This window comes from Cavia porcellus, unplaced genomic scaffold, assembly GCF_034190915.1.
Source record: "Cavia porcellus strain 051 isolate PalLab524CR breed Dunkin Hartley unplaced genomic scaffold, mCavPor4.1 scaffold_14, whole genome shotgun sequence".
NCBI classification, from domain to species: domain Eukaryota; kingdom Metazoa; phylum Chordata; class Mammalia; order Rodentia; family Caviidae; genus Cavia; species Cavia porcellus.
In genome coordinates, this window is record NW_026947497.1 from 5,076,272 (window position 1) to 5,148,360 (window position 72,089).

A 72,089-nucleotide genomic window follows, 5' to 3' on the forward strand; every position below is an offset into this window, starting at 1 on the left:
GAAAGAGGCCTTGACTTGATGTCTCTTCTGTGACAGCTCTGACCTCAGGACACGGGCAGCGCTCTCATGACCTCAGTCATCCCTTGAAAGTTCTGTCTCCAAAGCCACCTCTGGCTGGGCGTTAGAGCTTCAGCCCATGAGCAGAGGGACACATAAATTCAGTCTGTGTCCACCAAATGGCAGCAGGGAGACCAGCAAGGAGGTTCCCGTGCCACCCAAGAGGAATGACACTAACGGACATCGTCGCGGAGATGGGGACCGTGGTCTACAGATGCAAACGACACAGGATGCCGGCAAGTACTGTGTCAAAACCCTTGGAGAGTCCTGCCTCCCAGGCCACCTTGGACACTTTGGGGCAGTGCTCGCCCGCTGTGTGTACAGGGGAAGGTGGGCAGAGGCTGGCCTTGCTTCTCAGTCTCCCGTCAGCTGTACAGGTGTCAGCACGTGGGGCTGGAGTGGTGGGTTTTGTGGGCTGAAGCCAAGCCTCTCAGTGGAGATTCAAGGACCCACCTCAACCCACCCAAAAGGGTTGCTCAGGTACACAGGTTTCACCCCAACACAGTGATGCAGGGAGGAGGGACAGAGCAGGACTCTGAGCCAAGGCGCAGCTGCTCCCGGCAGTGTGTCTGTCCTGGTGTCCCCACATTCTCTTCCTCCACACCTGCCCTCACCTCAGTGTCTCCTCTTCACCCACCTTCGTACCATTTACTCTGCACCCCTGTGGCTACCTCTTCCTGCTCGGCTCCTGGCTTCGCCTATTTACAATCACTGTTTCCTTTCCAAGAAATCCCCCACTGGGACTTTTAAAAAAACCTTTCCTTCTCCTCAGAGCAATCACTTGTTCAACTGAGTGTTTAACCAAAAGGTGGGTAACGAGAAGGAGAAAAGCCACAAGCCCCATCTCCACCGAGTCTTTCAGTGGTATCCCAAAAGTTGGCAACTTCAACCACTGTGCTACTCATGCACAAAATCCTACCATGGCTCTGTGACAGCGTGACAATGAAAAACACACAGTTCACTGTGTCACTATGAGAAATAGCTATTGGTGTGCACACCGCAGGCATGGTAGGTGGAGGGAAGTCCCTGAGGTCTGCTGTCTCCCCTGACAGCGTGGCCTCATTAATCCTGGGAAGGCCTGTTAAAAGGGCAGCACATGCTCTGTGCTGTGTCTTCTCACCCATTAACCACAGTGCCCTGCTTACAAGTGGCCCTTTCCACACGGCCTACGTGACTCCCAAATGCAGCACATGTTGTAGAGCAAGAAATCACCAGGATGGGCCAGCCAGGGCTCAGCTGCCTGCAGCCAAAGGGACTCTCGCTTCCATCCCTAGGAAGTTAGGATCTGCTGCAGGCAGAAAAGTTGGGATGTATGTGAAGAAACCACTGAGGAATTCCAGGCAATGGAAAAACAATCATTTCCCGCTGACGTGGTCTATGATAAGAATGGCCACAGAGAGGCTGCTGGTTCAGCATCTTCTGCCTCTCAAGCGTAAGGCTGTCAGGGCTGACTAGCCCCTTAGGACAGCCTCTACTCTGACACTGCTGTAGAGCACCCCAGACAGCTGTGGCCTGAACCCCACCACTCACTGTGCTGCTCCCCCAAACAGCACCTTGACTGGTCAGGACAAGGAGGCAGCCAGCCAGAGAGCAAAGCTTTAAAAGCAGATATGACCAGTGCCACCAATCTGTTTTTACGACTGAACACTAATATAATCCCCAAAAGATAGATGCCACAGATGGAGAGAGGTAAATAGAAGTGTAGTACGGATGCTTAGATATATTAGATACAGATAGTTCACAAATGCTTCTCTTCCCAAGCAATTTGGTTCACAAAGGAAGTATTAAGCAAAATTTTGCTTTCATTTGCAAACTCTGCATTGCATGATGAACACAACCATGGCATCTTCCCCAGAATTGTGGAACAAATTAAGTTCATGCACTGAAGTCCCACTGTACAGTAACAAACAAATGCAAAGTTCTAAAGTTCTAATTGTGAAGAAAAGGGGTACACATGCTGCTTATTTGAGAGGAAAAGGTCATTAAATAAATATATAATTAATTTTTATTACCATTATGAATTATTATGATGTGTGCCTTGAAGAAGAGATGCAGGTGTTTGGGAAAGCTTTTGCCTAGCGTTGTGGATCTGCACCTGCTGTCACGATGTAGACGTGGTAATAATCAGCTGATTCATATCAGTTACTCGGAAGCTCTGGTTTTTCTGCGATGCAATACCCCAGCCACAGAACAGCTCTACTCGTTGCTTGTGGGGCTTTCATACTCTGACTTCTGCAAGATTACCAGAGATAAGTTTTGGGAGCCCAGGTCACCAGAACCAACATCTTTGGGGCTCATATCATCAGTCTATCTGGCTCAGCAGGCCCAGCCCCGGCCTTCCAAGTTGTCCCTCATGGCAAGGACACCTGTCCTTACACAGCTCTGCATAGCACTTAAACTTGACCCAGTTTCCTGCCCTCCCCATGACCCTGCATCCATGGCTGCGGCTTCTAGTTACTAGCCAGTCCCTGTGCCTTCAGCCTTTTCTCTGAATGTCTGCATCGTCTCTGTTCTCCCGGAAGCTTGGCCTTTCCCGGGTATGGCTGCTCCCAAGACTTCAAGTGGTGGATCCTTTGTCTTCTGTACTGCATTTACTGGGTCTTGCCCTTCACTGCTTATTTGTGTGCTTCTTTACAACATACGCACTTTTACACACGCACACACACACACTCACACACAGAGCCCCACCCATCTGATGGTATCACAAACTAATAAAAACTGGGTTTATAAAATGCTTGTTCTGGGCCAGGCACAGGTGGGGTTTAATTCTCATGTCAGCACTGAGCTATATTCCTAGTCTCGCTTCGCTGATGCACTGAAGGCCCCAGGATGTTAACAATCCACCATCGTCAGCTAAGGGGTGGAGTCCAGTTGTGCAGCCCTTTCTCTCAATCACTGCAGGTCCCCATTCCCTTCCACCATTTGCTGCCGCTCCTTTACTGAGAGCTCACTTTTTTGGATGGCTGTGTTTCCCTCCACTCTCACTCAGTTCCCGCATCATGGTGACTCAACAGACAAGAAGGTCCTTCTACACCAGGTTCCCCCAGGCCGTGGACAGCATCTGTCCCTACCCTCCGCACCATGTCACCATAATCAGTATCGGCACCTTCTTCCAGTTTCACTTGAAATACCTCCGAACATGATCGCAGCCTCTCATCATTCTACCTAACGCTCTAACAGTTCCTCCACTCCTGTAACTGTTCCTCCACACCACGCCCCGCTTGCAGCTAAGTGGTTTGCATCCTAGCCACTGGCATGGTCATTCCTTTGTGTTTCCTTGACCCTTTCTTCCTCCATCTTTTTCATTTAACACAATTCTAATTCCAGCTAAATCCAGTTTTCATCTATATTCACAACCCTGTGTGAATGCTTATAAAGAATAAAATGTAAGCATTCCCACTTGAATTTTATTAAAGCAAACACTAGTACCACCTAGTCATTCAAAATTTTAGTTAGTTTTCTGTCTTCAAGAAAACTACTTTACTCCTCTCCACAAACCTGAAGCACCACCTATTTAATTCTTTCTTAGCAACAATTACTTTTAGGTATATATAATGATCATACTCACCACGTTGTACTTGTACATGATATAACTTGATTCTTTTTTCCCCATTTCCCTACCAACCCTTCAGCCCTTCTTTGTCTCCTTATTTACAAAAGCTTTGTTTACAGTTTTCCTTCTTTGGTCATTTTTTCCAAGGATGGTAAGTTTACTCTTTGTTTAATGAGGAAACAGAAGCCATAAAAACAGGACATCTCCATCCACCATTCCTCCAACCTACCTGCGTCCATGAACCAAACTCTGCCTTCCCTCCTTTCAGAAAGGATGGTGATGTAAGCCCATTGCTAAAAACACTGTTTTTTAATCCTCAATATAACTAACCCTTGGTGTCACCTAGAAATCAAACTACGGAGCATGAAAATTCAAACAAAAAAGAACGAAATGAAACTCCAGGTGATGTTTCCAGTGTTTCCTCCCAGCTCCAGTGCTGTCTTCCTCTCGGGATTCATCCCAGTCGTTTTTATTTTGCTTTTCCCTAAAGGAATTGTGTGCCTATCATCACGATTGATTGTGGAAATAAGTAATGGATGTAGCCTCTTCACTTTCTTATTGGATTCCCATAATGAGCTCAGCATTTCTCAGCATACTGAGCTTTTGAATTATTAATCATGTACACAGTCCAAAAACACATTCATAACACACAACATATAATATAGAGAGCAAACTATACCCCCGCGTCCAATGTTTCTAATAATAATACCAACTGTAAGCTCAAGCTGTTTGCACACATCTCCCAAGACAACAAGAGAAAACAACATTTAAATATGTAAATGTACCGGGACCTGAAGCAAGCTTTTATTCACTTACCTTTGGGATAGTTTGATAGGATCAATAAAAATAATTTCTTTTAATATCTTACCCCATCCTTACAAACAGCATTAATTGAGTTCTACTGGAATGATAATTTATGGTGATTTAAATTAACCTTAACATCAGTTTTACTGCGTAGTGTTAAATCAGAGCACTTTCAAAAAGTGAAACTTCCTGGGGCAGCGAGCAGCAGCAGAGAAGTCGAGCTGTGCTGTCCTTAGGAAGCTGACCTGAAACTTGAAGGACGTCTGCTCAGGGACAAGGACACAGACTTAAAATCTCAGATGGAGATTTGATTCAGCTTACCCTAAGCGAGAAATGAATATATTCCAAATGAAGAAATCCATCACAAATTTCCTGTGCTCAACAAATACTTTTCTTTTGTTCTTAAAATGTCATCCACGCACTCTTTACTTTGTGATTAATCTTTCAATGATCCACATCCTGACATCGCCCCTCCCACAGGGATGCCTGCGGGGCCTCCCTAGCGGGCTCCTTTACCCTCACCTGCTGCGGTTCACTGAGGTGCACTGCCACTCTGCCTTACCCAAGCTGTGTGTCTGCTACTCACTCTACGATCTCCATCTCCCTGCTTCAAAGCTTGTGCAATATGAACTACTGTGCTTGACTTTAAGATATGTCAGAATCTGGTCATGCCTTGATTTCTATCTTGATTTCCCTTGAAGTCCTAATTCTCTTATCTAATGGGTTGGTAACCCCAGGGCCATATGAAAATCTGTCACTTCTGAATTTCCAGGACTGTTTTCTCCCTTGCCTGTAAAGCATTTGTCACCTCTCCTAGCCCTTAAGTTTTAGCCTATGCTTCCAGGCTTGGACCCCTCTCTCTGTATTAACTTCTCCACCTCGACTCTTCCATCCCCTTCCCTGTACCTGTGGCACCCAGAAAATGCATCACCTAGATCAGAACGTGATCACCAGACTTCCAAATCTCATCTGTTCAGTTCAGCTCATTGACTCCCAGGAGGCAGGACAGTACAGATAGCAGAGCAGCTGCACAGTAATGAATATTCATTAGCTTCCCAGGAGTTTATGAACCCTATTTACTGATTTATATGTTCCAAAATATATTTAAATAAGTTAGCAAAACACCTATTTTTGAATAGAACTTCTATATAATATTTCTTATGTGTTTAGTATTACAGGTTGGTAATCTCAAAGAGCCTTTTTGAAACTTTCAAAAGCAACTATTAAGCACTTAAACTTACAGTCTTAAAGTTCTCCCCCTTTTTCCCCACATTGAGACTCATGGAATTATCTTTGATTCAACTAAGTGAAAAAGCCAAGAAATGTGTTCTGACGTAGCTGGATAACAGAGAAATGTACACATTGAAAATGAATGATTTACTTTAAACTTTAGACATAGCTGGACAGGTAAAATTTTATCATCGAGCCTAGTGAAGGCCTGGTATATAAGTGCTCCATAAATTCTTGATAAGTGGCTGAAGTTTTAATAATTACTTGATAGAAGATTTTATTTCTGAAACCTACAAACCACTTCTTCATGAATTACGGCTCAGTGCTACTTCCCAAAGCAACCCCTTATTCTAACTCTGAGAAGCTAGGTGACTAGTAATTGGTAGTAGATGCTCCAATTTTCCATCTTTAGGTTTTACTACCGTCTTGAGGAGTAGGAGGCCAAGAATCTGCCCCAGTACTTCTACTAATGTCCTCTATGTGGCAAAAAAAAAAAAAAAAAAAAATAGAATTAGAATTCTACCCCATTCTATCTTCAGACAGGGATAGAGATGAAAACAAATAATCAATCAGGCCATATAGGGAAACCAAGTCAGGAATCAAACTTGTTTAATAAGTGACTACCTTTTATACATTTAAATAATGAAGTCTTGCAAAATACCATCAAATCCTGAGACAGAATAGCATTCCACAGATGGTTCATTATTCTTTGCTTTAGCACTTCCAGTAATTGGCAAACAGTCCTTACTACAACAGAATTCCTCTAAGAATTAGACATGTTCTTAATGGATTATTTCTCCAAGTGTTACAATGGATCACAATTTGCCTTCCCTCAGTCCTATAGCATCTGCCCTAGTTTTGTATTCTCAGATAGTAACACGTGTGCCCTCCCTCTCCCATGTGACAGATGTTCTTCAGCAACTCATACACGGCCCTTAAGTTTTTGTCTTCCTGAGTTCCTTCAAACTTCTGCCTATGGCAGGATTTCCCTCTGTTTTGACAATACGCTTACCACAATTTTGCCCTTGGATCTATTAAAATGCTTTCAGTTAGAGGTGAAAGAAATCAACTTCACGTTGGCTTCAAGTTGCACTGAAAACTCCTGCAGCAGAACAATTTAGACACCATTCAATCAGGGCTCTGACCCACTCCCTGTGGCTTGGTCTTCCCTGCCCTTTATCTCTGTGCTAACTTTCTCCAGACTGACTTCCCTCCTGGCTGTGGGATGCGTGCCAGCAGCAATTAGTGCTGCATGGTGCCTCATTCAGCAGGAGAGGCAGGTTGCTTCTCATTAACTGCTGGGAAAGAGAAACACTGAGATTTACATCAATTGGCCACCCCTGAACCAATCCCTAAAACCAAGGGAATGCCACGCACTGATAAGCTTAGGCCTGGATTAATTAAACCAATTAGAGTTCAGAGGAAGATGGCATTTTCCTGGCTGGCTGAGCTGAGCAAGGTTTGCTGCTGAAGTTGGGGTCAAGTCCATTCAAGCCTTCTGCTATTGACAGGGCAGGTGGAAGTGGTGTTGAAGGGAGCTGTCTTCTGTCAACCAGACATTTAATTTTGCATGTCACACTGCTCTGGTGGGTCCTATTAGTGTTCAAGTTCCGTGAAACACTAGGAATCTGTCTTAGTGCCATTTCCCCCACTCTGGAAATGTTCTCTATTAACAGAGTCTTACATGGAAATTGCCCCCCTCCCTTTTTTACAGCAGATGTAAATTTTAAAGTTTGTAGTTAACAAAAGTACCTGAAGTGGTTTTCAATTTTTCTTCATATTGCTTTATTGAGATGAACTGTTTAGAAGCGCCAGTGCATTCTTATGAAATTGTTTGCAAACAGTCAAAACTGTACCTCCGCGTTGGTTGCTGAATCTGAGTGTCCTGGCTTTATGTACTGTTGTACTGAGAACATTTAAATTCCATTCCTACCAGCCAGGGCCTTTGCTTACTCTTTGCAGATGGGTGTCTCTTGACCTAGATTGCGTTTTTAAATGTAGCTAAGAGAAGGCGAAGGTCAAAGCCACATGACACGCTGCAAGGATCATCCCTGCAAACTGCTATCGGACAGGTAACTTCCAGCAGCTGCTCAGTCAGTGGCACATGAAGCTGCTTCCCCACCAGCCAGTCATATTTCTAGCCTGGTCCGCAAAGACATATAAGTGATTTCATCAAGATCCCTACCTAGACGTAAATATTGCCTCTCAACCTCGGAAATCATCCAGGCTACCCAACCTACAGAAAATTAAATAAGGCTAATTTGGTAGGAATGCTTTTAGTGCATTCAGACTGGATCCTGGACACGGTCTCATTATTCTCCAAGTACTCTCAATTCCTTGTTAGACTAATCCATCCTCGAATGCTATTAAGATCAACATTGCTGATGTAATAACTTCCAGAATCTACTTTTTTACCCTTTGGGAGAATGGGGATGATTTGCACTCAGATCACATCTGGTAGCCTTCCTCTTCTCCATGATTTCTGTAGATTACTGCCAATCATCCCATGATTACATCTGTAAATCCTTTCAGCACCTTGGAATGCAATTTGCCTATGGCTGCAAACTTGAATTGATTTAAAATGTCTGGGTGGCTCCTTATAATCTTCTTTTCTGGGACTTCAATTTACTCTCAACGGCGTGTTTCCATCCCCGCTATTCGGATGAAACTTCTCTGTAGTGGCAAGGACAGATGCTAGAGAGGGTGGAGTGCCCCCGCCTCCTGCTGGATTTATAGCCTCTCCTCGTCTCTTCTAACCTCTGGGCTGATCTACCCCATAGATGCTCACAATTATGATTCTTACTCTGTGTGTAAGTCTTACTCTCGGTTTTCCTGTCCGCAACCTTTTTGTAATTTAACTTTTATTCATCCATCACCTTTTAGAGACAGTCTCCCTGAGAAGCCTTTGTTAGTCCTCCAAATCTAAGTTGGGTCCCCTGCCTACACTCTATGACACTTTATTCTTCAGGGAACTTGGCGCACACAACGTGAATACGGCCAGCGTGAGCATTCCCCACTTGGCTGTATGCAGCTGAAGGGTAAAAATGTTGTCTTATTCTTCTTTGTAGAGATATTCATAGTGGCTGGTGTCATATAGGTGCTCAAATCACAAATAATAACTGTTAAATGATTTAAATCTGCAAAGGTTCATTTAACTTTAGCATTTTTTCCAATTCTTATATTTGACTCCCAAGATTTCTTTTACTGCCATCATAGGGCAAGTTTCCTTAGCAATCAAACTTAAATCTCAAATTATAATTTATCATAACATTTTCCAATAAAAAGCCTTCTTGCTGTGATGTTCATTTTCAGGAAAGATTAAGATAACATTGCTAATGAAAAAAGAAAGAAAATCTTCCTGTATGCATATACTGTATACTCACTTGGAAAACCACCCTTACTATAAATTTCTTTTTGAGGCATAGGGACTAATTATTACAAATGGAAACATGGTCATAAAATGAGACAACCTTTTTAACAGACAAAGTCAAACAAATGCTGAATGTAGTGGTTCACGTATGTAATCCCAGCATCTAGGAGGCTGAGACGGGAAGATCACTGCAAGTTTGAGGGTTGCATTATGAACACAAGGCAAGTATGAAGTACACAGACTTTGTTTATAGAAAAAGAAAAAAAGAATCAGCAAATTTTCTAGTTTAGAATTTTTTAAAATGTGTCATTCACTACAACAGCTTTAATTTGAGAATTTGAATGAACATTTTATTGAATGCAAATTTTATATAGTACATTTTATATAATCTCTAATTTTCATGTTTTACTAAGTGCATTTATTACTGATATTCTTTTCTTCAACAATGATGTTTGTCACCTGTTCAACAGTTCATAAAATTTTAAGAGTTTTAAAATTAAACAAACTCAAATTTCATATTTGTAACTACATCCTGAAATGAATAAATAATAAAGATATATTCAATTGCCACTAAAATTGTAGGCATTTAAGAATTCTTCTACCTACAAAGAAGTGGAAGGGTCCTAATCTCCTCTGATTTTAGAATTTCAGTAATTTTGACCCAGGTTGATTTTTGGACAGTTTATGACCAGAAAACACCCTGAGTTGCTGCTACTGTTTTTCTGTTCTGTATGGTAATATAGTAGTTGTCTTGACTGTCATAGATTGGATGCATAGCTGCTCCAGGATTTCTTGAAAACTACCATGGGTTATGTCAATATTTGTGATGACTAACTTGCCTGACCAGTTTCCAATTGAACAAATCAGTCAAAAACCATTTATAAGCAGCTATAATTGACTGAGATCCAGAAATACCAGCTACTCTGATTAAGGTTTACAGAGAAAGATTGTTGCTGATTGGTACAATTAAAAGTTATGGAACAAATAATTCCTTAGGCTTCAATGACAGCTACTAAAACAGAAGACTTGAAACTAAGTCATCTTTAATGTTGTAATGTATGTTATTAACATATTTATAATTCATTTTTTATTCAGTCACTAAGAGAGAAAAGCATCTACAATATAATAGAACATTACACTAACACCAGTATGACACTTGTATTGGCTAGGGGTTGTATACAGAGAACAATTAGAATCAGGACATGGAGTTTATAATATTATTTTTATAAGGGTCACCAAGAGTCAACACAAGAAAATGCAGGAAATCTATCCACAACACCAAAGACATAGAATATTTAGTTAAGGGCTTAAATCCCACAGCAATGTCCCACATGAGTCCAGATAAAAACCCAGAGCTCATGACAATGCCTCCCACGAGTCCAAAAGGAGATCCAGAGCCCACAAGAAGGACTCATGTCAGTCTCTTTTATGGATCCGTGCCAGCAAGGCCCAAAGGTCAGCGGTGGAAGCCAGAAAGTCTATGCCAGCAGGGTGAAGGAGCTGTGCTGGTGGGATGAGGGTTCTATGCTGGAGCCGAGAAGTCACACTCACAACAAAGACCAGGGCTGTCCTGAAATGCACCACAGCCATCCTCAGCGACACAGAGGCCCCGAGCTCCTCCTACGATAAGCACAGTCAGGTACCCGCCAGGAAGCCAGTGTGAGGAGTTCATCCTGGAGACCAAGCGGCACGTATCTTCCCCTCCAGAGCTAGGAAGCAATGCTCGATGTGAGGACCAGAGCTTCTCCAAGAGAACCAACAGCTCAAAGAGCAACGCGTAGGAGAACCCACAATGCTTCAGTGCAACAATGTTTTAACGCCTCAATGCCTTAACAACCTGCTTCTCCTCCTTCTCCACCTATTTATGCTAGCAACTTTCCTCAGGTGGAGCATCTTCACTCAGTGCCATGCTGATGTAATCCAGCTGGCATTAAGTTGACCACCAGTTCTTAATCCATAACAATACTAACACCACCTAATATTTTATATTTTATGTCATCACAATAAGTATGATCTGTCGGGGCTGGGGATTTAGCTCAGCGGCATAAGTGCCTGCCTTAAAAGCAGGCAGTTGTGAGTTCAATCCCTGGTACCGATAAAAATGAAAAAGACAACAACAACAAAAAAAGTATGATCTGTCATGTTTACAATGATAAAAATTTAAGTGTTCATATCATGAATGTTAGTTGTCACATTTGCTAATTTTAGTATAATTTAGAAGATGTGCCTCCTATGTTCTCAGAGAACAATGAATTTTCTGTGTAATCTAAAATAAATTCTCTAGCCCTTCATATTAAAAAGTACACTCCCTTGGGCTGGGGATTTAGCTCAACCTGGAAAGTGCAAGGATGTGAGTTTGATCCCCAGAATAACAACAGCAGAAAAATCAATAACCTTCCTATACACCCCCCAAAAGTTGTGATCTACCACATTTTATTAGTGGGTCTTTGAGTTATTTTTAATATGCCAGGAAGTTCCTGTGAACATTGTACTTCACCACAATAAAAACTCCCATGCTCACGCTCGTTTCTCAGACATGAAAACTATTCAATAATTAATGAATTAGGGAATAGGAGAGTAACTAAAAAGTGAATGAGTAAAAGAGAAAATGAATAAAAATTTACTATTAATGATCTACACTAACATATATCTTATGATCTATTAATTATTTCATACTGATCTGACAGTATTATATGTCTTTAACTGTTTAAAATGAATTAAATTACTTGTAAAATGCAATTTGAGGAGTGAAATATTTGAACATACCCAGTAAGTGATGGGCACTTGTATTAACAATAAAAATGGTCCTTGCTAAAGACAATGTTCACCATCACTGGGAAAGAGAAGCCTTTTCAGGGACCTTCCCATTGACCCTCATCCTCCTGGACTATGATCCTGATGTCAACTCTCCCTTCGCCTAAAATCACAACTTACATTGGAATAAATCAACAAGCACCTCATTTACATACTGGTTGCCACTTCCTTCCATGTAAATTCAGTTTTACTTCAAGGGCTGGGGATTTAGCTCAGCGGCATAAGCGCCTGCCTTGCAAGCAGGCAGTCGTGAGTTCGATCCCTGGTACCGATAAAAACGAAAAAGACCAAAAAAAAAAAAAAAAAAAAGTAAAAAAAAAAAAGCAGTATCTGCCTCAACAATGACAGATTCCAAGAATAACCTCCAGAATACAAGGGGCTGATCAGAGAGAAAAAACTAGAAAGCTCCCTCTTACAGTTAGGGGAAATCACTAGTGCTGCTCTTAATTTAAAGGAATGAATAAAACCGTTTCTAAAACGTCCTGAAGTTGTGTAAGAGAACTCAGCACTACGGCTTGCCTCTAGCCCCTGCGTGTGTTCCAGAACCCTGACGACGAGGCTTGCTCTCTTGTTTTTTTTTATAGCTGGTAGACAGTGGGACCCAGAGCTGCTGCTCTAATCTACTGCTGCTTGTGGTGTAAGGTCTTCTCTGAAAAGTCATGGATAAAATTCCTGGAAATTCCACAGCTACCTGTTTACAAAGCTGGAGTGTCAACATACGTTCATATATAATCTCCTGCTAAATCTCCCCTGTGACACCCATGATCAGTGCATTGCTGTTTAGTTGATATAATTTATAAAATTTAAATGGATGAGTCTGCCTTGTGCTACTACTGAACTAACAGAATCACCAGTCTGCAGCATGTTTAATGGGCAGGCCAACCCCATGACCTCTCCAACAAGTACATGGATAAAGAAACAGCATGTCAACTAACGCTGGCCCTGTCATTCAGGACAATATACAGGTGCTCAGGTTGAAAATGACAACAAAAATTGGAGGAACTGACATATTTCCAAAAAAATTAAAAACTGTAAATAAAATATTTTTAAACCTTATAACTATATCCTTGTTCTTTCCAAATAGAACTTTTCAAGGTCAGAAACTAAATTAAAAATGTTTCCTAGACAGTTAAGAAAGAACTGATTCCATTTTGACTTTAGTATCTACATTTATTTCTGTTGAATATTAGTTTTTCTTTCTTTCTTGGTATTTGTTTTTTAATGTCCTGCTTCCCAGAACAGAAAGTGCAGAAGACAAAGCCTAGGGCTCATTAACAGTGATAGATTTTATCATATATAAAATAGGATAATCCTGCGGAAGGCTGGTGCCTTGCCAAGGCATACTCTGAAATGTATCATGCACCAGAAGTGAACAGACTCCATAGCACAACACAGCAAAAAAGTTTTTTGCTATGATTTTTGTGCTAAGTTCAGAAAATAAATGTCTCTTGAGTGAAGTATTTATCATTAAAGAGCACTCCCCACACTGATGGGCAGCCTGAATACACACTGAGTTGGTGGCCCAAAGAAACTAAATCCAATAATCTGTTTAAAGTGGTCCTACATTAGTGATGCCTGCAGGGGTCTGAGATGAGTCCAGGCAAATTCTTTTTGATGAAACACTCCTTCCTTCCAGGCTTTAAAGGATTTCAGCTGATAAAGTTCCTAGGAACATGAATTCACAGTCAAAATTTATAAAACAATACCCTCAAGAAATCACTAGGTAGAGTCCAATACTTATAACCTATCTCAGAAAGACTTTAGATGTAGAATATAAAATTATACATTTAATATCCCTAAAAAAGTAAATAAGTTAAAATATGAAAAGCAAATAAAACTAATCAAGTGCAAATCAGACTGCAAAAGAACCAAGTAGAACTATTTTTTTTGGTACTGAACATCAAACTCACAACCTCACGCTTGCCTGGCAGGCACTATGCTGCTGAGCTAAATCCCTGGCCCCCAGGTAGAACTTTTGAAACACAAGCTATACATGGCTAAAATTGCACAAGATCAATAGATGGGAAAATAAACTAGATAGTCAATGCTAAATTTACTAATTGGATTACAGAGCTAAAGAAACTACATGTAGTACATTATGAAAATACCATGTGGTGGAATGAGAACTGATAGTCAATTTATATACCAGCTGAACTGAATCAGGGTGGTGCTGAGTGTAAGATTGTTGCCAACATAAAAAGCAAACCTGGAGAGGAAGAGTAGTTTTGTTGTTTGGAGTTGTTGGTTCTTTGGGTGCTGCTGGTTCTCCTGAAGGAGCTCGTGATGCTGACTTTCCTGATAAGAACTCGGTTGTTATCAGAGGAGCTTGGGACCTTATCACTGAGAGTGGCTGCAGTTCGGGAGAGCTTTGGTCCCTCTTTTGAGCATCGCTTCCTGGCTCTGGAGTGGAAGGTGTGCGCTGTTTAATCTTCAGGAGGAGCTTGTCACGCTGGCTTCTTAATATAATTCAGCTGTTCTCATCATTGGAGGAGCTCGGGACCTCGTTGCCAATGAGGATGGCCGTGGTACTTTTGAATGCTGCTTTCTGCCTGCAGTGCAGAACCCTCCACCTACTGGAACAGATCATTCGGCCTCTTACATAGACTTTCTGGCTTCCACCACTGACCTTTGGCCCTTCCAGTGCAGATCCATGATATACACCTGCAGGAGTCATTTGTCATGGATGCTAGGCCTTCAATTGGACTTGTGGGGGGCATTGTCATGGGCTCTAGGTTTTCAGCTAAACTCATGCAGCTGAATTTTCTAGGTCTCTAGTGTGTGGACAAACATCCTGCACTTTCTTTGTATTTGACTCCTTGGGTGACCATTATAAATAATACTATAAATTATGAGTCCTGTATTGTCTTGTTCTCTGAATACATCATGCAGTGTTGGAAAATATAAAAGTAATATTGAAAGACAAAGACAATAATATGAAATCAAAATAACATTAAATTAGAGCATGAAAAATTATAGTATAAAAAAGAAATTATGTATACACACCAACTCTTCACAAGAAATGCAAATATTATGTGCTACAAACCATCCTAATTAAATAACTGAGAATTGAAAATTAATTTTTAAATGTAAGAAAGAATGAGCAAGAAAAAATGTTAAAGATAGTGCCTTTGTTCAGTTTCCCAGAAGCAGCCTGAGGTAAGGTTTTGTAGCAGGTGATGCAGTTGGGCTGTGCTCGCTGTAGAGACCAGGAAGGAGTAAGGACAGCAGGAGAGGCAGAAAAAGGAGCTTGTCAGTCTGCATTCACCTTTCCATCTCATTTCTCATGCTTATAAATAAGTGCATGATTCCTCTTTCTTCTTCCTCTCTTATTCCTGTCACTGCTACAACTTCTAGGTGTGTATTTTCTACATTGTTAGCTTTAAAGATCCTCTAGGGAAACACTGGAGCAAACTACATTCTGAGTTCCCTAAGGCAAGGAAACCAAGCTCGAGCCAACTCTTGAGTTTGTGAGTCATTGGTTGAGAACAAGCAGAAATAAAGGAATGACCAGGGGCCTTTGGAGTTCTGCGTGTGTGCACAGAAGAGCTTCATAGGAAAGAACAGTTCCCAAAGAAGCAGCATGGTTCGCATTTGCCAGATTTGAATATATTTGTTCATTTCTCTTGGTTCTAATTTTCCTTCAGTTTTGGTCTGGTCGTATCAGCCCTTCCATATGTATAAAAATAGCATCAAGGAACTAATATTTTAGTTTATTGAAAAGAAGATTTGTGCTATTATCTGCTCACTTGTTTTGTGTAAGAATCTTTTTGGTTTATGTCTTGCACTGAGTAACTGTTTTCAAGATAATAATATATAATGTAATGGCTGTTGTTATTCTCTTATTATTTGGTTATGAAAATTCTTTTATATTTTCATACAATAAAAAGAAAAAATGATGTCAATTTTTAACTGTTTTCAAGCACCTTTTGTGAGAGACTTGGATCTAGTAACCAAAACTAACATTATATATAACTGAAAGTCCCATTATCATTCACAATTTTCATTATTTTTTATTTAAATTTCTTTTTTACATTTTGATGAATAATGTTTCTTCCAATGATCTGGAAAGTCTCTGTCTTTAGTCAATATGTTGAATACATTTAGATTTATTGTATTTATCAGCATGCATTGATTTCTTCATATTTCATTGACTTTCCATTGCATATTCTCTGTATTATAATTGATTTTATACCTTCCGTTTAACAAACTATTTCTTCTTCTTGAATAAAAATTAATTATTAGGGCAATTTTTGTTAATAAATAAATGTCAATATATATCTACATTAATCTTACCCTCAAATTCATTTCTTATGCTTGTCAATATTTATATTGTCCCTATTTCTCTCTCATCCCTCATCTCTTCACCTTTATGATTACTATGAGTATATTTTCTATATTTTTAGCTGTGAATTTTAGGTATCTTTTACAGATATTTTACGTTTTTTGACAACTACAAAATTTACCAAGCTATTTCTTCATTTCTATATCTCTTCCAAAGTTTACTTGACAACTTACTTGTACTGTTCAAGAGGCTACTTACAAAAGTTGTTTGCTGAATGAATCTTCATGTTCTCCTTTGTCTGAAAATATTTAAGTGCACATTTCCCTAACTTTAAATTATTAGCTAAATATAATACCCTAGATTTAAAGTTCCTTTACTGCAACTCTCAAATACATCATTCCCCTATATTTTGCACCTAACATTAACTGAGAAGTATGTTATTCTTTTTGGTAAATAACCTGCTCTTTCTCCTGGAGTTTTTCCTGTTTGTTTTTAAGGTGTTTCACTCTAATATCTTTTTTCTTTTCTGGTGGGGGGTACTTTCTATAAGGTTTGGCACTATGAAACTTTTCAGTTTTTTCTTTAATTCTTAGAAATTCTGTGTGTGTGTGTGTGTGTGTGTGTGTGTGTGTGTACTAGGAAATGAATCTTGTGTATTGGGAGCTCTACTAATCTACTACTAAGGTACACTCCCAGTTCCTCTACCTCATCTTTTGGACGATATTGATGACCCCTGCTCTTATTTAAGCTTGTTTACATTTATGTTATTTCTGGCCCATAATTCTCCCTCTTCTGATTCAAAATGACAGAGTGCAGCTTCCTAGAGCTTCACATTCTGGGCTGAACCACAGTTTGTGTACACTTTCCTGCAGCGCTGCCCTTTGGGGGCCCTTGTCGTTTCCTCCAGTGTTGGTAGAGATAACGAGGAGGAGACAGGGGTCAGCCAAAGTGTCTTAGGGATTTGTGTTATCTGCCCTTGAACCCACTATTCTGGAGGATTTTCTACTGTTTTCACTTTATTTATCACCAGTGCTGGGCTGGAGTCTCATGTTTTCCACTTTACTCTGGCCAATAGTCTACACAAGACATGTGGGAAAAGCGAGAATTAGAACCCAAGAGCTCTTCCCCAATCTTGCCTTTTCTTACACAAGCTCTTCTCATGGATGAAGGCCAGCCAGCTTTATCTTCCTAGAAGCTCGCAGTCAGTATTTCAATTTTTCTTTCACGGAATTAAGCACACTAGAACTTGTGACACATCTTCAGAATTATGTGTTTTGTGATTAAGTCTACACAATTCAGAGGAGTAAATTATCAATCCCCATTAATTTGTTAAAAATGGAGAGGTTTCAAATTATCTTCATTTGCCTCCATAACTGATACAGTTTTGCAGCTGCTTGTCCTTCCTGATACCTCAGCCCAGCTCTGCAGGACTTTATCCACCTTCCACAACACACTGGGCGAAAGTGTGCGCTGTACTACCTGACTTCTAAGAGAACGTCCTGTTTTGTTGAGGATGTCAATTTATTTGCAAAAATCTCTAAGGAAAACAAAGTTGATAATATTACAAATAAAATAGTCTTAAACTTAATAATTAGACTTTCCATATTACTCACAGGAGCAGAAAGTAGATTTTAAAAAACGGTTTATCCCAAGCATCCTGTGATGAAATAGGGAAATATGGGCAAGGAAGGTAAACGTGAGCCCCAGAATCTTACCCCGTGTGCACAGTGATATGGTTCCCAGTTCTTCAGGATTTTTGAGAGTGAAGGGCAATCGTAACTGTCACCTTGAACTGTTCTCTAGTTATCCAGAATACATTTATGAAGTGGACTTAAGTAATTATGAAATTAATTATCTCAGGTACATTTTTTGATTACAAATGAAGTATTTCTGCAGAAAGTTAGTTCCCTTAGGTCAGGTTTATTGTTACATGTTTACTAATACCAGGTTTGAGATCATCTGTGCAATCTTTACCTTGATAGTCCCAAAATGACAGCAGAATCATGTCTGTTGACACTGACAGTCATTAACATGAAGAACTATTGTGAAATGCCTCTCCTTTTCAGATGTCTGCATGTCTAAAATTCCCCCACTCTCCTCTTTTACACGCAACAGAATTTCTGTCAGCACTTCAATGCCTCAAAGCCATCTATTTGGCCACTGAGAAAGAAATTCTTCAAGGATTAATTGAACAAACAGCTTTGAGAAGACTTCTGGGGCACAACATAAAAGATGGATCTAGTAGGTGACTACAACAATCAGAAAGGAGTTTGGCAGATTTGAGAGGCAGAATCTCTGATGGGCTTTGTAAGTAGAAGCCCCCTTTTCTGAATTAAGGTCTTGGCTCTAGGTACATAGAGTTCAGCTTAGGTGGTCCCAGGCACAATAGATCACGCTGAAAGGAAATTTTGAAGTAAGTGAAATTTTTCTCAGTGCACACGGTGGTATCTTTCTCCTGATGCTCCTTCCCTGAATTTTACCTCAGGCCTTCAGTGCCTGAAGCTTTCTCCTTCTCTGCCAATACAAGTTCACTTAATTGGGGTATCCAGTCAATGGATGATTTGTAGAATGGAAGTGCCAGATGCTCAAGTCATCGAGATGTATAAGGTAGAAGGCATACCCTTAATAACTCATCCTCCAATTGGAAGAGAGGCGCAAAATAAATGGAAACCAATGTGATAAATACAGTAATTAGATCCAGAAATTCTATAAATATGATCAAATAAGAGAGTTAGCAACTATACTTAGATAGGATGGGGAAAGTCTTTGAATTTCAAACAGGTCTTGAACCATTAGGTGTGAAAGAGAAATGTAAGGGGGAGGGATTTCCATGGAAATTAACTAAATGCAAAAAAGTTCCCCAAAGTGAGCAAACTGATTCACACTGAGTGCTAGGCTCAAAGGCAAAATTTTAGATACAAGCAATAAATCCCTAAAATACAAATGTTTAGAAACTGATAAATTAGAGAAACTATTTGACAATGATTATTTCCTTTGTTCTTAATTATACAGTTTAGATCTATTTCCACACTAAGGTGAACAGCCTGACACTATCAATCTGAGTGTCTATCTTACTACACACACACACACACACACACACACACACACACACGCACACACACACACGCACACACACACACACACACACACACACACACACACACACAGGAAACATCACCTAAAACGGTCTATATATCATTCTATGATACATAAAAGAGTATTTGCCCTGAACATTTCTCTGCTTCACACTGATAGCAAACTGTCCTATCACAGAGTGTTTTTTTCTACTTTGATCTTTAGCCAGATGTTGGAAAGTTGGATTAAAGCCAGGAATTAGGATAAAAATATTTTGAACAGCCAGAAGATAGCAGGCCTGACTGAAGACTCCAAGTAAAACCCCAAAGGTGCTGAGAATGGTGGAGGTAGGTTTAGGCTGTACCAGAAAACCACACACTCAACCTCGGTTATTCATAAATGGTCCCTCAGACAGGTCCATGCTGCTTTCAGATGTTGAAAGTCATCAGATGTATCCTGTAATATTTTTTCTCTGTTGCAGACACAGGGCTTACATATAATTTCACAAGTCTTTTTCTTTCTTTTCTGGTTTTCACCATCCCCATGAAGACTACAACCTTTATGAAGTTCCTGTTGAAGTGCCATTATTGCTGGATTCATTGTAGACTTTACAAAAATACACAGAAACTCTAATTACAGAGGTTTTGGTATCAAAGGAAGTACATAACTTCCTCATTCACATACAACACTCAATCAGGTTGTATTGAGTCTCACTTATTTGTACAAAAATTTTGCCCACCTGTGAGCTAGGCAGAAAAGCCAAAAACAATGGATCTACACATGGAAACTAAAGCAACTATGCATCTAAATCAAAAGATTAAATTCAGTATACATCACTGGATAAAGCAACAAGAAATAAGAAAAATTCTATCAAGATCAAAATTGCAGTATAAATTTTCAAATTATCAAATAAATAAGATTCATTTCAGTAAATTACTAAACTTCAAAATAAAGCAATAATGACCCTGACTTTGGAAATCTAGACCTCAGGTAGATGAACTAATACTCCTTCTATGTTAAATCATCTCACAATTTTGAATCCCTTTATTTGATGTCTTGATTGCCTTGTTTAAAAGCCTTTACAGTAGAAGACATTTAAAGTCAATTTTAAATAAGTAAGCACTAGTCACTGATAAAGAATTAGACTGGACTCATAAGGGCCGAGAGGATGTACAAAAATCCCTTCTTGCTCTTTTGCAGAAACTTACTTGCTTTTTAAACTCAAAAGTTCCAAGTTAGTATTCAACACCAGGGACAGCCACTGACAGCCCTTCGTTGACAGCCTCCACCTGTCAGGGGCCCTGAAAAAGACCGTTCTTAGGACCAAGGCAGTGCAGAGAGGATGTGGCAGCTGGTCCTGCTCCTGCTTCTCCACATTCTCCACCCCTGGATCCCTACGACACAGCAAGCCATCTTGGCTTCTAGGCCCTGCTGGAGAGGACACACCTTGGAGAAGTGGAGGAGGAATATACTATCTATGAACAATTGTTTCTCACTATCAACAACAAATGTTTCAGACGGCCACATTTCCAAGTGTGACTTACTTACCACTCCTATGTTTTATCTATGATATATAAAAATGAATTTTCAATTAATGTAATGATTTCTTTTAATTAAATATTTTTTAATGAATAAGGGAGAGATTGAGATAAAAGAGGACATAACAACATAACAATACAGGTCAAAGCATGACAGTTTCAGCAATCTAGTGCTTCACCACCAAATAACCCGACTTAGTAGTTACCATAGTGTCTTTTTCCTTGAAATATTTGAATATACCTTCGTATACTATAGCATCAAACATATCAAGACAGTGCAAAACCATTCAAGTGAATGAAAGCATTGTAGGGTATTTAGAACCAGCTAACAGAAAATGAACAATGGTTTCTATATTATCTCTTTGTCTACAACAATTTTTGTTTATACTATCACATATAATAAAATCCAGCAAGATACAACATGATAAAACCAATGGAGACAGAAGAGCCATAGTTTGGTGGGGCTTCAAAACAAGATGGTATTAAATCAGAACTAGCTATTATGATGTCTTGTTTTCTTCAAAACAACTGTTCATTTCATCACAGGCAATAATATCAAGCAGCACAAAATAAAGCCATTCCAATTAACAAATGAAAACTTTACAAGGCTACATAATGCGGACTCATGATTACCACATACTTTTATATATTTGAATCATTTCCAACACTAGGGAAACTATTCAGTATTCACACATGCGAGTTTGATTTATTTCACGTATGAGTATGGTTTCAAGCTGCGCCCATTTATTGATAAATATCTCAATGTGAACCTTCTTTATAGCTGAGTAGTACTCCATTGCATAGAAATACCACAGCTTTTTTATCCATTCCTCAGTTGATGGACACTTGGGTTGTTTCCAAGATCCAGCGATTACAAATTGTGCTGCTATAAACATAGGTGCACATATATCACTGTGGTATGATGCTTTCAGTTCTTCTGGGAATATGCCTAGAAGTGGAACAGCTGGAACAAATGGGACTTCCAATCCCAGCTGTTTGAGAAATCTCCAGACTGACCTCCACAATGGTTGTACCAGTCTACACTCCCACAACAGTGTAGGAGAGTTCCTTTTTCCCACAGCCTCTCCAGCATTTGTTGTTGTTGGTTTTCTTGATTCCGGCCATTCTTTCAGGAGATGGAATCTCAGTGTGGTTTTAATTTGCATTTCCCTAATGACCAATGATGATGAACATTTTTTCATGTATTCAATTGCCACTTTTATTTCTTCATCTGAGAAGTGTGTATTCATCTCAGATGTCCATTTTTGGATTGGATCTTTGAATTTTGGGGGTCTGAGTTCTTTTAATTCTTTATATGTTTAGACAAAAGTCCCTTGTCTGAGGGGCAGTTCACTAAGATCTTTTCCCAGTTTGTGGGTTTTCTTTTCACTAGGCTGGAGATTTTTTTTTTGACATGCAGAAACTTTAATAAGAGGTGGACCCAGTTATTGATTCTGGGAAGTATTTTCCTGTGTAGTTTGAGTCTTGTTCATGAATTCTCTACCTACCCCTATGTCTTCAAGGTTTCTACCTAATTTGTCTTCCAATAGATTTAGTGTTTCTGTTTTAATATTCAGATCTTTGATCCATTTAGATTTTAATTTAGTACATGGTGATAGGCATGGGTCTAGTTTTAGTTTTCATTTATTGGGATCCCATTGAATCTGTATAACAATTTTGGGAGAATGGCCATTTTCACAATGTTTGTTCTTCCTATCCATGAGCATGGGATGTCTTTCCATTTTCTGAGATCACCTTCAATTTCTTTTTTCAGGGTATTATAATTTTCCCTGTATAGGTCTTTCACTACTTTCGTAAGAGTAATTCCTAAATATTTCATTTTTTTGCTTGCTAGTGTGAAGAGTGTGGCTTCTCTTATTTCTCTCTCTGTGTTTTTGTTGTTAGTGTATAGGAATGCTATTGATTTCTGAGTATTGATTTCGTATCCAGCTACATTACTGAAGTTATTATATCTAAGAGTCTTTCAATGGAGTTTAGGGGGTGTTCTATGTAGAGTATCATGTCATCTGCAAACAATGATAATTTAACGTCTTCTTTTCCTATCTTTACCCCTTTTATTTCTCTCTCTTGTCTAACTGATCTGGCTAGTACTTCCAGTACTATATTAAATAGGAGTGGTGATAAAGGACATGCTTGTGTCTGATTTTAAAGTAAAGGCTTTCAATTTTTGGCCATTTAGTATGATACTGGCTGTTGGTTTGTCATAGATGGCCTTTATTATATTGAGGTAAAGACCATCTATTCCAATTTTTTGTAAAGTTCTTATCATAAATGAATGTTGGACCTTATCGAAGGCTTTTTCTGCATCTATAGAAATGATCATGTGATTCATACTTTTGGCTTTATTGATATGGTGGATTATATTTATTGATTTACGCATGTTGAACCATCCCTGCGTGCCTGGGATGAATCCCACTTGGTCATGGTGTAAAATCTTCTTGATGATTTGCCGCATCCTATTTGCCAATATTTTATTGAGGATTTTTGCATTTGTGTTCATTAGGGAGATTGGTCTATAGTTCTCTTTTTTAGTTGGGTCTTTCTCAGGTTTTGCTACCAGAGTAATATTTGCTTCTAGGAAAGACTTAGGAAGGATTACTTCCCTTTCAATTTCATTGAAGAGTTTGAGGAATGTCGGTCTTAGGTCTTCTTTGTATTTCTTATAGAATTCTGCAGTGAATCCATCTGGGCCTGGGCTCTTCTTTGTAGGTAAGGACTCAATTACATTTTCAACTTCATCGATAAAGATTGGGTTGTTCAGCAGTTTTACATCCTCTTGATCTAGCTTTGGTACTTCATATGTTTCTAAGAATCTGTCTATTTCTTCTGTGTTATCAAATCTTTGAGAGTAGAGGTTTTCAAAATAGGTGTTGATGATCTTCTGTATTTCTATAGCGTCTCTAGTGATTTCACCTTTTTCATTTCTTATTGCATGAATTTGAGCTTTTTATTCCCTTTTTAAAAATAAGTTTGGCTAGGGGCTTATCGATTTTATTTATTCTGTCAAAGAACCAACTTTTTGATTCGTTGATTCTTTGTATTGTTTTCTTAGTCTCTATTGCATTGATTTCAGCTCTGATATTTATAATTTCTTCTCTTCTTTTGGCTTTGGGCTTGACTTGGTCTTCGTTTTCTAGCTGTTTGAGGTGTAGCATCAGGTTATTTATTTGTATTCATTCTGTTTTCCTGATGTGGGAACTCAGTGCAATAAATTTTCCTCTAAGGACGGCTTTCATTGCATCCCACAGATTCCAGTAAGTTCTGTCTGTATTTTCATTTTCTTGTATGTATTGTTTAATTTCTTCTTGAATTTCCTGTGTGACCCGCTGATTACTCAAGAGTGTGTTATTCAGTTTCCATGTGTTTGTGGGAATTTTGCAGTATCTTTTATCATTAATTTCTAATTTCATAGTGCTATGGTCTGATAGCATGCAAGGGATAATTTCAACTCTTTTGCATTTGTTTAAATATGTTCTGTGAGCTAATATATGGTCTACTTTCGAGAATCTCCTGTGTACTGCTGAGAAGAATGTGAATTCTGTTGTTATTGGGTGGAATACTCTGTATATGTATATTAAGTCCATTTGTTCACAGGTGCGATCCAGTTCTTTCATTTTTTTGCTGATTTTCTGTCTGGTTGATCTGTACATTGGTGTCAATGGTGTGTTAAGATCTCCTGTTAGAACTGTATTACTGGTAATTTTGATTTTCACTTCTGTTAGTACTTGTTTTATATAACTGGGTGCTCTGGAGTTTAGTGCATATATATTTAAGATAGTTATCTCTTCCTATTGGAGTTTTCCTCTAAGCAGCATGTAGTGACCTTCTGATCATTATTGGCTTGAAGTTCACATTGTCTGCAAACAGAATAGCTACCCCCGCTTCTTTTTGGGTTCCTGTTGCATGAAGTATTGTTTTCCATCCTTTGACTTTCATTCTATGAGTATCCTTTTGGGTTTGATGGTTTTTTTTTGTAGACAGCATATGGTTAACTTTTGTTTCTTGATCCATTCTGACAGTCTGTTTCTTTTAATTAGTGTATTGAGACCATTTACATTAATGATTAGAACTGTTATGTATTGGTTTATTGTTTACATGTTATCTTTCTGCTGTTGCATCTTTATCTTTCTGCTCTGTTTGTTTGCTTTGCTTAGTGGTTTTTTCCTAAATGTATCTAGGCTTCTTTCAGTATTCTTTGCAGGGTTGGCTTGGTGATCATGAACTTTTTCAGCTGATCTTTGTCATGGAAGTATCTTATTTCTCCATCGAATTTGAAGGACAGTTTTGCAAGGTACATCAGCCTAGGTTGGAATTCATTTTCCTTTAGGATCTGAAATACATCACTCCATGCTCTTCTTGACTTTATTGTTTGTGCTGAGAAATCTGCTGTGATTCTGTCTTTTCTTTCTGACAGTTTTTAATATTCTATTCTTTTGTTCGATTTCTGGGATGTTCATTAATATATGTCTGGGTGTAGCTTTACTTTGGTTATGGCTATTTGGAGTTCTATATGCTTCATTGATCTTGATATCAGTTTCCAATCTTGTGTTTGGGAAATTCTCAGCTGTTACTTCTCTAAATATCCTCTTGACATCCTTTATGTTGTCCCTTTCTTTTTCATCTATCCCTATCAACCTTACATTGTTTCTCTTTGCGTCATCCTGTAGGTGTTGAATTGTTATTTCCTGATATCTTGTTATTTTTAAAAGATCTTTTCTTTCCGGTTCACTGGCTGCAATCTTGTCTTCGAGGTCTGAAATTCTATCTTCACATTCATTGAGGCAGGTTTTACAACTTTCAATGGAGTTTTTGATTTCCTGTATATCTCTTTGCATCTGTTTTATGTATTGTTTGTTTCTTATATTGTTTATCCAGAAATTCTATCTTTTTGTGTAGTTCCTCCAATTTTTCAACTGCATCTTCTTTAGCTATGTTCAGCATCTCCTTCATTTCTTTTATCATTTCTTCTTTTACTTGAGAGATTATTTCTAGTTTGAATTCCTTTAAGGCTTCCCATACTTGCTTCTTTATTTCAGGTATTTCAGTTATGTGGCATGTGTTCACTATTATTTCTGGTATTTCAGTTATGTGGCATGTGTTTTCTTCTATGCACATGGCTCCTAGGCTTTCTTGGGATGGGCTGGATGTTTGAGGTTGCATTTTGGTCTTTTGTTTTGTCATTTTCCTATACATTTGAGCTTCAAGTGTTATTCCAAGTGTGGGAGAGAGTTTTGCCAGCCTGGGATGGGGTTCTTTGCCATGGCCCCACTCACTGGTCCCAGCAGGGAATCGCAGCCTGGTCCCCAGGCCAGGAAGAGAGTTCCCCCAGGCTGTGGTGGGATTCTGAGCTGCTGCTCCACTCACTGGGCCTGGCAGGGAACCACGGCCTGGTCCCAGGCCAGGAAGAGAGTTCCCTAGTGTAATTATTTTTAAGATTCCCAAATTGAGTATTTTTCCTTAGCTTTAGATACTTTTATGTATTTACTTATTTATTTATTTATTTTACATCATTGACAGGAAGATGAAGTTTTTCATTTGAATTGTGACCCTTGAGGCTTGCTGGTGTTATAAGAACCAGGTATCTGGGATATGAAGGTAAATAATCCACCCCTTTTTTGAATGTCCCTAATACTTTGTCTATAAAGTGCTTCTCACAGACAGTGACTGCATCCTCACCACATTTCCAATATCCTTAGAATCAATTTTTTTTTTTTGTACTGGGATTGAACTCCACCTTGAGCTTATCAGGCAGGTGCTTATGCCACTGAGTAAATTCCGAGCCCCTAGAGTAAATATTTAATAAATTTATTGAATAAACAAATGAATAGATTTGCAGCTCTTTAAAATATTACTTTATTCATATTGTTGTCATTTCTGAGTTTAAACCACAGGTAAATAATTACTTATAATACCATTACCAGAGAAAAATATTATAAGCATTTGATGTATAATTTTTCACCATCTTTTTGAATCATACTTATATAAAAATTATTTATATTCATTAACTTGAAAACATATGCATGTTTCCCACATTACCATGTATCAGCCTGCAAAATCATTTAATAGTTAATTAGAATTTTATCATATGCTTGTATATAGTTATATATATTACATGAATAGAATGGGTATCTAAGTATTGTTGCTTATAATCTCACCCAAACAGTTTTCTTTTTTTTTTTTTTTTTTTTTGTGGGAGGTATTGGAAATTGAACTCGGTACCTCATACCTGTCAGGTGGGCGCTGTGCTGCTAAGCAATACCCCTGGCAAGATAAACAATGCTTTTCATTTACTAAGTGTTCAATTACTATAGGACAATTATAAAAATGATTCTAATAGTTATTTTTGGCTCATAAGCCAAAAGGGCTCACAGCAATCTCCATTCCATGGGGAAGCCTTGGTACATTGATATGAGACTGTAGAGACCCCCCAGCATCCCACACCACCAGAACACCTAAGGGAAGGTCCTTTTGGGCCTACTTGGGCCCTGCCCAGTGACTCTCAACTGGCCAACAGCCACCTGCACTCTGCCTCATGACCCAAAAGGATGCACAGTGATTTCCATCCCATGGAGAAACTTTGGTGTATTGCTCCAAGATGGGTAGGGTTCCGTCCAGTAACCCCAAGTGGCTGAGAGTCACCTGGTAATGTCTGTATTTAAGGACCTCTACTCAACTGGGGAAACTCCCTGAAATATGGTTAGATATTCTCACCCAAAAAACAACTGACATCTTACTTTCAACTCTCCTAAAGGAATATAGGAAAATGACAAAGCAAAAGGGAAAAATACAATCTCAAACCTCCATCCCATCCCAAGTAAGCCTAGGAGACATAGACATAGAAGAAAATGTAAGCCATGCACTTGAAATTCCTGAAATGACAGCAACTGAAATAAAGAAACAACTCCAGGAAGCTATAAAAGAACTCAGATCAGAAATAATCTCCCAGGTAAAAGCAGAAATGATAAATGTAATGAAAGAAATCCTGAACACATCTAAAGAAGACATAATTTAAAAATTAGAGTAACACTGCAAAAAGGTAGAAACCTTGAATGAGCAATATAAGAAACACACAATGCATGAAACAGATTCAAAGATATATACAGGAAATCAAAAATTCCATCAAAAGTTGGCAAAACTGCCTCAATGAAAGGGAAGATAGACTTTCAGACCCCAAAGACAAGATTGCAGCTAGTGAAAAGGAAAGGAAATACCTTTTAAAAATAACAATGAATCAGGAATAATTCAACAGCTGCAAGATGATGCAAAGGAAAACAATATAAGATTGATAGGTATAAACCAAAAAGGTGACAACACAAATGATATCAAAATGCTATTTTCAGAAGAAATACCTGAAAATTTCCCAAACATGAGAATGGAAACTGAAATACAGATAAATGAAGCATATGGAACTCCAAATAGCCAGAACCAAAATAAAATTACAACATCCCAGCAATCCAACATAAGAACAGAATATTAAAAGCTGTTAGAAGAAATAAACCACCTATAAAGAAAAGTCTATCAGAATCACAGCAGATTTGCCAACACAAGCAATAAAGTCAAGAATAGTGTGGAGTGAAGTATTTCAGATCCTAAAGGCAAACGACTTCCAACCCAGATTGATGTACCCTGAAAAAATGTCCTTCAAAACTGATGGAAAAATAAGATACTTCCCCAACAAAGAACAGCTGAAGAACTTCATGATCATCAAACCAACCTTGCAAAGAATTCTGCAAGACATTTGAGATAGACATGGGGAAAAACCACTAAGCAAGGCAAAAAACAAAAACAAAAACAAAAAAACCAGAGGGGCAAGGTAGAGAATCAACAGCAGAATGATAGCATGTCAAAATAAACCAATATATATCAGTTATAACCACTAATGCAAATGTCCTCAATTCACCAATTAAAAGAAACAGACTGGCAGAATAGATCAAGAAACAACATCCAACGATGTGCCATCTATAAGAAACCCATCTTACCCAAAAGGAAACTCATAAACTGAAAGTAAAAGGATGGAAAACAATACTTCATACAATAGAAACCCTCCAAAAAGCAGAGGTAGATGTTCTGTTTGCAGACAATGTGAACTTCAAACAAAGAATGATCTGAAGAAATAAAGAAAGTCACTACATAATAGTTAGGGGAAAACTTCAAGAGGAAGAGATAACAATCTTAAATATATGTGCACCAAATTTGATAGCACTCAGCTATGCAAAATAAATATCAACGGAAATGGAAAATCAAATAAGCAATAACACAATTATAATGAGAGATCTTAACACCCAATTGACACAAAGACAGATTAACTAGACAGAAAATCAGCAAAGAAATAACAAAACTGAATCACACCTGTGAACAAATGGACTTAAGGAACATATACAAGGTGTTCCACCCAACGACTCCAGAATATATATTCTTCACAGAAGCACATGGGAAATTCTCTAAAATATACCATATACTAGCTCACAGTACATGCTAAAGTAAATGAAAAAGAATTTAAATTGTCCTATATATGTTACCAGATCATAGCACCAGTAAACAAGAAATTAATGACAAAAAGACTGCAAAACCCCCACAAACACATAGAAACTGAGGAATACACTCTGAGAAATCAGTGAGTCACAGTGGAAATTAAAGACAAAATTAAACAATATCTACTAGCAAATTAAAATACAAATAAAACTTACTGGAACCTGTGAGATGCAAAGAAAGCAGGCCTCAGAGGAAAATTTATTATGGTGAATTTCCACATCAGGAAAACAAAACAAACACAAATAAAGAGCCTGATGCTGTATCTCAAAAATCTAGAAAAAGAAAAGCAAGTCAAGCTCAAAGCCAAAGAAGGGAGGAAATAAAAATCAGAGCAGAAATCAATGCAATAGAGACTAAGAAAATAATACAAAGAATTAATGAATCAAAGAGTTGGTCTTTGAAAGAATAAGTAAAATTGGACTTCTGGGAGAACATGGCAGATAGATAACAGCAGCTATAGAAGCTCTCTGAGATACCCAGCTTAGAATCCAGGAATGGTGCAGTGTGAGGAGTCCGAAACAAGGGGAGGTACACCCTGCCAACCCAGGAATGAACTAAGCTGAGAGAAACCAACTGGAAATGCAACCCTGGTGCTATAACTGGAACAGATAAAATCTCAGCACAGAAGCTGGAACCTGCACCTCTAGAAGCCATGATTTGAATTTCCTGCTGCTGCTGCATCTGAATCCAAACAGCAGGCACAGCAGGGAGAGAAACCCGTGAAAGCTCTGAAAGCAATAATCAGTGAGCTGAATGGAGTTGAGAGAGGGATTGGCGGGGAGCCTGCATCAACCTGCAGTGAGAGGAATGGGGACACTTCCATAGACTAGGAGGCTCCAAAAGAGGACATTCTGGGACCAGGCAGACAAGCTGGAATAGGACGCTGCAGTGACTTTAGTCGCATATTATTCTCTAAAGCAGGATTGGTGGGGAGCATTTGGCCTGGGTGACACTGTGGACTAAGACCCAGTAGGCTAGCCCAAACCAGGTCCCAGCACCTGGCAGTGCACCCTAACAATGAAGCCTTCAGTAGGTTGACCTGGAGGGGCAGGCCCAATAGAGGCTGCCCAGGTCTGTGTCTCCCTAGTACACTGCAGTGGGCAGGAACACCTAGCCAGTGGATTCAAACAAACTGTAACCGACGAAGAAAAAAACTGGGCCTACTATATACGTTTGTTTGGAAGGAACAAAAAGTATGGGAAGAGGGAGCAACAAGAACAGTCCTCACTCCCCAATCCTGAGAACACTGATCCAGGAAAGGTAAATGCAAAGGAGAATGAGGACAGAAACATGCAATATCAGACACAGCACCAATAGACATAAAGTGATATCCCCGGAGCCTCATAGACGAGTTCAAAAATGAAGTATTTAATGAAATAAAGCAGGGTATAAATAGAATACGTAGAGAAATGCTAAGCACCACCCAAGAAAAACAGATTGTGGAATGGGAGAAAAGAAAAAAATGGGAGAATTGTTTGATGGAGAAAATAGAGAAAACATAGAATACATGAAGCAGGTTCAAAGACATTACCAGGAAACTAAAAACTCTATTGAAAGCTGGTATAGCAGCTATAAAGAAACTAAGGACAGATTATCTGAACTGAAGGACAGATTTGTAATGTGGGAGCATGAAATGAAAAACTTCTTAAAAATAACAAGAAAACAAACAGCAATAATACAAAGGCTTGAAGATGATAAGAGGATCTATAACTTAAGAATTAAGAACATAAAAAAAGAAGTGCGGACACAAACAAATGAACTACAAAAGCTATTCACAGAAATAATCCAAGAGAATTTCCCTAATTTATCAAAAGGTAAATATACTCAGATGTATGAGGCATACAGGACCCCAGCCACCTACAACCCAAACAGAGCTATACCCAGCCATATTATAATCAAAATTCCAGAAATCCAATATAAGAACAGAATATTAAAAGCCATCAGAGACAAGAAACAGATCACTTACAAAGGAACACCCATCAGAATTACAGCAGACTTCTTGGCACAAACCATCAAATCATGAAGAATGGGGGGGGGGATAATTCAAGCTTTGAAAGATAATAACCTCCAGCCAAGATTGATATATCCTGCACAACTTTGCCTAGAAATTGATGGAAAAACAAGGTGCTTCCAGGATAAAGAGGAACTAGGGGAATTTTCAACCACCAATTCAACTCAACAGAGAATACTGCAGGATGTTCTACAAAAGAAAAATACCAAGATTCCAGAAACAGTGGCAGAGAGGCCACAACGAATGGAGCAGAAAGCGAAATGAAGAAGACAAACTGACAACTAACAACAGAAAAAGAGCTCAACAGAAATGAGGCAGAGAAGGTTGGATGGTAGGAACAGCTATTTTGGAGAAAACAAGACATCATAATAGCTAGTGCTGATTTAATATCATCTTGTTTTGAAGTCCCATCAAGCTTTTATTCTTCTGTCTCCATCAGTCTTAACAGGTTGTATCTTATTGGATTTTATTATATGTGATAATATAAACAAAAACTTTTATAGATAAGAAGATTATACAGAACCATTGTTCATTTTCTGATAGTTGGTTCTAAATACCCTGTAATACTGTCATTCTCTTGAATGGTTTTACACTGTCTTGATATGTTTGGTGCTACAGTATACGAAGTTATACTCAAAGATTTCAAGGAAAGAGACACTACGGTAACTAATTTTATGTAAGGATATCTTGTGGTGAAACACTATTTTGCTTAAATGGTTATGTTTTGACCTGAGCTGTTTTGTTGTTATGCCCTCTTTTTTCTCAATCTCCTTTTTTAAATTATTTACTTTTTTATTTTAATCTTTTTAATTAAGGGAAAAATGAATAAAAATAGCAGGATACATTATAGTAACCCACTTTGATTTCCTGTTAACTTGATTTGAAACCCGGTATTGCTCTCACCATCTTGTTTTGACTGATTTCCCTGTATTCTGCTTTGCTGGATAGTACCAAGTTTGAAAGTATAGGCAACAACTGTGAAGACAATAAGATTCATTATGACACCCATTCTGGTTGACTCTTATTTTCTTTTGAAGTCCTGTAATGTCTCCAATGTTTTGGTTTTATTCTTACTGTTTTGTTCAATTTTATTATAAGGATGAGATAAGCAATTCTTTTTAAGATAGCAAGAGGCAGTATGGTAACCATTGTTGATCACCTTGTATTTTGTTTTTACATTACGTATTATGTCCATCCTTTTGATTTGACTGACTCTGTTCTGTTATGTCACATTTGGTTTTACTCTCTTCAAAAAAAGAGTAATAAGAACTGTGGGAGTAATAAAACACAAAATGTGTAATTGTCATTGTACAAAAGAGAAGAAAAGAAAATGCTCTACAGGATATAACTGCATCTATATTTAAGTGTATAAGATAGATAACCATATTATTGAGTTTTGTTATATCATTGAACAGAACAGTTTGCAGAACTGTTTGAAAGTCCACTTTATATGCTTTAATTTTTTAACTTGAACAACTATTTCTAAGATGACAATATGTAATCTATTAACTAGTGATTTCCTACTGTTTATTTTTTCTGAAATTCTGTATAACTTGTACCTTTTTCTTTTTTTTCTTCTTAAATAAAATTTAAAAAAGCATAAGGAAAATTGATAAGCTCCTAGCCAACCTTATTTTAAAAAGGAAAGAAAAATTCAAATTCATGTAAGAAGGAATAAAAATGGGAAAATCATTACAAACTTTGTGGAAATACAGAAATCACCAACACCTACTTCAAAAACCTCTACTCTCATAGGTTTGATAACACAGAAGAAATGGACAGATTCCTAGAAACATGAATTACCAAAGCTGGATCACGAAGATATAACACTGCTGATTAACCCAGTTTCACTTAATTAAATTGAAAATGTAACTGAAACATTACCAACAAAGAACAGCCCAGGTCTTGATAGATTTACTGCAAGTGAGTCTACAAGAAATTCAAAGAAGATCTAAAGTCAACACTCCTCAAACTCTTCAATGAAATTAAAAGGGAAGCAATTCTCCCTAAATCATTCATGGAAGCAAGTATTACTCTAATGCCAAAACCAAAGAAAGACCAACAAAATAAGATAATTATAGGTCAATCTCCCTAACGAACATAGATTTAAAAATTGTCAATAAATACCAGCAAATAGAATGCAGCAAATCAAGAATATTATACACCACAACTAAGTGGGATTCATCCCAGGAATGCAGGGATGGTTCAACATATGCAAATCAATAAATGTAATCAACTATATAAAGAGAACCAAAAATAAGAATCATATGATCATTTCTATAGATGCAGAAAAAGCTTTTGATAAGGTCCTACATTCATGCATGATAAGAACCTTACAGGAAATTGGAATAGTTGGCTTTTACCTCAATGTGATAAAAGCCATCTATGACAACCTAACAGCCAGCAGTATATTAAATGGTCAAAAACTGAAAGCATTTACTCTAAAATCAGGAACAAGACAAGGATGTCCATTATCACCACTCCTATTCAATATAGTGCTGGAAACACTAGCCAGAGCAGTTAGACAAGAGAGAGAAATAAAAGCAGTAAGGAGAGGAAAACAAGAAGTTAAATTATCATTATTTTCAGAAGACATGATACTCTACATATGAAATCCCCAAAACTCCATTGAAAAATTCCTAGGTATAATAACTAAATTCAGGAATGTAGCTGGATACAAAGTCAACACTCAAAAATCAATAGCATTCCTATATACAAACAACAAACTCACGGAGAGAGAAATAAGAGAAGCCCCAGTGTTTACAATAGCTTCCGAAAAGTGAAATACTTAGGAATTAATCTAACCAAAAGAAGTAAAACATATAGTCAGAGAAAATTATAATACCCTGAAAAAAGAAATTGAAGATCACAGGAAAGGGAAAGACATTCCTTGTTCATGGATAGACAGAACAAATATTGTGAAAATGGCCAGTCTCCCAAAATTGTTATGCAGATTTAATGCAATTACGTCAAAATACCACTAGCATACCTCACAGATCTAAAGAAATCCTCCCTAAAATCTATCTGGAACCAGAAAAGACCTAGAATAACAAAGGCAATTCTGACCAACAAAGGCAAGGCAGGAGGCATCATTATGCCTGACTTGAAGTTATACCACAAAGCTACTGTAATAAAATCAGCATGGTACTGGAATGAAAACAGACCTGAAGATCAATGGAATAGATTAAAAGACACAACTACAACTACAAACACACTCAGCCACCTTCTCTTTGATAAAGGGGCCAAGCACATTCACTGGAAAAAAGATAGTCTCTTTAATAAGTGGTGCTGGAAAAACTGTCTCTCCATATGCCAAAACCTAGAAGTAGACCCATGCCTATCACCATGTACTACACTAAAGTCAAAGTGGATCAAAGATCTAAATATTAAAACACAAAACACTAAATCTGCTGGAAGACAAAGTAGAAATCTTGAAGACATGAGGGTGGTTAGAAAATTCATGAACAAAAATCAAACAGCTTGGGAAATACCAGAATAAATAACTGGGATGTTGTCTTATTAAAAAGTTTTTGCATGTTGAAAAAATCTCCAACAGAGTAAAAAGGAAACCCATGCATTTTGAAAACAATCTTAGTCAACTCTGACAAAGACTTCTGCCTGGAACATACAAAGAATTTTAAAAAATCAGACCACTGAAATTCAAAGACCCATTCCAAAAATGGGCATCTGAGATGAATACACAGTTCTCAGATGAAGAAATACAAATGGAATATAAATATATGAAAAAATGTTCAGTATCATTGGTCATTAGAGAAATGCAAATTAAAACCACACCAAGATTCCATCTCAATCCAGAAAAAATGGCCAGGATAAAGAAAACTACCAACACCAAATGCTGGACAGGCTGCATGGAAAAGGAACTCTTCCTGCACTGTTGATGGGAGTGTAGACTGATACAACCACTGTGGAGGTCATTCTGGATATTTCTCAAAAAGCTGGGACTGGAAGTCCCATTTGATCCAGCTATTACATTTCTGGGCATATTCCCAGAAGAACTGAAAGCATCATACCACAGTGATATATGCCATCTTTATAAAAGCACAATTTGTAATAGCCAGATCTTGGAAACAACCTAAATGCCCATCAACTGAGGAACTGATAAAAAAAAAAAAAAAAAAAGATGTGGTACTTTTATACAATGGAGTACTACTCAACTATAAAGAATGACCACATCGAGATATTTATAAGTAAATGGGTGCAATTTGTGAGCATACTAATAATTGAAATAAATCATACTCACACGTGTAAATACTATATTGTCTTCCTAGTGTATGAAATGGTAAGGGTACATAAGATACAAAGTCCTCAGTAAATAGTGATAGGGTAAGAATCTGTTCAAAGGAGAAAAATAATATCTCAGGGAAAAGGAGGAAAAAAGGAAAAGGAAGGGAAAAGAAAAACAATCTAAGTTTGTATAAACACACTTAGGATAGCTAAGATTATTGTGTTACAAATTCTATAAGATCTTGAAACAAAACAGTTAACATTCATAGGATTGGAACAATTTTGCATGTTTGTGACTGTTGATCTGAGGAATTCTTGAAGATCACTATATAAAATAACAATCTTAGTTCTGTTCCTACCACTTTGTTTTGAAGGCCTATAGTGTCACTGTTTTGGACTCTTTGCTAGTGTTATTTATTTGTCTTTTTTGTTTTGTGCTTTTCTAGTAATTTGTTTTGTTTTGGTTTGTTTTTCCCTCTAATACAGAAAGGATAGATATACAAGTAGAGGCTTATACATGCGTAGAACTTCTCCTAAACAGTTTATGAGAATCAATTATTTGATGTGTGATGAAATGAACAGCTACTTTGAAGAAAAAGTGATATTATGGTATCCATTGCTGATTCTGTATTGTCATGCTGTGAAATCCAGTAGTGCTTTTAATCTTCATTCAGAGTGGTTTTAGTCTGTTTTGTATTGTTTAACTTCAACATATATGAAGATATGGACAGTTATTTTGAAGAGAATAAGAGACATTACAGTAGTCTTTGTTGACTTTTCTATTGTCATTGTTTTCTTCTGATCTGTTTTGTTGTTTAGTTTTACACTCTTTAAAATAAAAATTAAAAAATAATTATTTTTGAAAAGAAGTGGAATATTTATATCAATCTTTATTAATTTCATATAGATATTCTTTTATTAAAATTTCAAATCAAAATTATTTCATTAGAATGTACTGTCTGATGATATTAACCAGATTTGTGTGACTCAGACATAAATGAAAAGTTCATAGTATTTTCCCCTAACAAGGTCTTGATAAGGTTAAGGACTGATAAATATTTAATGTATAATCTCATAATATTGCAACATTCCATAATGTTACATATTTAATAGCATTCATAACAAACATGATTTGTTAAAGATACCTTAATTGCAACATTCTTTGGAATTGTTTATTCTGACAAAATGAAGACAATTTAAGGAAAACTACTGATAAATAGATTTCTAACAAAGCTGATGAAAAATCAGCTTCATATTCTGTTTTAATGACAAGGTGGTTGTTGTGTACAAAAGGGAAAAGAAATGCAAGATACTATTTCTGTTACCCAGTTGAAAGAAAGTACTAAGTCAGTTATTCGAAGTTGCAAGAATACTACATCAGGCCCAAAACAACTAAATTCAAGCAATCAAAGAAATTTTAATACATTTATCAATTAGAATAAACCAAAACAACTATAAAAATCAAGAGAATTTCAAATTAATGGCCTTTAGTAATATTTTCTTTCATTTGGTTTTTTTCATCACTTTATGTTTCCATCACGACACAGCATGGTACAACTGAGTATTTCAGAAATTACTCCAGCATTCTATGCAACAATGTTGCTTTTGTTCATTTGGAGGAATGAGAATTTGTCATCTAATTAATGCTGTCTTTAATATACTCTGAATTATTCGATAACTACACCTGACAGTCAAGTCACAATAGTACTAGAAACAGAGATACTGCTTGTGGAAAATACATTAAAGAAGCCACTGGAAGCCTTAAGTAAAAAATTCATACAGATGAAACAGAAAAATAAAAAAAGGAAGAATATTTTTCTCTGCATAAGAGTATGGAGAAAGGATGAGTAAAAAGGAGAAATGAAAAACTTCAGCATTTAGGCTCTCTGTGCCATGCCGAGCTCCGTTTCACACAGCGGTGACCCACCTCCTGGAAAGAAGTGTGGAGGCTGACCATGGTGGCCGTGGCCGAGCAGCTCCTGCTTCCCATTTTATTTTAGAAGGGATTCTGATACTGTGGATAATCAGACTTTTTTTCTCCAAGACATATAAATTATAAGACTGATCTGATCTTACAATCAAGGAAAGGGGGGAACTGATTGAAGAGTAGCAGCTAGAACCTCTGGTTCTTCCTGTCTCCAAACATCATCCTGCTCTTGACTATAACATCATTTCAGGCTCTACAAGCCACAAGATTGTGGTGAATGGGAAAGAATCTATAAACTTTGCCTCCTTTAATTTTCTTGGATTGCTAGATAACTCTCAGGTGAAGGCAGCAGCTTTAAAAGCATTTCTAAGGAAGTATGGTGAGGGGACCTGCGGGCCTAGAGGCTTTTATGGGACATTTGAGTCAAGCCGGGAAGATAGATGAGAGGCATAGTGCCAAATCAAACTGGAAAGAGACTGTTTCAAGTCTTTAAAACCCTCCCTGACCTGGGGACCAGGCCGGTTCCCTACCGGACCAGAGACCAGGCCAGTTGGGTGAGTGTAACAGCAGCAGCTGGGAGCTCCGCCCAACCTGTGGGAACTTTCTCCCTGAACTGGTGAACAGGCTGGTTCCCCACCAGACCGGGCACCAGGCCAGGTCAGTGACTGTGGCAGTGGTGGCTGGGAATCCCACGCAGCCTGAGGAGACACTCTTCCTGGCCTGAGGACCAGGCTGCTGGGTTCAGTGAGTGGGGCCATCGCAGGGAACTCCATCTCAGGCTGGTGGACCTCTCTCCCACAACTGGAACAACACTTCAAGCTCCAAAATACAGGAAAATGACAAAACAAAAAACCAAAATGCAATCTCAAACATCCAGCTCATCCCAAGAAAGCCGAGGAGCCATGTGCATAGAAGAAAACACATGCCACATGACTGAAATACCTGAAATAATGGTAACTGAAATAAAGAAGCAAGTATGGGAAGCCTTGAAGGAATTCAAACTAGAAATATTCTCTCAGATGAAAGAAGAATTGGTAAAAGAAATGAAGCAGATGCTAAACATAGCGAAAGAAGAGGCAGTTAAAAAATTAGAGGAACTAAACAAAAAGATAGAATCCCTGGATGAACAATATAAGAAACAAACAGAATACATAAAACAGATGCAAAGAGATATACAGGAAATCAAAAACTCCATTGAAAGTTGTAAAACCTGCCTCAATGAATGTGAAGATAGAATCTCAGACCTCAAAGACAAGATAGCAGCCAGTGAATAGGAAAGAAAAGATCTTTTAAAAATAACAAGATATCAGGAAATAACAATTCAACACCTACAGGATGACGCAAAGAGAAACAACATAAGGTTGATAGGGATAAATGAAAAAGAAGGGGACAACATAAAGGATGTCAAGAGGATATTTAGAGAAGTAATAGCTGAAAATTTCCCAAACATGAGATTGGAAACTGATATCAAGATCAATGAAGCATATAGAACTCCAAATAGTCACAACCAAAGTAAATCTACAACCAGACATATAATAATGACCATCCTAGAAATAGAAATTGAACAAAAAAATAGAATATTAAAGGCTGTCAGAGAGAAAAGACAGATGACCTATAAAGGAAAACCTATCAGAATTACAGAAGACTTCTCAGCACAAACAATAAAGTCAAGAAGAGCATGGAGTGATGTATTTCAGATCCTAAAGGAAAATGAATTCCAACCTAGGCTGATGTACCTTGCAAAACTGTCCTTCAAATTCGATGGAGAAATAAGATACTTCCATGACAAAGATCAGCTGAAAAAGTTCATGATCACCAAGCCAACCCTGCAAAGAATACTGAAAGAAGCCTAGATACATTTAGGAAAAAACCACTAAGCAAAGCAAACAAACAGAGCAGAAAGATAATCATGCAACAGCAGAAAGATAACATGTCAACAATAAACCAATACATAACAGTTCTAATCATTAATGTAAATGGTCTCAATACACTAATTAAAAGAAACAGACTGTCAGAATGGATCAAGAAACAAAATTTAACCATATACTGTCTACAAAAAAAACCCCATCAAACCCAAAAGGATACTCATAGAATGAAAGTCAAAGGATGGAAAACAATACTTCATGCAACAGGAACCCAAAAAAAAAAAAAAGCTGGAGTAGCTATTCTGTTTGCAGACAAAGTCAACTTCAAGACAATAATGATCAGAAAGATAAAGAGGGTCACTACATACTGATTAGGGGAAAACTCCAAGAGGAAGAGATAACTATCTTAAATATATATGCACCAAACTCCAGAGCACCCAGTTATATAAAACAACTACTAACAAAAGTGAAAGACCAAATCAGCAGTAACACAATTCTGGCAGGAAATCTTAACACACCATTGACACCAATGGACAGATCAACCAAACAGAAAATCAACAAAGAAATAAAAGAACTAAATTGCACCTGTGAACAAATGGACTTAATATACATATACAGAGTATTTCACCCAACAACAACCAAATACACATTCTTCTCAGCAGTACATGGGTCATTCTCTAAAATAGACCATATATTAACTCCCAGAACATATTTAAATAAATGCGTAAGAGTTGAAATGATCCCTTGCATGCTATCGGACCATAGTGCTATGAAATTAGTAATTAACGATAAAACATACTGAAAAAATCCCACAAACACATGGAAACTGAATAACACACTCTTGAGTAATTAGTAGGTCACAGGGGAAATTAAAAAAGAAATTAAGCAATACCTTCAAAAAATGAAAATACAGATACAACTTACCGGAATCTATGGGATGCAATGAAAGCTGTCCTCAGAGGAAAATTTATTGCACTGAGTTCCCACATCAGGAAAACAGAACAAATATAAATAAACAACATGATGCTACACATCAAACAGCTAGAAAAAAAAGACCAAGTCAAGCCCAAAGCCAAAACAAGAAAGGAAATTATAAAAATTAGAGCAGAAATCAATGCAATAGAGACTAAGAAAACAATACAAAGAATCAATGAATCAAAAAGTTGGTTCTTTGAAAGAAGAAATAAAATTGATAAGCCCCTAGCCAACCTTATTTTAAAAAGGGAAGAAAGAGCTCAAATCCATGCAATAAGAAATGAAAAAGGTGAAGTCACTACAGACTCAATAGAAATACAGAAGATCATAAACATCTATTTTGAAAACCTCTACTCTCAACGGTTTGATAACACAGAAGAAATAGACAGATTCTTAGAAACATATGAAGTTCCAAAGCTAGATCAAGAGGATGTAAAACTGCTGAATAATCCAATCTTTATTGATGAAATTGAACATGTAATTAATTCCTTACCTACAAAGAAGAGCCCAGGCCCAGACAGATTCACTGCAGAATTCTACAAGAAATACAAAGAAGACCTAAGACCGACATTCCTCAAACTCTTCAATGAAATTGAAAGGGAAGCAATCCTTACCAAGTCATTCCTAGAAGCAAATATTACTCTGGTAGCAAAACCTGAAAAAGACCCAACTGAAAAAGAGAACTACAGACCAATCTCCCTAATGAACACAGATGCAAAAATCCTGAATAAAATATTGGCAAATAGGATGCAGCAAATCATCAAGAAGATTTTACACCATGACCAAGTGGGATTCATCCCAGGCATGCAGGGATAGTTCAACATACGTAAATCAATAAATGTAATTCACCATATCAATAAAGCCAAAAGTAAGAATCACATGATCGTTTACATAGATGCAGAAAAAGCCTTCGATAAGGTCCAACATTCATTCATGATAAGAACTTTACAGAAAATTGGAATAGATGTTCTTTACCTCAATATAATAAAAGCCATCTACGACAAACCAACAGCCAGTATCATACTAAATGGCCAAAAATTGAAAGCCTTTACTTTAAAATCAGGCACAAGACAAGGATGTCCTTTATCACCTCTCCTATTTAATACAGTACTGGAAGTACTAGCCAGAGCAATTAGACAAGAGAGAAAAATAAAAGGGGTAAAGATAGGAAAAGAAGACGTTAAATTATCATTGTTTGCAGATGACATGATACTCTACATAGAAGACCCTCAATACTCCATTGAAAGACTCTTAGATATAATAAATAAATTCAGTAATGTAGCTGGATACAAAATCAATACTCAGAAATTAATAGCATTCTTCTACACTAATAACAAAATCACCGAGAGAGAAATAAGAGAAGCCACACTCTTCACACTAGCAAGCAAAAAAATGAAATATTTAGGAATTACTCTTACGAAAGAAGTGAAAGACCTATATAGGGAAAATTATAATATACTGAAAGAAGAAATTGCAGATGATATTAGAAAATGGAAAGACATCCCATGTTCATGGATAGGTAGAATAAACATTGTGAAAATGGCCATTCTCCCAAAACTGATATACAGATTCAATGCAATCCCAATAAAAATACCATCAACATACCTTATAGATCTAGAGAAATCACTCCTAAAATTCATCTGGAACCAGGCAATTCTAAGCAGCAAAGGCAAGGCAGGAGGCATAACAATCCCAGACTTGAAGTTATACTACAAAGCAACAGTAGTAAAATCAACATGGTATTGGAAACAAAACAGTGCAGAGGATCAATGGAACAGATTAGAAGATACAACCACAACTACATACACAGTCTTTTTAATAAATGGTGTTGGAAAAACTGGTTCTCCATTTGCTGAAAACTAAAATTCGACCCAAGCCTATCACCATGTACTAAATTAAAATCTAAATGGATCATAGATCTGAATATTAAAACAGAAACACTAATCTATTCCAATCTATTGGAAAACAAATTAGGTAGAAACCTTGAAGACATAGGGGTAGATAGAGAATTCATGAACAGGACTCAAACTGCATGGGAAATACTTCCCAGAATCAATAACTGGGACCTCTTATTAAAAAGTTTCTGTAAGTCAAAAAAAATCTCCAGCATAGTGAAAAGAAAACCCACAAATTGGGAAAAGATCCTAGTGAACTCCCCCTCAGACAGGGGACTTTTGTCTAAAACATATAAAGAATTAAAAAAACTCAGACCTCCAAAATTCAAAGATCCAATCCAAAAATGGGCATCTGAGATGAATACACACTTCTCAGAGGAAGAAATACAAATGGCAAATAAATACATGAAAAAATGTTCATCATCATTGGTTATTAGGGAAATGCAAATTAAAGCCACACTGAGATTCCATCTCACTCCTGCAAGAATGGCTAAGATCAAGAAAACCAACAACATCAAGGCTGGATAGGTTGTGGGGAAAAAGGAACTCTCCTACACTGTTGGTGGGAGTGTAGACTGGTACAACCTTTGTGGAGGTTAGTCTTCAGATTTCTCAAAAAGCTGGGATTGGAAGTCCCATTTGTTCCAGCTGTTCCACTTCTAGGCATAGTCCCAGAAGAACTGGAAGCATCATACCACAGTGATATATGTGCACCTATGTTTATAGCAGCACAATTTGTAATTGCCAGATCTTGGAAACAACCCGAATGTCCATCAACTGAGAAATGGATAAAAAAGCTGTGGTATTTCTATACAATGGAGTACTACTCAGCTATAAAGAAGGATCAAATTGAGCTATTTATCAATAAATGGGCGCAGCTTGAAACCATACTCATAAGTGAACTAAATCAAACTCGCATCTGTGAACACCGAATAGTTTCCCTAGTGTAGGAAATGATTCAAATATATAAAAGTATGTGATAACCATGATTCCCCATTATGTGGCCTTGAAGCCTTATAAAGTTTTCACTCATTAATTGGAATGGCTTTATTCTGGGCTGTTTGATATTATGGCCTGTGATGCAATGAAGAGCTATTTTGAAGAAAACAAGATATCATAATAGCTAGTGCTGATTTAATACCATCTTGTCTTGAAGCCACACCAAACTACGGCTCTTCTGTCTCCATTGATTTTATCATGTTGTGGCTTGCTGGATTTTATTGTATGTGGTAGTATAAACAAAAATTGTTATAGGTAAAGAGACAATATAGAAACCATTGATAATTTTTTCTGTTAGTTGATTCTAAATACTCTACAATGCTTTCATCCACTTAAATGTTGTTACACAGTCTTGATATGTTTGATGCTATAGCCTATGAAGTTATTTCAAATATTTCAAGGAAAAAGACACTATGGTAACTACTATTAAGTCGGGTTATTTGGTGGTGAAGCACTAGGTTGCTGAAAGTATCATTCTTTAACCTGTATAGTTATATTGTTATGCCCCCTTTTATTTCAACCTCTCCTGTATTCATTAAAGATTATTTAATTTTTTAAATTTCTTTTTTAAACTAAGGGGAAAAAATAAAAAATCTAGCAGGATATATTATAGTAACTTTTGATTTCCTATCAACTTGAAGTCCTGTAATATCCCCGTTATCTTGTTTTGACTGATAAGACTCTATTCTGCTCTGTATGAAAGTATCAAGTATCAGAGTATAGGCAACTACTTTGAAGGCAATAAGATTCACTATGATGCACATTCGGGTTTGACTATTATCCTCTTTTCATTTTCTGTAAATTTACAAAGTTTAGATTTTATTGGTCTTGTTCTCTACTGTTTTGTTCAACTTTATAATACCTAATGAGATAGACAATTCTTTCTAAGGAAACAAGAGACATTATGGTAACCATTGTTGATAACCTTGTACTCTGTTTTTATATCATGTGCTATGTCTCTCCTTGGTTTTGACTGACAGCTTTGTTTTATCGTGCTTGATTTTATTCTCTTACAAAAAAAGTAATAAGATCAAGTCTTTAAAACCAGTTTTCTGGAGGTTCCAGTAAAGATGGTGGATAGATAAAAGCAGGCTACAGAGGCTTCCTGAGATAGTCAACTTAGATTCCAAAATAACATAGTGTGAGGAGTCTCAAACAGAAGGAGATGGATCATCTCAACCCAGGAAAAAACTAAGGTGAGAAGAGCCAATCAAACATACAATCCTGGTGCTACTATTGGAACAGCTAAAGACTCGGCACTCCTGCAGTGCCAAACTTTCATGGTTGTGACTTATCAAGCTGCCTGAATTTCTGCCACTTCAACTCACTGGAAACGCAGTCACACTGAGGTCGGGGCTCGGTGAGCCAAACAGACAGCTGAGCTAGCAGAGAACCTGCATCAACCTGTGGTGAGTGCCAGCAATAAAACCAATCCACAGAAAAAAGGGACTCCAATGGATGACATTCTGGGGCCAGGCAGACTGGCAAGAACAAGGAGCAGTGGTGATTTCAGTCAGCTGCTCCATGCCCAGACAGGATTGGTGGGGTGTGCTTGGCCTAGGTCACACCCCAAGCTGAGGCCCAATAAGCTATCCCAAACCAATTCCCTACACCCAGCTGCACACACTAATGCAGTGAAGGCCTCAGTGGGTTGACTGACCCGGAGGGGAGGAGCCAGCATATGTGTTTCAGAAAAACTGTAACCAACAAAGAAAGAAACTGGGGCTCATATATAGGAGGCCCCTGTATATATTTGTATAGAAGAAACAAAATATATGAGAAGAGGAAGCAACAAGAAAAAGTCCCCCAGTCCCCAGTCCCGAGAACACTGATCAAGGAAAGGTAAATACAAAGGAGATTGAGGCAGCAAACATGCAATATCAGACACAGCGCCAGTGGATATAAAGAGATATCTTTGGGACCTCATAGACGAGTTCAAAAGTGAAATATTTAACCAAATAAAGCAAGATATAAATAGATAAATAAAAGAAATGCTAAGCACCTCTCAAGAAGACACAGATGGAAGCATGGAGGAACACAAAAAGGGGAGAATTGTTTAATGAATATAAGCATAGAATACACAAACAGGTTCAAAGAGATTACCAGGAAATTAAAAACTTCATTGAAAGCTGCCAAAACTGCTTAAAAGAAATTAAGGATAGATTATATAAACTGGAGGGCAGGTTTGCAATGTGGGAGCATGAAAGGAAAAATTTCTTTAAAATATCAAGGAAACAAGCAGTAACAATACAAAGGCTAGAAGATGACAAAAGGATCTACAATGTAAGAATAAAGAATGTGAATGACGAAGCAGGGGTACAAACAAGGGAACTACAAAGACTATTCACAGAAATAATTAAGGAAAACTTCCCAAACATAGGAAAAGGAAATGATAGTCTGATGTAGGAGGCATACAGAACTCCAGCCACCTACAACCAAAACAGAGCTATACCCAGGCATATAATAATCAAGATCCCAGAAATTCAGAACAGAATATCCCAGTAATAAGAACAGAAGACCCCAGTAATAAGAACAGAATATTAAAAGCTGTTAGAGATAAGAAAAAGATCATCTATAAAGGAAGGCCCATCAGAATTACATCAGACTTCTCGACACAAACCATCAAATCAAGAAGAGCTTGGAGCGAAGTATTTCAAGCCCTGAAAGAAAATAACCTCCAGCCCAGATTGATGTACCCTGAAAAACTGTCTCTAGAAATTAATGGAGAAACAAGATGCTTCCATGACAAACAGGAACTGGGGGAATTCACCACCACCAATCCAACTCTCCAGAGAATACTGCAGGACACCCTAAAGAGAGAGAAAAGTACCAGCATTCCAGAAACAGTGGCAGAGAGGCCTCAATGAATGGAGCAGAAAGCAAAGTGAAGAAGACAAATAGACAACAAATGACAGAAAAAGAGCACTATAGAAATGAGGTAGAGAAGGTTGGCTATAATCTCTAATATAGATGGCCTTGATACACTAAATTTAAAAAAAAGGAAAAAGAAGAATCACAGCACAGTAGATCAGGAGGTAGGGTCCACTGAGATGCTCTTTATAGGAAACATAATTAACCTGAAAAAGGGTATATGGTCTGAAAATCAAATATGAGTAAACAATGCTCTATGTGACAGGGAACCAGAGAGTAATGGAGGCAACTAGACCAGTATTTGTGTAGAGGTTGGAAAGACAGGCTTTAATAGGCAAAGCAATACAATCAGAGATCAAGTTCAGAAGGGAGAAGGTTTGGTATCACTGAGGTAAATAGTAGGTTGCCCCCCCCCCATTTAAAACAGAGAGTGTTGGTGAGACCAAAAATGCACAGTATACTCTGGGGGAGTGAAAGGAGAGGAATAGTCTTAAATGAGATGGAAGAAGATATTAAAAGTATATCAGGAATTAAGCCCATATTACTAGCACCTCTCTGCTTAGATAGAACTTATTCTATCCCAGTTTGTATACAAGTACTAGATCTGAAGGCACAGACAGCTATCTCAAAAATATCAGGATATAGCACAGTAATCATCTTTAACTTTCTATTAACTTAATCTGGAGCCCTATATAACTTATACTGTTTTATCATGACTGATCTTAGTTAAATCTGGTTTGTTTGTTATCGACAGATTTTATTCAAAACTGTTCTGATTGATAGTATCAAGTTTGAGAGTATAGACAACTACACTGAAAATGACAAGATTCACTATGATACCCATTCTGGTTTGATTACTACCAGTTTTTGTAGTTTTATACTACAGAGTTGTGTTTCTATTAATACTGTTATGTACTGATATATTCAATTATGTCTGATGATATAGCCAATTCTATTAAAGATAACAAGAGACAACACAGTAACCACGGTAGAACTCCTGTACAATGGTTTTATATGTCTTTTGTTTTATGTGTCTATAGGAATATGTTTTGTTTTGTCCTACTTTGTTTTGTTTTTCTCTCTAACTAGAAAGGATAGAAAAGCATGTTAAGACTCATGCATGCATGAAACCTATAAACAGTTTACAAGAACTGATCTGTGACACGTGACGAAATGAACAAATATTTTGAAGAAAAAGAGACACTACAGTACCCAGTGCTGACCCTGAAGTGTCATGATGTGAAATCCAGCAATACTAGTATTCTTTGTTCAGAGTGATTTTAGCTGGCTTTGGCTTGTTTAATCTCAACATAAATGAAGATACAGATAACCGCATGTATGTTTAAATGTATAGGATTGATAACCGTGTGTCACTAAGTTTTTGTTGGGTAGTTGAACAGAACTATTTGCAGTCTCACTGTTTGAATTCCACTTATATGTTCCACTTTTGTATCTTGAACAATTATTTGTAAAAGGACAATATGTAAACATCAACTAGTGATTTCTTACTGTTTTTTTTTTGAAAGTATGTATAATTTCTACTTGTTTTTTATTTAGTCTTTCTTTAAATAAAATTATTTTTTAAAAAAAATTTTTTAAAGTGAAAGGGGAGCAATTGTCTAAAAAGGGAAGGCAGTGGCCATTGTTTATCTGTTATCATAATTTGAAACGCATATTGTTTTCATCATTCTGTTTAGTTTGGTTTAATTCTGTTCCAGTTTGTCTCCTTGTATTAGATTTAATGGTATGGACAGCTATTCCAAAAATAGCAGGATATATTATGATAACCATTTTTATTTCCTATTAACTTGATTTTGAAGCCCTGTATTGCTTTCACTGTCTAGTTTTGGTTGATTTTCCTCTATTCTGTTTTGTTTGCTAGTACCAAGTGTGAGGATATAGGCAACTACTTTGAAGACAATAAGATTCACTATGATGCCCATTCTGCTTTAACTATTAACTTCTTTTGAAGTCCTGTAATGTCTCCAATGTTTCATTTTTATTGATTTTGTTCTGTACTGTTGTGTTCAATTTCATGATACCTGATGATATGGGCAATAATTTTGAAGACAGCAAGAGGCATTATGGTAACCATTGTTGATCATCTTGTATCCTGTTTTTACATCATGTACTATATCCATCCTTTTGTTTTGACTGACTATTTTTGTTGGGCACATTTGTTTTTATTCTCTTCAAAAAAAAAGTAATAAGAACTGAAGGAGTAATAAAATTCAAACTGTGTAATTGTTATTATAAAAAAGAGAGGAAAAGAAACTGCTCTAAAGGATATAATAGCATGTATGTTTAAGTATGCAAGATAGATAAACTTATGACTAAGTTTTTGTTGGATTGTTTAATAGAACTGTTTGCAGTTTCACTATTTGAATGTCCACTTTGTATGCTTTAATTTTGTAACTTGAACAACTATTTCTAAAATGACAATATGTAATCTATCAACTGTATGTAATCTATCAAACAGTGATTTCTTACTGTTTATTTTTTGAAATTCTGTATTATTTCTACCCCTTTTGTCTGTTTTCATTTTTTTAAATAAAATTTTTAAAAAGGAAAAGAAAAAATTCAGCATTTAGGAAAAAGTCATGACTCATCTTGCACGGTTCCCTTAAAAGACAAAACAAATGCCATCTTGGTTAGTTTTCTTATGTGAAGCTAAGAAAAAAGTATATTTCAAATGCATTGACATTTGTGTACAAATAATTATGTAAAAATTCTGAGTATACTGTTGGGCCATTTGTTATATTAATTTCCCCAAAATCTAAAAGAATTTATGAAAAAATTTAATTTGGGAAAATATCACCAAATTTGTTGCTACATGTAATAATTTGGGGCAAATCTTATTGACATTTTTCTATAACTGATAAGAGTCACCTACAACATTGTTAATAAAGCAAAAAGTTTATGAAAAATTTATTTTTAGCTCTTAGGAAGTAAATTCATTTCTGAAACTTTCATTATTATCAGCACAATCATATAAAACAGAAAATTCATTTTGGGTAAGCCTCTGATTTTTCATTTATCATATATTTCACATTTCACACACCACAGTAAAGACTGGCAAGGCCACTATCAATTGCTCTTCCTCTTCCTGGTTTGTAGGAAGACATTTTCCAGCCTCCCTTGCAGTCAGCGTAGGGGAAAGTTCCTGGGTTCTGTCTAAACTCTCTCTACCTCTTCCAGAGCTGGTCACAAGTCCCTTCATATTCCTTCTGTACTTGGGATGAGCTAAAAGCAAAAATACCTGTGCAGACGTTTGAAGAAGGCCTCAGACAACACTGCCATGGAGTGCGAGTAACCATGATTCTTCAGCCACACAGAAAAGGCCACATAGTGACTATCTAAACTTTCATATAGACCCAAATAAGTACTTATGTTGCTAGTGAGTGAGATTTGGTAGTTGTTTTTATGACAGATACATGAATTACTACAGCTAACAAATGTGTCCTTAAAAGTTGTTTTTTGTTGTTGTTGTTTGTTTTTATTGTAGTTTTTTTGGTGATTTTTTAATTTAAGTGTTGGATTTGGCATTTTGTGTGGATTATTCCCAGGAATTCAGCAAATTTTAGTACTGATTCCAAAAGACAAGTAAAATAAAAAATGGTATGTTAATACTGTGTAGTTAACTAAATTAACTTATAGTCCACCAAAGACTGTCTACTTTGTGTATTTGTTCTTTGGTGTTTCAGTTCTTCAAACTCCATCAGGACTTAAGTGTTGTGAATGTGTTGCTTCCTCTAATTTACAGATAAATGGCTAAGGGGTGTGTATGAGGATACAGCGCTGGCTGGCAGCAGAACCTACATAAGATCCATAATGACCTGAATGCACTACCATATTCTTACCTGCAATAGTACTGCGATGTCACTCTGAGTCCTGGGGCAATCCACGTGAAAGGCACGGCCAGCCCACTGTGTGACTGGGCAGTGTTGCCACCTTCTTCCTAGTCACCTTAGTTGATTGGTCAGAGGGCACCCCAACCCAATACCCCAAATCCACACATTGGTCAGTTATTTGGATGGAGATCAGGCAGGTAAAGAGACACTGGGTCTTGCTCTTTATAATTGGAAGAGGAAACGGGAACTGCAACTAATCAGCAAAAAGATCTGATATTGCAGATATGAAAACACATAAGCAGAGAGAAAGACTGAAGACAGAGTGAGGGCTAGTGATAGACAAGTGCCAGGGAGAGCCAATACCCAAAGGTAAGTACAGTCACACAAAGGAAGATGCTACAAGGAGCAGATGGCTCCTGAGGTCCCCTGCTTCTAACCTGACCCATCTCAGAACGAAATCCATCTATAGGCCTCTGAGCTCACTAAGTTCTAAACAATTCTCTGTCTTGCAGAGGTCCAAATGAGTAGCAGTGTCTTTTTTTTTTTTTTTTAATTGGTACCGGGGATTGAACTCACGACCACCTGCTTGCAAGGCAGGTGCTTATGCTGCTGAGCCGAATCCCCAGCCCCAAGTAGCAGTGTCTTTACAATGGAAAAAATGGATAGAAGAGAGAGAAACAGTTAAATAGATCCTTCAGCCTAATGTCCATGAAAACATAAAATTCTGCAGGGGACTATATTATCTAATTAAATAATTACTTACATAAAATATTATAAATTCCTGGGTATCAAAAATACAAACAAAGGGATACAATACAAACAAATACAAATACAAACAAAAATACAAACAAAGTTTTTTATTTTACTTGTCTTTTGGAATCGGTGCTAAAATTTGCTGAATTTCTGGGAATAATCCACACAAAATACCAAATCCAACACTTAAATTTAAAAATCACCAAAAAAACTACAACAAAAACAAACAACAATCACAAAAAACAACTTTTAAGGACACATTCATTAGCTGTAGTAATTCATGTATCTGAATTCATACAATTTGAGAGTGAGTAATTGCTAAGTAGTATCACAGAAAGGTAATAACCTTACTCTATAAAGAAAATAGCCATAACACTGATGCTTCAATGGGCAAAGATGTGGAGAACATAGACCAAGAGTTCATAAGAGGAAGAAATGGAAAAGCACAATTAGCATACGAAAATGTTTAACTTCACTATCAAGGGAAAGAGAAATGAAGGATGAGATTCTTTTACTTATCACATGAGCAAACACGCACAGGATATTAACAATGTGCGCGGAGGGCTTTGGTGAGCGCTGTGCCGCTGACAGGCTGCAGTGGTCTGTGAGTTGACAGATTCCCCACGCAGCTCACAGTGGCAGTTCGCATCTATAATCTTCCCCGTGCTTGCTCACTTTGGCCCCAGACTCCACTTTCTGTAACAGAACCTTACCGAACAGAAACTTAAACGCAGATGTATGCAGATACCTGGTTTTATATGCTACCTTTTCCACATCCTCACTTTCAAGTTCCCAAGGCAGCAGGGTTGGCCTGCAGTGCCTGACGCCTGAAAGGCATTTGACAAAGATGTGCTGAGCCAGCAGAGAGGAAAGGGAGAAGCCACTCACCAAGGTATTATCAAAAGTAATAAGACACGAGACAAAACCCGACACATACTTAAATTATTACAGTCCACACATTAAAATTATGTTTTATGAGACTTGTAATGGTGCAAAAAATTGTTCTGAAGTACAAAATAGTGAAAAAGTAGGTATTAGCACTCCGTGGTCTCTGTGCTCACCAGGCTGAATTACGCACACATGAAGAGAAGAGGAAATGTCCTGATACACATGAGCGACCTCACTCCATCCCGGCCAGATCTCATGATCAAATCTGAGGGACGGACTTCGAATGACTGACTTGTGTTTCTCAGTATGGTCCCCTTTTTCATGTTATTACAATGATTACTTTCCTAATTGGAACACAACCTTGACATTTATTTTTAAGCCACCTATAATTCAGTGCCAGATCTATTCAGCTGATTTAATGGAATGTTCAGAGTTGCGCTCTTTCCGTGAACATTTAATAGTGCTAATTGATGATAGGCGTCATTACCATTTTTAGTATATGTACCAATGAGCTAAAAATGACAGACAAAAAGTTCTAGGGACCTTCACCGCAGCTTAAAAGGAAAGGGTAGCATTATCCTGTTATGCCATCGAACAGTTTTAAGAGCCATACAGGAAAACTGTGTTGAAATGCCTTGTTATTTAATGACATAAAATGTACAAAGTACATGACAAAATGTCTACATGTATTTGATACACGGCATTTCAATTTCTTCCTTTCTGCTTTAAGTAATCAGCTTAGTTTCAGCTTAGTAAAAGACTCAGCAACCTCAGTCTCCTCCCCTTACTCCCACCACTACCTTCCCAATGCTGCCTATTATCTATCTATCTATCTATCTATCTATCTATCTATCTATCTATCTATCTATCTGTCTATCTGTCTGTCTATCTATCTATCTACCTACCTATCTTTTCTGTATATTTATTTCTTTGTAAGACAAGACATTAGAAATCATGGGAGAGTATTGGTCAGTATCATGGAGATCAGATTTGGGTCCTGCATCCTGGATATTTTCCTTCTCAGCAGTGCCTCTGTGAATACTTCTGCTTTCCTGACCATTAATGAGTGTGTGTCCTTTTGTACTAAACTGTTGCCCAGGAATGGGGGGATCAAGCATCTCAGCTGTGTGGCTGTGAGGGCTATGTCCACATACCCAAATCCTCACATGATCTGACTGTTTCTGTGTTTGCAGGTAGATGCTTCCATGTACACTCACAGCTAACTGATTGACTTTTCTCTACCCTGTAGGCAAATGTCTACAGATAATACTAACTTGTTGGATGGTCTTCTTTTATGAATAAGAGAGTATGTTTCTTTTATTTTGTTTTAAGGAAAAAGGGTAAAACAAAAATTTCATAACAAAATAATAGGAGAATAACAATAAGTAATACATTGCATATTACCATCTTTAAAGTAGTTAGAATATAACATACAGTCACAAACATTTCTCCAATGGATATTAGCACAAATGCTCCTTTTCAATGAACTAAGAGACACTAAAAGTATAATTGACTTGCATTCTTTTCCTTTTCCTTTCTGTCTTTTCCCCATCCTAGTTCCTTTTTCTTTTGAATAATTTCTTACTATTTCACAATATCTATTGTACATTTTAGACCTCATTTACTCTTTCAGTTTCTAATACCAGGGAGACAATATAGTGTTTACACATGTGATTCTGATTTATGTCACTTACGAGTATGGTCTCCAGCTATATCTACTTGTGTTTTAAAAATCTCAAGTTTATTCTTCTTTATGGCTGAATAGTACCCTTTTGTATAAAAGTGCCACATTTTTAAAATCCATTTGTTGGTCGATGGGTATTTGGGTTGTTTCCAGGATTTAGCTATTACAAATGGTGCTGCTATAAACACAGGCGCACGCATATCACTGTGGTATGATGTTTTTAATTCTTCTGGGAAGATACACAGAAGGGGAATAGCTGGGTTAAATGGGATCTGTAATCTTAGCTTTTTGAGAAATTTCCAAACTGATTTTTATAGTGGTTTCACCAGTCTATACTCCCCTACAACAGCGGAGAAGGGTTCCTTTTTCCCCACAGGCCTTTTTACATTTGTTATTCGTTGATTTCTTGATGATAGTCATTCTTTCTTGCATGAAACAGAATCTCAATATTGTTTTAATTTGCGTTTCTCAAATGACCAATGATATTGAATACTTTTTCATATATTTATTTGCCACTTGTATTTCTTTATCTGAGAAGCATGTATTAATCTCAGATACCCAGTTTTCAATTGGGTCTTTGAATTTGGGGAGTCTGATTTTTTTCAATTATTCATATGTTTCGATAAAAGTCTTTTGTCTTAGGGATAATTGGCTAAAATGTTTTTCTACTATGTGGATCTATTCACTCTGATGGTGATTTCTTTTGATGTGCTGAAGCTTTCTAATAAGACTAGGTCCCAGTTGCTGGTTCTTTGAAGTATTTCCCGTGCAGTTTGGGTTTTGTTCATGAACACTCTGCCTACACCTATGTCTTTTAGATTTCTACCTAGTTTGTCTTCCAATAGACTTAGTGTTTCTGTTTTAATATTTAGATATTTGATCCATTTTGACTTTATTGTAGTGCATGGTGATAGACACAGAACTAGTTAAGGTCTTCAGCATGTAGATTGCCAGTTTTTCCAGCACCATTTATTAAAGAGACTATCTTTCCTGCAGGGAACATGTTTGGGTCCTTTGTCAAAGAGAAGGTGGCTGAGTATGTTTATAGTTGCATCTGCATCTTCCAATCTGTTCCACTGATTCTCAGGTCTGTTTTTCTGCCAGTGCCATGCCAGTGACTATATTTCAGAAAGTTTGCAATATAATTTCAAATCAGGGATTGTGATTCTTCCTGCTTTGTTTTTGTTGCCCAGAATGATTTTCTGTTCTAGGTCTCTTCTGTTTCCAAATGAATTTTAGGAATGTTTTCTCTAGTTCTGTGAGGTACACTAATGGTATGTTGATTGGGATTGCATTAAATCTGTATAAAAATTTTGGGAGTAAGGCCATTTTCACTGTATTGGTCCTCCTATCCATGAGCATAGGATATTTTTTCCATTTTGTAATATCCTCTTTGATCTCCTTTTTCAGGATACTACAATATTCAATTTATAGATCTCTTATTTCCTTTTTTAGATTGATTCCTTAGTATGTCATTTTTTTTGTGAATGCTGTTGTGAAGGGTGTGGTTTCCCTAATTTCTTTCTCAGTGAGTTTGTTGCTTGTGTACAGGAGAGCTATTGATTTTTTAGTATTGATTATGTATCTTGCTATGCTGCTGAATTTTGTTACTAAATTTACAAGTCTTTTGGTGGATTTTGGGGGATCTTTTCTGCAGAGTATTATCATGTCATCTGTGAATAATGATAATTGAACTTCTTCCTTTCCTATCATTATTCCTTTTATTTTTCTCTCTTGTATAATTGTTTTGGTTAATGTTTCCAGAATTATATTGAATAGGAAGGTGACAGTGGACATCCTTGTCTTGCTCCTGATTTTAGAGAAAATGTTTTTAGTTTTTGTCCATTTAATATGATATTGGCTATTGGTTCATTATAGATGACTTTTATCAGATTGAGATAAAGACCATATATTCTGCTTTTCTGTAGGATTTATATCATGAATGAGTGTTGGACTTTATCAAAAGCTTTTCTGCATCCGTTGAGATGATTATGTGACCTTTGTCTTTGGCTCTGTTTATATGGTGTATTACATTTTTTGATCTGCATACGCTGAACTATCCCTTCATTCTTGAGATGAATCCCACTTGGTCGTGGTGTATAATCTTGAAGATTCGCTGCATTCCGTTTGTCAGTATTTTATTGAGAATTTTTGTATCTATGTTCATTAGAGAGATTGGCCTGTAGTTCTCTTTTCTAGTTTCTCTTTCTCTACCTTTGACATTAGAGTAATACTTGCTTTCAGGAATGAATTAGGGAGAACTGCTTCCCTTTTAATTTAATTAAAGAATTTGAGGAGTATTGGCATTAAATCTTCTCTAAATTTCTTATAGAATTCAGCAGTGAATTCATCAGGACTTGCTTATTTCTCAAGGCATTAGTAGAATAAGGAATATAATTTATGACATGAGTTTCCTAAATATTCAAGGCACCAGTGGCACTTGACTTTGTCTGCATCTCTCTACTCAACTCAAAGCACATAAGTAAAATCAGTCATCTTACCTTATTTCCTACTTGTAGGCTGAACTGAAACTTCAATACAACCCTCTGAACTAGAATTTAGAGTGTGCATGATGTCCACTTCCAAAGATCAGAAGGCAGTGCTTTGGCAGGAGGCAGAATTGGATTTGGCAAGAATTGTAAGTCTTGAGTGGGTTTTTCTACAATAGTAGAAAGTAATGGTTGTATTATCAATATGGAAAACAAAAACATAAAAGCACTTCACTATTATTCATAATGGGTAACTGTAATCATAAAACCCTTAACCGGTATCTGGTTTTGCCTGCCTACATCTATGAATTTGACTGTTTGACTTGGTGCTTTGCATGCAAATTTCCTTCTTAGAGTAGCTCAGCCTTGGTAAGCTGCTTTCTTAGTAAATAATGTTATTATTTTTAAATCATGATAAAAACCTAGAAGTTTGTTTTCAGAGTCTTGAGTCTCATAGCCTCTGTTATTTCATTTCTCTCTCTGAATCTCTCCATCCTCTTCTACTCCTATGTTCACCGAAATCTTCCACTTGATGTCACTGAGATCTTGGGAAATGCCAGTACTTCATTGCATACTGCTTTTTTAGGGTCAGGGTCCAGGATCAAGGCACAGGATCTATATATAGCCTGCTACAGACCCTAATCATTAACTTACAGAACTCAGTTCCTTCTCCCTGGCTCTATATTCACAGTTAACCGAATCCCAAGGACTCCCCACCACTTATGATAAAGATCCTCTGAGGAGAGAGTGAATGCAGAGGCCACACTCGGCCACACTGGAACCATGGAAGAAGGAGAGGTGACACTTCCAATAGCCACCTCACCACAGCTGCCTGCTTGGGTGACCTTCTTAGAGAGGCCTGCATGCAAAGGAAGCTTCCATATGATGTTGGATCATCATAAAGACAACATCCCCTACCACAGAATAATTCCCCGGTGGGAACTGAGGTGGGCTAGAGGCGTAATTTTATATAGAAATTATGGCTCATGAATATCTTCAACATAAGATTTGCTTCTTGGGCAAATCTTATGTAGCCTATATATAGGCATTTCTCAGCAGCATTTCTCAGGCATTGGCATGACTCTTCAAATTGTGAATCGCTTTCCCGAGGTTGAGTTCTGTATCCACCACTAATTTATTGTGGTTTATATCAGGAAGCTGGCTTTTAGTAGATTATGTACAGTTAGTCACTGCCCTCTGAAAATTCAATAGCTCAGCAATCATGATGTGTGGTCAAGGCCTTAAGAAAATGAGGAGAGGGCTTATAGAGATGCAAGTCAACCACGAAACCCCAGGGAGTGGAGCAGAGGCAGCTTACATCTTCATTCTGCTGACTGGTGATTTTGTAAAATTTTGGAAAACATATACTTGACTTGAGTTTCAGTTACTGACTGGTCAATGAAAGAGGCCCATGTACGTTGACTGCTTTGTGCTAAGAGAGTTTGGTGAAATACCTGGTTTCTATCGTAGAAATTATGTAAGTTTGGATAGAGAAATGGTCGCTGCATTTATAGGCCAATCAATGAAAAATACGGGCACAGAAAACCAATCATCCTACACATCATTTCTTTTAACTTACTGGGTGGGCACTTGTTGAAATGCCTGCAGGTACATTTCCATAAGTTCTCACTGAATATAATTTCTTTCATTTTTCAATTTTTTTTCTCACAAGTCAGAGAGGACTTACCAAGCTACAGAACTATAATCTCTACAGAACTATAATCTCTAGAGTAGGCTTTTCAAGCAATCACTTATTCCTAAAAGGAGTTTTCTTAACTAGAAATCAGGCAACCACTCAGTGAAATATTATTTATAATTATTAAGATTATTGAATATACACAAAAACATAGGGAGCCAAAGATTTCCACAGGTACTAATCTGCTTAGATACGACTATGATTCTGCTATTCTTCAACGAGTGTCAGTGCTACTCATACAGTACAAATTCTGAGCTGCTTATTTTATATGCTGTACAATGGAAAATAGAAAAACAGTCCATAGAATCAGGATCAAAAACATGTATCAAGGGTATTTAGTCCTTAGAAATGGATGATTTCTCAAAAACACTTCTAAAAACTTAAATAAAACCAATTTTAATTATTAATATGAGTAAAGAAGAATTAGTACTTAAGGTGAATATTAATGTTCAGTAGATAGGCATAATTATGTGCCTACAGTATTGACTTATAAATTCCCTTATGAATGCAAATAAGAAAATATAGGGTTTCTTCTGCTAAATAATGTAAATTACATTATCACTGATAATTTTTAAATGTCTGTTTCACTTTTCTATTAAGCATCAATGTAAATTTTTTCTTTATGTAGCCCTAAAAATTACTTATAAGTGAAACAACTTAGAATCATTATGTTATATATACACATGTAATACACATATTGCACATATACTCATATAAGACATCACACAGTATATAAAATATAAAAATACTCATTTATACTGTATAGTTTATAATGTATTTATATGTCTCTACTACATTACATAATAGATATATAAGAATATTTAATATAGAAATGCATACACATATTTAGTAAGCATATTTATATTATACACCCTGATATAATATTTAAGTATATATTATATATACCCAAGAGATACAGTACATATATTTTATATTTACAATGTATAGTGTAGGTATAAAGAATATTTCCATATAAAAATATATATAAAATTTGGGCAATATATATGCCCATTATTTATATAATATGCACATTTTATGTGAATATATATGGATAAAATATGTACTCATGCAATGTATAGTCTACATATTATAGATATACTATATGCTACTATAGGTAATATATATTTTACCACATATTATATATTATTAAGTATCAGTATATTTCATTATTTATGGATATATTATACTTAAATATAAACATACACATCTGAAAACATACATACATACACACACACACACACACACACACACACACACACACACACACAAATATAATTGTTTGCCATCGCTGTGAATTTGATTTTTGCACCAGGATCTGTTAGAATAAGAAAATTGTTGTGTTATATAAGGTTTGAAAAATGGAAATACTCTTTTATCAGATGCAGTTTTTCCCACCTTTTTTCCCTTGAAGCAATCAGAAAGCTATCATTTCTCATAACGAACATATTAGGAGAAGCTAGCACTGAAAAATACTATACATTATTTTTCTGGCTTAAACAACTCTAAAGACATACTAAAATTCTTGGCCACTACTTCGTCCACCTTGGCATTGCATTGTTCCCCTATGAAAGGCTGGCTCGATAATCACGAACTGCATAAAGACATTAAATACTGTTACTGTGATGAAGAGCTAACATTTTCATTACTGTGCACATTGCTCCTGATTTTCTCAGCTAAATATGAGTGAGGAGTGTTGTTTTTATCCACAACTTGCATATAAAGATATTTTAAAGTGTCAATTTTAATGATTTTAACAATGAGTACAACGTTACTTAATAACCTCGTGAGGAGTTCACACACTCTGGGAGACTCTCGCCGCTCGCCCTTAGCCATGACGCTGTGGGGTGTATGCAAGGCAGAGCACAGGACATGGGCTGGAAGCAAGGTCGGTGGGTCCCTCCTCACGGCCCTGTACACAGTGGCTTCCATAATCTTTCCTCCTCTGACCTCTTCTGACCTCTAAAGAAATGCATGACAGACTTAATAGTTTCAGGTGCTGAAAAGCACCTGGAAGTCCTATGACGTTCCTCTAACCTTCTCTGGGAGCTTTCTAATTTTCCTGAATATCCTGAATACTTTCCGTTGGTTCCCGTCTCCTCTGGCAATGCACCTATCAAGAAGCATTGCTGCTGCTGAAGGACGATCCTCACTCCCTGACAACCAGAGTGCAGGGCTCTATCTACTCCTGGGGATTCTCTCTGCCCGGAAGCTCTCCTAATGCAGCCTAATGTCCTTGAATTGCTTGCCAAATGGAGAAAGCAGCTGGGAGGATGTAGTTTAAAGGGTCAGGATCAAAATTATCACCTGTCCATTGTTGCGGAATATCTGTGAAAGTGAGTCCTGAGGAAAGGGAAGCAGTGCTGGGCAGATGATGGATTTCTTGACAGATGACCATCTTAAGGCAAAGTGCTAAATGGGTGATTTAGCAGAGCTGGCACTGAGAGGGTCAGCTGGGGGTGGGTTGGAGGCAAGGAAAGCAGAAAGAGAAGGGAGAGAGAGAGAGACAGAGAGAGACACAGAGAAGAGCAGACAGACAGAGACAAGGGCAGACAGACAGAGAGACAGAAAAAACACCGCGGGGGAGCAGGAGGCGAGTAAGAAGGATAAAAGGTTAATAATGAGAAAGGGCTCCTTGAAGCATTCTGTTCAAGGAATGGGGTGAGTGAAGTGGAAAATGCAGGTGTACAGGAAACAATTCTTCAAGTAGAAAAGCAACAGTAAACACAGTTTTGGGAGCAGACTTTTCTGGGCTTTTTAAAGACGTTAATTAGTTTGATTCCTTGTTTTGATTCAGCTGCAAATAATACCCCAATGAATCAAATTTGAATCAATCAGTATAAAGAAGATGTCTTGACTATGTTTTAGCTAATTTGTTCCCTTATCGGTCATTTCTGTCCCCTGGTATTACAGGACGTACAATAAGTCTATTAACTCTGCAGCAGTCTAAGGATATGAGAATGTGTGGCTTATTAAAACTGTCCCCTAAATGCCAGAGCTGATTTTGGATGTTTGTTATATATTTTTTTATTATTCCATGTAGTATATTGTCCTATTCCATGAATGAACGACTGAAATTAGGGAAAAGGCATGCCAGGGCAGAGAAAGATACTTTGAAGAGGAAATTAAGTTAATCCCTGAGTGTCATATTCAGTGAATGAAACTATATTGTTCCATTTATCATGTTCATCCAGGAAAAGCAGCAGCATACATACAATTCTTTTCTGAGTGAAAGAGAAGAGAAATAAAAATAATAATATTTAACGTTCAACTTTCATGTTTCTTATAATTTGTGCTGTCTCATTATTAATAGACATAAACAAGAATGCTTCCAACAGTGCAAATGAAGTTTTTGGGGAGAAAATAAATATTCAAAATCTAGAATACAGAATACAATCCAGAAGTTAAGAGAAGTATAAATGAGAATCAAATTAATAAAATCTAAACAAAAAATCTTCTCTTTTATACTCTCTAGGAGCAGGGATAATTTTACAGAAGTTAATACATTCATTTTCATAACTGTCCAAGGAATGGGTCTAACTACAAAGTTATAATTCATAAAGGTGAGTGTATATTAAGAGTTGACTCTGTGCTAACCTTGTACTAGCCACTTATCTATCACTGGGACAAAATACTGATGCCCACAATTTAAAAGAAAAGTTTATTTGACACACAGTTTCAGAGGTTTCAGTCCATGTTGGATCCAAGGCAGAAACAGTGTGAAGAAGGAGCCTAGCAGTAGACAACTGGTCAACCCATGGTGGCCCAGAAACATGGAAAGAAGGGCAGAGCCAGGGACAAAAATGCACCCTTCCAGGTCACAACCTTAGTGACATACCTCCAACCACCCCTACTTCCTATCAACACATGACCGCAACAATGGATCAGTCTACTGATGTATAGCATCTCCAGGACCTAGTTACCTTTCAAAAAGCCCCATCACAAGGCTTTGGGAAGATACTTTAGATCTGAACCATAACAAACTAATGCTTAATGGATTTCCCTGATACCTTACAAGCTACCACAATTCATCTTCACCAAGACCTAAACAGATAGTGTCCCAAACTTTTATATTGCAAAGTTATTATTTAAAATATTTAGTATAAGACCTAGGTATACCTCATTGTTCAACTTGAAGTCCTATCAGTTTTAAAGAATGTTTATGACTGCCATGAAAAAAACATGTGCAATACAGTTTTTGATGCACACAAAATCCTGGGCTTAAAAACAAACATCTGAGCTGCACAATCAGATTTCATGTTCTCAAAGTGTATCATTGAAGTCAGCAATTTGAGTATGTGATACTAGATTATTTTGACATCTATATATTACATGATGCAATTGCACTCATGGTATTTTAACTCAGTATGGAGAAGCTGAAATTGTTTACAAGGGGCCTAACTTTTTATTAAGGTAAAAACACTGCATTCAATGTACTTAAATATTTGAGAGACTTTTGACAAAGTTCTACTCCAGAGGTTAAGGTTGTTGTTTCATAGATCAGTAAATACATGAAGAAATGTTTATTATCTCTGGTCATTACAGAAATGAAAATTAAAACAACACTGAGATTCCTGAAAGAATGGCCATCATTAAGAAATCAAATAATAGCAAATGCGGCAATGTCACAGGGAAAAAATCTTTCTACATTGTTGGTGGGAATGTAGAGTACAATCACTATGCTATCAGTGTCGAGAGTCCTAAAAAAAATTCAAACTAGAAATCCCACTGACTTAGCTATTCTTCTAGATATCTTTCCAAAAGATTTAAAGACATGCAATAACAGGGATCCACTCATACCATGTTTATAGCAGTACAACTTATTAGAAATAAATCTTGGAAGCAGCCTATATTTTATCAAATGGTGAAATGAATAAAGAAAATGTGGTAGTTTCAGACAATGAAGTACTACTCTGCTGTAAAGAAGGATTGAGTCATCTGTAGGAAAATGTATGTACCTTAAGATCATAATACTAAGTGAAATAAATTAGGTACACAAGCTGAAATATTTCATGGTTTCTATTGTATGAGAAATCCAAATTATATGCTAAGTGTGGTGGCACCACCTGTGGTCCACCACAGGTGCTCGGGAGGCTGAAGCAGGAGGACCATCATGGGTGCAAAGCCAGTCTGGGCTCTGTAAACGAGCAAAAGGCCAGCCTTCACTACATATCGAGATCCTATTACCAAAAAATCCAAAAGATAAATAAACAGAAAACTGAAAGCTAGATAATAGGAAGTAGGGAGATTGGTCCTTCTCAAAGGGGAGGGAGATCAAGAGATGGGGGGAAATTGGGAAGAAAGACATGAGAAAAGACAATGTATTATGTTGGTACATGTACCAGCTCCCCATAAGTAGTGTAAATATGTACTGATATGAATAAATAAGTAAAGTAAAAATATAAAGCAAGCAAACAAAAAGGAAGGTGGCTGAAATTTATAAAACAAAGAGCAGATATGCATTTATTATTAAAAATTGCTTTTTCTTACTAGATCAGGATAATTTTTATGTAACCTTTCATAAAGTAACTGGATAACCAGTTCACCAGTCTTAGATAAGCCTAAAATCTGTTAGTCAAGAGATAAGCTAAAGGGAGTGTTTTCAAGATGATATGAGACCAGCACAAGGGGCCATAAAAGTAATGGCCGCTGAGTGCCCGGGAGAGAGCTCAGAGAAACACAGACACCACAGACACACACAGACACACACACAACACAGACACTCACACACACACACACACACACACAGGCGCGCGCACTCGCAGATGTGCATGCACAGGTACAGAACTTTTTACTAACTTTTGTATCAATTAAAAGGGATGGAAGGATGCCTAGGTACATTTGTGAAATATCTAAAGCATTGGAACAATTGGAGAGGATATTGCAGAGCAATAGCCACAAAGGTTAAAAATGTACACTCAAAGATCAAAATGCAGAAATCCATGGAAAATAAATAAAAACAGAAATCCAAGAATTAAAAATGAAAAATACAATAAAAATATAAAACAGTTATATTGATAACTGTTTTATAAAAATATAAAAGTTATATTGATAACTGTTTTGATAACTGACAGCAATATTGATAACTCTTTAACCAGACTAATAACAAAGAGAGTTAAAAAAGAGAATATGAAATATAACTACTAGGATAAAAAGGAGTGATATCACCATAAACTCTGCAGTTCTTAATCTCATAATAGAATCTGAGAAACAATGCCATCCCCATAACTTCAAAACACAGAGGGAATGGGACAATTTTGAAAAGAGAGAAACACCTGCTGTGGTTTGGATGTGGAGTGTCCCACAGGGGGCTTCTGGGTTAGATGAAGGTCCATAGCCTGTGGGCTCCCAGAAGGTGTGGACCAGTCAAGGGGTGGGGCTAAGTGGGAGGAAGTGATGTCAGAGGGGTGTGCCCTCCAAGGGGAGAATGGAACCCTAGCCGTGCAAGTCTGTGTAGGCTTCCTGGACACCATGCAGTGAACATCTTGAGCAGGTCCCTGTCACAATGCCCTGCTCTGGCACAAACTGCAACTCTATGGAGCCAACCAACCACAGAGTGACACCAAAATAACTCTTAGCCTTTATTAGTTGCTATTCTCAGGTACCTTGTCACAATTACAGAAAGCTAAAACAACTTCCAGTACTCATCCTAGAAGAAATAAATGATCAGTATCTATTAATTGAATTTATAATCAAAAACTTTTTAAAAATCAAGAATCTGTAGATGGTCTTCCTGCTAAAATCCAATAAATATTTAAGAAAGAAAAAATAACTAATTAAAATACCTTCGAAATCATTGCTTTAGAGGTATTGTATGAGGAAAAGTACCCTAATTGTGAATCCCCACAAAAACAGCATAGGAAAAGAAAATTATAAATTAATATACAAAAGCAGATTTAAAATCTACACAATATTAGAATGCTGAATCCTGTAATACATAACAAAGAATAATTCACCATCACCAATGGTCCCCTCTTCAGGAATGCAAGTCTGGTTCAATATTAAAAATCAAACTAGACACGATGAAAGATGCCTATAATCCCAGTACTCTCGGAGCCTGGGGCAGGAGGGTCACAAGTTTGACCCCAACCTAAAAAACTTAGTGATTTAGCAAAACCCTGTCTCAAAATAAGCAAAAAAAGGGCTAAGGACATAGCTCAGTATGACAGCCCTGGCTTTAATCCCCAGTGTCTCTAAATATGACTTGTTAATTAAACAATTAATATACATATTACAAAACTAAATAAAGAAAAGCATATATGCCATTAATATATGGAAAAATGCTTTTGAGAAATATATCCAAATGAGATTTTAAAAATCCTCAGCAAAGTAGGAATAGAGGGAACTTTCCTAACCTGCAAAAGATCACCTTTTAAAAACAAAAGCAAAAGAAGTAACTTTATAGACAGTGACAAACAGCTTAAGGTATTCCCATGATCTGAGACAAGGCAAGGATATCACTTCGCATCATTTCTATCATCCTGCTGAAAGTGTTAACTACTGAAATTAGGCAAATGAAGCACAAACCTGTATAAGGATAAAAGCTGAAATAAAATCATTTCTCTTTACAGACAGTGTCTTCAATAACCTATACAAAGCTCCCAGTAAATGAGCTCAGCGTGATTGTAGGATACAAGGTACATACACAGAAAGTCAAGTATCATCCTGCGTCACTAATGGCCAGGATGCACTCTGAGAAATGTACTATTAGGTGCTTTTGTCCTTGTTCAAACATCACAGAGTGCACTCACACATGTCCAGATGGCACAGGTCAATCATTCCATGTGGCCTCTTGACGAAATAAAAAGATGGAGTGAATAAAATGCATCAGGCAGCTGCCAGGGTAACACACAGTGCTGTTTTATAACAGTGTTTGAATAAGTAAGTACAAAGGGTATACCCTAAACTAGCAATAAAAGCTATAGATTTTAAATTCACAAACTGGCAACCTAGTCATTTATGACTGTTATCAAGTATCACGTACTATATACTTCATTGTGTGTATGTACTTTTATACAGTTGGCAGCATAGAAGTCTGATTACATCTGAGTAACCACCAACATATGTTAAGTTCACTGTGCTACTATCTTATTATGGCTACAACACCAGTATGTAACCGAAAAAACTCAGCTCCATTATAACTTCATGGCCTGTCATTATTTATGCAGTCTACTGTGTGTGCATAACCAAAACAGTGATAAAGTTCATGGCTGTATATTTCTATATACTTGCAATGAATTTGAAAGTTTTCCAACTATCATCCATAGTAGCACATGAAGATCTGCACATAGAAATTAAAACAAACTTAAGAAATCACATATTTAAATAAAAAGGGAATTCCACTGTATTTCTATATTAGTCACTTGCCAATTCTATCCAATATAGTTGGTGGTTACTCCAATATCATAGAATAGATATAATCTATACAAAAATTCCAGCAGATTTTTAGTAGCTTTCAAGTTGATTCTAAAATACTTAGAATCCCAAAAAATTTTGTAAAAGAAAAATGAAACTAGAAGAATCTTCCTACCAGATTTTAAGACAGAACAAAACTAAAGACAGGGTGATATTGGTCAAAGTCAGAAATATGGATGATAAACAGAGGAGAAATAAGTCCTTACAGACACAACCAAATAAACTGTAATATATACGTAAAGACAATTCAATGGATAAAGGTTAGTCTTTTCAACAAGTCAGGCTAAAACAATTGGACATCACAAGGCATATCTTGTACAAAAATACCACAAATCATTGACTTGAAAACCATAAAACTTCTAGGGAAAATATGAGTTAGAATCTATACAACCTTGTGTTTAATGATGGGTTTTGAGCTAGCATCACCAAAAAAACATAATCTATAAAATAAAATATTAATATATTGAAGTCTGTCAAAATTAAAATCTTTTGTCCTGCTAAACACACTGTAAAAAGAATGCAATAACAAGCTACAGACTCGAAGTAAATATTTACAAACCACATTCCTGATAAAGGATTTGTGTGCAGACTGTAAAACAGTATTTTCCAAATGCAACAGTACAAAACAAACAAAGAAAAAATAATTTATGACAAACAACTAATAAAATAAACTTGTGAATATCTGAGTAGGTACATGGCCTAAAGAGTACATGAATAGCACATACAAACATAAAGAAATTTAGATATTAAACTAAAAACTAAAACTCCATAATTCCCTACACTGCCAAGTGTGAACAAAGATGTAGGGCAAACAAAATTCTCATAACATTGCTGGTAGAAACTCAAAATGGTACAGTAACTTTTGAAAATGGCATAGAGGTTTCTTATAAAGTCAACCATATATTTACCAGCAGGGTCACTTCCAAGTATTGACTCAGAGGAAATGGAAATTTAGTTTCACACAAAAACCTGTATATACTTTTTTCTTTCTTTCTTTCTTTCTTTCTTTCTTTCTTTCTTTCTTTCTTTCTTTCTTTCTTTCTTTCTTTCTTTCTTTCTGTCTTCAGTCCTGGAGAATCAAACCCAGGTCCGTAGGCATGCCAGACAAGTGCGCTCTCTCAATGAGCTACACCTCAGTCCTATATGTAAAATGATTAGAGCAAGTTTCTCTCATAATAATTTATGTGCCCCTTAAATGTTATCTAGATGTGCAAAATGTATAACAGATACAATGTAATAATTCTCAGCAATGAAGAAAAATAAACATGCAACACGGATGACTCTTAAATGCATTTTACCAAGTGAACGAAACCAGATCCCAGAAAATGTATATAAATCTAATCACAAAGTACTTTAGAAAAAAATTATTCCACAGAAAACAGTTGAGAATGGAAAAAGTATTACATATTAACTATGAAGAAACAAAATAAAGGGAGTTTGGAGAAGATGCAACTCTAAGAAACTATACCAGTAAACATCCATGTTTTTGTTGAAAAGTCACAGAACTACTTACCAAATCCTGTGAGTTTTACTGAGAAGAAATTTTTTTTTTTTTTTTTTTTTTTGGTACTGGGGATTGAACTCATGAAATCACACTTGTCAGGTAGGCACTTGTGCCACTGAGCTAAAGCCTCGGCCCTGAGGAGAAATTTAAAAAGTCAACCAGGGTGCTAAACAATTTCAAAAAGAAATGCAGACTATAAGAATGAACCTAACTGAATTAAACATAACTCACATATCACATAACCACACTGCAAGAATCGGAAAGAAAGCAGTTGACTTTAACTTTGAACAAATGTATGTTTGATAAATAATACAAAACTAAAGGAAAAAGGTCTGTATGAAAACTAAGCTCTGGTTATATGTATATATTTCACTGCTATAAAATTCAGTACTTACGTGATTATTGTATGTGAGGCTTGACAAATACATAATTATTTTGTAAATAAGGAAAGCTAGTTAGTCAATGTCTGTGAAAGAAGTTACAAATTAAGAGAAGGTTCCCAGGAACACTGGGGTGGTCACTACAAACTCAGGCTAGGTAGAGAGAGAGACAGACAGACAGACAGACAGACAGACAATAGGTAACAGGGATGTGTTTAGGCCTGGGTTAGGACACGTGCAGATTTTCTCTGTCTACTGAGGGGTTTCGAAGCAACAGTGCTCCCATAACAATGAATGTAACTAATGTCCAGATCTCCTGGTTTCTCAATATCATTCTCCAATTAAAGCAAGCAAAGACCTTCAAGAAGTGGCGAATTCCAAGACTGGAAAAATTACAAGATGACCTGAAGCATCCTGTACTACTAGGAAAATAAAGAAATGTGCAAAACCAGTGAAAGATGTATGTCATCTCTTTAATATTTTATTATCAAAACCAAATCAACTTATAAAACACAATGATACTATTATAAGTCAGGAAATAAATAGCCATGGATCTATACTGATATAAATAAGTGAATTAAGTAAATAAGAGTAAAAGGAATAATACTTCCTTATGGAGGAATTCCCATTGATAAATGAGGAAAATTTTTTAAATTGCATTTGGAATACCATGGTCTAGGAGGCAGACAGGAACCACCTATGGATATTAAAATTAGTGGTAAAATTTTTTAAAATGCAGGATATTTCTACATCTCAAATTCTCATCCTCTAAATAATTATAAATCATATTAGGAAAATTATTTAGTTTGCAGAAGACATTGGACTATATCACATTATCTAAATGATCAAAGTCAGCCTAACAAACATGAATAAAGTGTCAACCTCTGATTTGACAAGCTGAGAAGGGTCTATCCTCCTTCTGGGCTCTTCTACCCAAAATGTGTAACTTTGAAAACACGAATTGATAGCGTTTTTCTACACAAAAAACCTACAAGTGCCTTTAGAATATATCATCATAAAAGCCAAGGTTATCAAGTAGAAATTGAGGAGACTTGACAAGAGGGTAAAAGATGAGATCCTGGAACAAAAGCCGCTTATTAGTAGAAGAACTAATAACATCTGCAGTTTGGTTAATAAAACAGAATCTTCTTTCATTCTGAAGTCTAGTACGATTCCATAAGATATTAGCAGAAAAGAAACATGGCCAATGGATGTAGGAAGTATTGGTCATATTTTTGGAATTCTTGTTAAGACTGAATTATCTCAAAAGTAAGACTGAGAAAAGTATTGATGAGGATATAGAGTAATGGGGACTTAAGCCATGTGTGCACCATCAGTATAAAAAATAAACTTCTTTACAACTACCTAACTACTTTGGAAAGCCATTCACCATTTCCCAAACCCAGCTCTACTTGTGCCCAATTATGCAATAGTTCTATTTCTAGGAAAGTATAAATTTTAAGTAGAAAACAATAGAAAAGAAGCTTAATGTCCAAGTATAGCAGAATGCAGAATGATACATTTTGGCACATTCTTACAGTGAAAATTACACGTCAATGAGAATGAACAAACTACTGATATACGAAATAATGTGGATGGATTTAATGAAAGAGGAGTCTAAACCCAAAATAGTATATATGGCTTGATACCATTTACATGAAATTTAGAACTAGGAAAACTTACCTGTCTCAGCAGGGAAGGAGGGTCTCATGACTGGAGGAATACAAAGGATTGCTGGGAGGACAGTAATCTGATTCTTGAGCTAGTCGTTCCATGAACATGTTCCTTGTATCAAAGATCACCAAGCTATATACTCAGTCTGTGTATTTTGTTATGTATGTTTTAAATGTTTATAAATAAAGTTCAATTCACTTGTTTTAAAACAAACAATTCTGTGGTTGATCTGTTCAGAATAAATCTTGGGGACACCAGAATAAATGTGGAGTGATCAGTTAGACAATTTCTCATTCTAAAACATTAAAATTTTGAAAAGGATGCATTTTTAAAAAGGAAAAGATAAACATTGGCCAGCAACTGTATGTAAATGATGAGAGATGATTACAGAGCGTCTTGAAGTGCTAATGTTTTTCATGAATGGATTAGGATTGATTAACCTTGTTAAACGTAAATGTTAAAGCATCAAAAATAACCACTAAACAAAGTAAAACAGATTTTATACTGCAAAGAACCAGAAGAGAATGAGAAATCAAACAAAATCTCCATCAATCTAGAAAAAGACACAAACTCATAGAAAAGACAATTAAAAATCACAAAGTAAGACAGAAATAAGTCCAAATATCAGTCAAAATGAATAAATGAATTGACTTCCTTTCAAAAAAAAGAAGAATGTTCACCCAGAATAAGTCCAACCCTGGGCTGTTTACCAAGAAACAAATTTAAAATATAAGCTGTTAAATGGTGGAAAATAAAAGAAAGCAAGAAGATGGACTAAATAAAAATCAACTAAAACAAAGCTATCATTATTCATTTCAGGATAAAGAGATAATTAGTAGACATTCAAAAGGGGAGCATCACATGTTAATGATAAATGATCAACATCGTCACCTCTGTATTTAAAACTCAGGGTGTCTTATAAATTAGTTTAAAATTACCAAATGAAAACAAACTATTGCCAGATACACTCCTGTAATCCCAGCAGCTGGGTGACTGAGGTGAGTCTGAGGCAGCCTCGGCTACACAGTGAGTTCAAGGTGAGCCTGAACTCAGCCTAAACTACATAATGAGATCCTGTCTTTTAAAAAAAAGCTAGCTAAAAAAAAGCTAGAAGGAAAAGTAGATGCTGTACCACTACAGTACAAATTATCAACATACCGCTTTCTATTATTCTTTAGAAAAGGACCCTGAAAAATGTTGATGCTAATGAACTGGTGAGAACAGGCAAGACCAGGAAAAGCAGGCAAATCATAGGTAAATTACTCACTAATTCCAGAGTCTGCACCAATAGATTATGTACTCTGACCATGTAAAATTATTATGAAACAAAAGTTAGATTTTAAATCAACATTTTACAATTTTAAACATTTCTAAAAATTCAGTGATGAAGAAATTCTAGTGGAAACAGGAATTCAAAACTGAACAACAATGAATCTACACCATTCCAAAGCTCTGAGACACTCAGCCAGGAGATTTTTGAGGGAATTTAGTCTTCAGTGTTCTATATTCATGAAGCTATAAATTAATGGGCAAAATAAACTACCGTAAAAAATTAGAACAACAGAATATATACAGATGAGATACGACAAGATATGGGTGGTGGGAGACAAAACGTGAGTCTCCAAAAAGAACTTTATTACCATTTTAATTTTTTTAAATGCAGAGTACAGTATAGAATTGCCTGTTTCTAAAAAGGAACAAAGATATTAAAACTTGTCCTTATCTTTTAAAGATTTTACAAAACCCAATAAACAAGAAGGCTTGGCTAGAAGAGCTGAGATTCGTAAACACAAGCTGGGGTCACAGATCAGTGTGGGGGTGGAGGGAGACCCTGGCATTCATCTGTAGCTCTAAGGACAGAGAAAGTAATCTGCAGTCACCCTGGGCAGGCAGAGGAGAAAGGTGCACTGCCTCGGGAGGGTCAGGCTTTAGATGAGATGAGTGAGCTGTCAGCAAAGAGCCTGAGGCGTGGTGACTTTGTCTAGGGGCACCCATAAGTCCTAGAGAAAGGAGGCACGGGAGTGAGACATGGGAGAAGGGGTCTGCACTGAGCCCAGGACTGAAAGAGGGTGAGGGAGCTTAGGCGGAATGGGCACTGGGGCTTTTGTTTGAATCTGGCTGAAAATAAAAGAATGTGAGGCATCTAGTACTTAATTTTCTTAATGCCCTAAGCCAAACTCTGCAACAGTGATATCTTCATGAAATGTCTTCATATCATGGCGTCTTCATGCCCTGTGAGCCAACACTCCTGGAAAGCCACGAGTTTGCTGAGGACAAATGTCGCTTTTGCAAACTCCCAGCCGAACACCAGAGGAAATGATGAAGGACTTTCTGATGTCCTCTGGCAAAAAGCAACACATTACAGAACCTCAGCAGCTCGTAGAAACAACTAGGGTCTCACTGCGTGACAGTGTGGGGAAATCTGCTCCGCCTGGATAATGGTTTTATAGGATTCCAGGAAGTTTTTCTGGGTGAATCTCTCCAAGAGTGTATATATTTTTTGAAGCCAGAATTTACTACCAATGAAGCCACCTGGGGTTATTCCAATATTTAACAGCTGAATGGTCTACTTTGAAACACTCAAACTTTCCTAGCTCTTCCCTAAACCCATACACAACATCAGGAACATGGTACCATGCTCCTGAGATGACAGCTGACAATGTTTACAAGTGCCACACACAGCAGGTATCTGCT

General features: G+C 36.9%; 1 protein-coding gene across 1 annotated transcript; it reads right to left on the reverse strand.

Annotated features, from left to right (window-relative positions):
• Positions 1-10,229: 10,229 nt before the first annotated feature.
• LOC134470368 (uncharacterized) lies at positions 10,230-38,217 on the reverse strand. The gene is made up of 4 exons (XM_063224404.1): positions 38,051-38,217; positions 14,035-14,281; positions 13,393-13,493; positions 10,230-10,723 (listed from the first exon to the last, which is right to left on the reverse strand). The coding sequence occupies exons 1-4, from the start codon at positions 38,215-38,217 to the stop codon at positions 10,537-10,539; spliced, it is 702 nt and encodes a 233-aa protein (XP_063080474.1). The 3' UTR covers positions 10,230-10,536.
• Between the last annotated feature and the right edge of the window lie 33,872 nt (positions 38,218-72,089).

Bases quoted from the DNA above. Each gene is read 5' to 3' on its own strand.
- LOC134470368 (XM_063224404.1), bottom strand. From the start codon at position 38,217: ATGGCCCCACTCACTGAACCCAGCAGCCTGGTCCTCAGGCCAGGAAGA. The intron at 14,282-38,050 runs GTTGGGCGGAGC...TATATTAAGAAG, and splicing joins CAGGGAGAAAGTTCCCACAG to CCAGCGTGACAAGCTCCTCC. The intron at 10,724-13,392 runs GTAGGACCACTT...ATTGCTTCCTAG, and splicing joins CCCCTGCAGGCATCACTAAT to CTCTGGAGGGGAAGATACGT.